This window comes from Salmo salar, chromosome 14 (assembly GCF_965601325.2).
Source record: "Salmo salar chromosome 14, fSalSal1, whole genome shotgun sequence".
Taxonomy (NCBI): Eukaryota; Metazoa; Chordata; class Actinopteri; order Salmoniformes; family Salmonidae; genus Salmo; species Salmo salar.
The window spans coordinates 91,807,633-91,879,721 of NC_138304.1; the positions used below are offsets into that span (position 1 = coordinate 91,807,633).

At 41.4% G+C, this 72,089-nt stretch overlaps 2 protein-coding genes, 1 long non-coding RNA gene and 1 pseudogene across 3 annotated transcripts; 3 read left to right on the forward strand and 1 right to left on the reverse strand.

Moving 5' to 3' along the window:
• Positions 1-36: 36 nt before the first annotated feature.
• LOC106570457 (tissue factor pathway inhibitor 2) lies at positions 37-5,978 on the reverse strand. Its single transcript, XM_014142819.3, has 5 exons — positions 5,824-5,978; positions 5,265-5,435; positions 4,796-4,975; positions 1,574-1,747; positions 37-563 (listed from the first exon to the last, which is right to left on the reverse strand). Exons 1-5 carry the CDS (start codon positions 5,897-5,899, stop codon positions 460-462), a joined length of 705 nt encoding a protein of 234 aa, XP_013998294.1. The 5' UTR covers positions 5,900-5,978; the 3' UTR covers positions 37-459.
• Positions 5,979-8,562: 2,584 nt separating this feature from the next.
• On the forward strand, positions 8,563-9,490 carry LOC106570493 (guanine nucleotide-binding protein G(T) subunit gamma-T1). The gene is made up of 3 exons (XM_014142894.3): positions 8,563-8,631; positions 8,886-8,987; positions 9,152-9,490. Exons 2-3 carry the CDS (start codon positions 8,889-8,891, stop codon positions 9,278-9,280), a joined length of 228 nt encoding a protein of 75 aa, XP_013998369.1. The 5' UTR covers positions 8,563-8,631; positions 8,886-8,888; the 3' UTR covers positions 9,281-9,490.
• Positions 9,491-17,159: 7,669 nt separating this feature from the next.
• Positions 17,160-35,921, forward strand: LOC106570490 (putative acyl-CoA dehydrogenase 6; annotated as a pseudogene).
• Positions 35,922-36,711: 790 nt separating this feature from the next.
• Positions 36,712-39,689, forward strand: LOC145850404 (uncharacterized). The gene is made up of 2 exons (XR_014380443.1): positions 36,712-37,093; positions 38,523-39,689. It is a non-coding gene; the product is annotated as an uncharacterized LOC145850404 (long non-coding RNA).
• Positions 39,690-72,089: the final 32,400 nt, after the last annotated feature.

Below are 72,089 nucleotides of genomic sequence, written 5' to 3' on the forward strand. Positions count from 1 at the left end.
TCAGTTCTTATTCCTGCTTAATAACAGGACTATCCAGACAAGGCAACGTTTTTTTTATTTTTTTATATCCAAAATATGCCATTGTGCGAAAACTTCATATAAAGCTAACCAAAGGTTTTTGTTGAAATATACTGTTAAAAACACAAAATACTAAAAATACATTAATTATTTTGCTAACAAAAATGAAATGCTATATTGTATGATAGTTTCCATGGTAAATGTATTCTACAATACACCGTCTTGAGAAAGGTACACGGAAAAAATACTGCTGGTGAAGGTTGATTCCCATTTGAGTGGTTGGTTCGCTATTTTTAACAGTGCATCACAGTTAACATCTATAGAAAAGGCAGTGCAAGTAGCTAGTTACTTTGGGTGCAGTAAAAAAACATACAAATCAACATTTCAATGTCCGTTCATTTACAGTCAATTCATGTGTCCCTTTGAATAAAAATCACTGAATCAAATTGTTGACCATTTAATACTGTTATTAGACTTTATTCTAATGCGGTTTTTGGTGGTTGTTCTCTTCATGCCTGTTCTTCTGGGTTTCCATGGTTTCCCAGCTGAAACAAAGAAAATAACATATCGTCATATAAGTTATTATTCAGTTGTACAACTGACTATGTATCCCCCTTTCCCTTTCCCTTATTACGTCACAGTAAAGTGCAGAACGTTCGGTTTGCCTGCTGGGGGGGCAGGGAGAGACTCAGCTTGACTAAAACCATCTAAAACTATTGAAAACTGTGTGCAAATGAACCTAAACCACACATACTTGTCAGTTATAGCATAATCATATATTATATTACACAAATATCCAATTAATGTGGCCAAAATTGAGAGATTGAGGAGTAATCCAGCTGTTTTGGGGCACTGTACTGCATTAAAAGCTGGCTGCGCTTGATCCCGTTAGAAATGGACAAAGTCATAAAGCATGTTCCTTATAACCTGATCCACATACTGCATCACTACTACAATTCAGCTTCCTGGACGTGTGAGCGGTTCATCTATTCAGTATCAGTATTCAGTATCCCCAGTCACATCATGACCTAAAACACAGCTACATGTAACTTCTACCTGTCTATAATCTGCCACATTTAAATTATTAGTAAAAATATACTCAGCGTGTTAGCTTTCGCTAACGAGAAGAAGCCATGTAGCCATTACTGCAATTATGGGGAACATGCAAATGGTTGCTGGGCTGACAAATATAAAAAGTTTGTTGTTCACTATTTTCAACAACACCACCTTCCTCCCTTACCTCCCAGATCCATCTTCAGATAAACAAAAAATAGAGAATACTGGGTGTGCGTGAATGTCTGTGGGTGGGTGTGTGCGTGCACACGTACGTGTGTCATGACCATTATTATACATTTTAGTCATTTAGCAGACACTCTTATCCAGAGCGACTTACAGTAGTGAATGCATACATTTCAATTCATTTCATACATTATTTTTTTTTTTTATATTTTTTTTTTCGTACTGGCCCCCGGTGGGAATCGAACCCACAACCCTGGCATTGCAAACACCATTGCAAACACCATGCTCTACCAACTGAGCTACAGGGAGGCTATACCTTCAGCACAGACGTCCATGCAGCTTTGCCTGGATATAAAGTTGTTGCTGCTTCCTCCACAGCCTGAATAGATGAACCGCTCACACATCCTGGAAGCTGAGTTGTAGTAATAGCGCAGTATAGACGCAGCACAGCCTCCTTCATCCAGGGGATCCAGGCAGAGCACAGGAGTAGCTGTCAATAACACAAAACAACTATAAGAACTCTGAGAGAGAAGGCTACTCTTCAGCTAACATTATTTCGTTTTAAACCAAGAAGCTCATTTCTGGTGTCTTAATTACATTACAGTGAGGGAAAAAAGTATTTGATCCCCTGCTGATTTTGTACGTTTGCCCACTGACAAAGAAATGATCAGTCTCTAATTTTAATGGTAGGTTTATTTGGACAATGAGAGACAGAATAACAACAACAAAAATCCTGAAAAACGCATGTCAAAAATGTTATAAATTGATTTGCATTTTAATGAGGGAAATAAGTATTTGACCCCTCTGCAAAACATGACTTAGTACTTGGTGGCAAAACCCTTGTTGGCAATCACAGAGGTCAGACGTTTCTTGTAGTTGGCCACCAGGTTCGCACACATCTCAGGAGGGATTTTGTCCCACTCCTCTTTGCAGATCTTCTCCAAGTCATTAAGGTTTCGAGGCTGACGTTTGGCAACTCGAACCTTCAGCTCCCTCCACAGATTTTCTATGGGATTAAGGTCTGGAGACTGGCTAGGCCACTCCAGGACCTTAATGTGCTTCTTCTTGAGCCACTCCTTTGTTGCCTTGGCTGTGTGTTTTGGGTCATTGTCATGCTGGAATACCCATCCACGACCCATTTTCAATGCCCTGGCTGAGGGAAGGAGGTTCTCACCCAAGATTTGACGGTACATGGCCCCGTCCATCGTCCCTTTGATGCGGTGAAGTTGTCCTGTCCCCTTAACAGAAAAACATCCCCAAAGCATAATTTTTCCACCTCCATGTTTGATGGTGGGGATGGTGTTCTTGGGGTCAAAGGCAGCATTCCTTCTCCTCCAAACACGGCGAGTTGAGTTGATGCCAAAGAGCTCCATTTTGGTCTCATCTGACCACAACACTTTCACCCAGTTGTCCTCTGAATCATTCAGATGTTCATTGGCAAACTTCAGACGGGCATGTATATGTGCTTTCTTGAGCAGGGGGACCTTGCGGGCGCTGCAGGATTTCAGTCCTTCACGGCGTAGTGTGTTACCAATTGTTTTCTTGGTGACTATGGTCCCAGCTGCCTTGAGATCATTGACAAGATCCTCCCGTGTAGTTCTGGGCTAATTCCTCACCATTCTCATGATCATTGCAACTCCACAAGGTGAGATCTTGCATGGAGCCCCAGGCCGAGGGAGATTGACAGTTATTTTGTGTTTCTTCCATTTGCGAATAATCGCACCAACTGTTGTCACCTTCTCACCAAGCTGCATGGCGATGGTCTTGTAGCCCATTCCAGCCTTGTGTAGGTCTTTAATCTTGTCCCTGACATCCTTGGGGAGCTCTTTGGTCTTGTCCATGGTGGAGAGTCTGGAATCTGATTGATTGATTGCTTCTGTGGACAGTGTCTTTTATACAGGTAACAAACTGAGATTAGGAGCACTCCCTTTAAGAGTGTGCTCCTAATCTCAGCTCGTTACCTGTATAAAAGACACCTGGGAGCCAGAAATCTTTCTGATTGAGAGGGGGTCAAATACTTATTTCCCTCATTAAAATGCAAATCAATTTATAACATTTTTGACATGCGTTTTTCTGGATTTTTTTGTTGTTATTCTGTCTCTCACTGTTCAAATAAACCTACCATTAAAATTATAGACTGATCATTTCTTTGTCAGTGGGCAAACGTACAAAATCAGCAGGGGATCAAATACTTTTTTCCCTCACTGTAGATGTAAAATTGAGCGAGGGCACTGGATGGAATCATTTCGGAATAACAGTCTAAAGAAAGGACAATAAGAACTCTGTCAATGTAGTCTACTCTTCAGCTAGCATTGTCTAATTTTAGACCAAGAGGATCATCTCCGGCTTCTGAACATGAACAGATGCACAACTGAGAGAAGGCTGTATAGAGGGCCATTTGGAATAATTTCAGGGCAATTTTTGCAGTAAATTAAGGCACTCGCGAACTGTGAGACCCTTGAGTATCGTATTGATAGAGCAGGCTGTTAGAGTCAGGGTTGGTATTTTTGTACTGCTGTTCCTTCTATCTTGTTTAATTTCCTGATTACTTACAGATGTATGATCTTAATTTGAGCCAGCAGGAAAGAAGTCCTACAGCAAAAGGAAATGTGAATTATTGTGTAGATTATAATTCAAGATGCAATATGTAACTTTTTGGGCGACCCAACTAAATTCACATAGAAATGTTAGTTATAAATCGGTCATTCTCATTGAAAGCAAGTCTAAGAACCGGTAGATCTGTTTTATGCTCGCTAATTCTATGCTTCGTAAGTTACATTTTTGCATATTTTACTTTCGGTTTTGTACACCAGCTTCAAACAGCTGAAAATACAACATTTTTGGTTATGGAAAATATATTTCGCAGTGGTTTAGATGGTACAATGATTCTCTACACTATAATTTCTTATTTTGTTACATATCCTGAAATTAGGCGATCTATCTGAATTTTAGCAACCAGGAAATGGTGGAGCGATTTCTGCATAGTGCAACTTTAATGGAAATGTTTGTAGGGGTTGATACATTTCGTAAGGGAAAATCAAGTCGGAAATTTTAAAGTGGGAATTACAAAATTCAGAAGCCTTTTTAAACGTCAAATACACTACAAGTTTAAAATGTCCTTCATTGCAGGAAAGTTATCCTGCAACAGTGTGATCAAATTAAGATCCTACATCTGTAAACATCAACTATTACACATCCTCATGGCTAGGGTGTAACGAGGATGTGGGTGTTTACTATCAAATTGCCCGGCCGATTTCATGAAAGAGGTTCCTCTAATCTTGTTTCTACATACTTCTTCATGTAATTCTTGTGAGCAAAGTTAAATATGTTTCCTCAAAATGAATACAAAGTTAACAACACAACAGAGTGAGCACAGCAGAACACAGCAGAATATGGTTCGAACTAGCATTGTTCATGTGGAATGAGCCTATGTGCTCAACACTGATGTGTTTACGTGGAAATGTTTTCTCTATTGTGCAGTACAGCTGATAGAAAACAGCTAATAGAAAACTGTTGACTTTGACCATTCTCCACATACTTTTGTGTGGTCTACAGTACTCCATGCAAGACATCTGGTTCTGGAAGCGGTTCTCGTTGCCCTGACTGCCGCCGTAGACAAACTGCTCACACTGCATGGTGGTCATGTTGAAGAAGTAACGCCAGAGAATGGCCCGGCCATGACCCTCCTCCTTCTGGAACCTGCAGATCTGGGGGATCTCTGGTGGGTGGAGAAGGTGAAGAGACACACATTCTTAGAAGAACTAATGAAAAATTAAACGTGTCACGGTGTATTGCCATTTACCCTAAATAAGTTGATGTTTCCATTTCAAATCTTTAGTGCTTTAATAGGCCAGATTTCCACAAACATCATGATTTCAATGGTTACAATAGTTTTGATGGCATATCAAATAAATAAATACTTAAAACAGCAAAGTTTTCAATGCAAAGGAAATTTACTGCAATTGCTAAACGAATACAGTCTTTCATTAAAATGTAAATAAACTTACTTGGTATCCTAAAACATGCTTTCTTACATTCCATAAAACTCATGAAGTTGTTGCCATTCCCTTGGCAGCCTCCATAGCTGAACTCCTCACATTGTTGAGTGATAGTATTGTAGTAGTAACGCTGGCTATCTCCTCCGCAAGGTCCCTCATCTACTTGAAGAAGACACACCTCTGGAATGAGAAGAAACACACAAGATCAACACTATTGCTGGCTATGTAATTAGGGCTCTATTCAATCTGTATCGCTGAAGCGTTACAGATAACATGCTTGACATGTAAAGGTAAATTCCTGTTAAACCGGTAGCGTTTACCATAATGAGGGAACATTTCCTTTAACTGTCAATCAAACTGTAACGCCGAAATTACACGATACGGATTGAATTATGCCCCTAGGTAAAGAAATCTCTGCTGAAGTACAGATTCATGTCAACAACTTTATCACTACTAGAAAGGCTTGAGCCAACGCCCATTATATTGATTATCATGGGGTTGAACGGTATTTTGGTGTTTTGAGAACTCTCATAACGAATAAAATCAACATAATCAAATGTTTCTTTACCTTGTTTCGGTGACAACGCAAAAACGTAACAAAGGGAGCATGAAAGGATCAGAAAAACCAATGAACTGAACTCCATTGTTGTAGATCGGTTCTAAATTCAACTACCCTTCTAACTTTACGCACGAGATGTGCAGCCATTTATACTATTGTAAAGGTTTCCCCAAAGGGCCGGAGGGGCGGGCTATAGCTGATGACTCATTTGTAATTTCATAAAAATTCGTAGTAAGTCTTAAACCGACCTGATTAATGTGATGATTTCAATCATAGACAATGTCACATTTATAGACAGCTAAAATATTTATGCAAGACGTCCATCTTGGTTAATAGCTATGGTCTAATCATTGCTGTGGAAATACACCAGAATAGATGTAGGCTAGTCTGGGAACAAAACTACTATGGTAGGGATGATAATAATAATGATTTGTTAACAGGTTTCTGACCATATGTGTCATGTTGTGGACTGCTGTCTTCAGAGTAGTTAAATTACATGATAATGTAGATTAGTGTTGTTTCTTTCATTTTTAAAGTGGTTTCTCTATACATTCCAAAATCCCGCATTTTCCACATAAGGGATGTGTTTCCAACATATTTACTTGTTGAGGATAAAAGGCTGTGAGTGATTACGAAGTGCACATAAACATAACTTTTGCGGTTAAATTCACGTATCGAATAAAAAATACAATTGAAATGTGTTTCCATTCCATTTTCAACTCTACTGATGGTTTTGTCACAAATAATGTTGAGTTACAAAGAATGTGCCCACTCTGGTATAAACACGTGCGCTCGAGCCAACAACTCGCAACTACAGTGACGGTACAGCCTATTACTACATGATGAGATTCTTATGGACTAAATAGCGACATTATTTTTATTTGTCAAACAGCAAAGCATCGATCATCATGTCACCAGAATAAGACCCTCGATATTTATTGGAAATGAGCATTAAACTCATCACCGTGCACTTTTACCACCCTGTGAAATTCATAATATATTTCATCTGTAGCCAATAAACGACATGCTTACCACACAACATGTCATCACATGACTCCCAAATTTATTTCGATATGATGGTTATTATATCAATATTTGTGCACAAAAGCGTTTCCACCTAAATTTCTTACATAATACATTTTACTGACACAAAAAGATCCCAACTTTTGTAGCATATTTTGTGTTGTCACATTTATAAAGTTTACCGACAAATTGCCTCTTTCCACCCAGGCCTGTCATGATATTTTTTATCCGACAGGTACTTTACTCACACACAAAGTTTGCGTTTGAAATCTGGTTGTTGTAACAAATCCATGAGTAGAGTTGAAAGTGCGATGAAATCCCATTTAACTTGTATTTGTCATTCGGTACATGGGAATTTAAATGCCAAATTATTTTTTACGTGCACTATGTCATCAAGCACATGCCTTTATCTGCAATAACAAAACAGTTAGATGGAAATACCTCTGCTGGGAAAATGGGCATATTGTTTTCTGCCGATTTTAGAATATTCGCATGAAAATCTGTTGCAAATTGGATGGAACCCTAGTTATAGAGATTGTCTCCCACCATGTAGAGCACCAAACATGTTTCAATTCATTTGCAGTGGAGATTCTTTTCGTTTCACACTGGTCACCCTGTAATTGATTGAATATTGAGTAGGAGTAGGAGCCTTGGCATAAGAAAAGAAAGGCCTATTTCTCAATCTCAATACATTTCAATTACATAGGTGGAAAGCTAGCAGAGGACAGCAACAAGAGGCGGAAATGATTTCATAACATGAAGCCCTGACTGTCCTCTTAGTTAAACCTTGATTACATCTCTCTCGGTATATTGTAGAGGAGGCTGCCATCCATTCCATAGAAATGACCTTCTCCACCCCATTCTCAACATGGCACAATACTCTTTCTCCCTTGACAGGATAATGTCTGACCTGTGACCACTATACTCTCATACACTTTTTCTCTCTGCACCTTTTCTCTGCACTGACATTAAACCTTGCTACATCTTAAAGGCACAGAACATGTAGGCTTATAGATACATAGGAACCCATCTCATGAATGCATCTGTTGCAGTATCTTTCCTACATCTACACTCTACACTGAAAACACATGTTACCTTGCTTCGTCCCAAAGCCATAGAAAATGTGACTTATAGTTACTTAGACTATACTAGCCTACACAGCTCATGGATGCAGCTATTGCAGTATCTCTATGATTTCAGTTCAAGCTCATCCATCCCTTATAATTCCTGGAGAACTGCTATCGTTGTCATATTCATAAATCAAATCAAATCTTATTTGTCACATGCTTCGTAAACAACAGGTTTAGACTAACAGTGAAATGCTTACTTTCAGGTCCTTTTCCAACAATGCAGATGATCCTAATGATAATGCATCCTTCAACATGACAGGTTGAAGGTAAATACAGATTAGCCTTCTTCATGCTAACATGAACTGCCGTGTCATTGCCCTTGACCCATATCTGCCCTGGAACAGTGAAGAGAACCACAGGCAAAATATTGTACGTATCCACGTATTATTCATATTCTTCCACTCTCAATGCCATTTTTAGACGTCTCAACAACACAACTGCCATTAGACGTCTCAACAACAACTTCCAACGTAACACCTGTACTTTGGAGAGTGGCCCTTTGCCCTCTGCTATGATGCTACAGTGTTGGAATAAAGGGCCTCGTTTTAATCAGATTAAGAGATTAGGATGTTTATGCAGATTACTTTATAACCTGGATTGAGGGAGAGGAGAGGGATTTCTCTGGCAGTTTTCAGGGGTGGAAGACTGGTCCTTGTAAGACGCGGTAAGTTTTTTTGTTCCTTGTCTTTTATCAATTAATATATATTTGATGAATTAATATTATTAAATTCATTAATCTAGCAATCATAGGGAAGGGATAATAAACAAAACAATTAATGAAGTACCACCTAATGTATGCAATTATGATTATCAAGCTTCTACGAGTCACATTTTAAAATAGTTTTTGTGAGTGTGGCTCTACTTTAAGAATAATGTTTACCTTCCCTTCGGCAACAATGTATTTATTTTCTTTGACAGACAATGCCGGGGGTGATAAATATGGACGAGTTGACAGACGTGGATAAGGCTAAAATGGAAAGAGACCAAAAGAAGATTGAAGTCAAGCTTGAGAGATGGCTGGTAAATTCGACCAGCTTACTTTAACTGATCATTTTTCCAATTGTAAAAGTAATATCTATGTAGAAACAATAAGAGATCTGGATTGGTCATGAAATGAGACTGTAATGGCATTCTTGATATTACAGTTGTGTGTGTTACCGGTAGACCATTCTTTTGTACGATAGACGTCTAAGTGCTGTACTGAGTTTATGGAGGCCGTTCAGGCCGGTGTAGAAGAGGACACCCTGGTCAAAGGTATTGCAGAGGACAAGAACCCATTCAAGGAGTTGAAAGGTGGATGTGTCGTCTGCTGAAGAGGACAGGAAGAACAGATTAGACCCTCTCAAGGACATTCCCCCTACCTAGGAAACATTGCTGGATCACCATTAGCCAACCAAGAAGAAACAAAAAAACAAAAAAAACGAATGTACATTTCTGAATATATATAAACCTCATGAACCCATGTAAATTAATCTCCCTGAATTGATGCAGTAAATAAGAGTTGTTTTTGGCAATGATTGTCAGAGCTTTGTTGGATGGTTTATTTGTCAGTAAAGTGCTTGTCTCCCATGTCTCTCAGTGTGCACCATCTGTTTCGTTATTAGATGAAACCACAGTCTTTAAATGAGCTTGTTTACAACTACAAGTCACCAGGGCTGTTTTCTAAGACTAAATAGCTGTTGAGCTCATATATTATAACTGATATACAGTAACAGTCAAAAGTTTGGACACACCTACTCATTCAAGGGTTTTTCTTTATTTTGACTATTTCCTACGTTGTAGAAAAAGTGTGAAGACATTAAAACTATGAAATAACACATATGGAATCATTTAGTAACCAAAAAAGTGTAAACAAAGTTCTTCAAAGTAGCCACCTTGATGACAGCTTTGCACACGCTTGGCATTCTCTCAACCACCTTCAACTGGAATGCTTTTCCAACAGTCTTGAAGGAGTTCCCACAAATGCTGAGCACTTGTTGGCTGCTTTTCCTTCACTCTGCAGTCCAACTCATCCCAAACCATCTCAATTGGGTTGAGGTCGGGTGATTGTGAAGGCCAGGTCATCTGATGCAGCACTCCATCACTCTCCTTCTTGGTCAAATAATCCTTACACAGCCTGGAGGTGTGTTGGGTCATTGTCCTGTTGAAAAACAAATGATAGTCCCACTAAGACCAAACCAGATGGGATGGCGTATCGCTGCAGAATGCTGTGGTAGCCATGCTGGTTAAGTGTGCCTTGAATTCTAAATAAGTCACTGACAGTGTCACAAGCAAAGCACCCCTACATCATCCCACCTCCTCCATACTTCACGGTGGGAACCACACATGCGGAGATCATCCGTTCACCTACTAACCCCACCTCTTTAAGGAATACCTGGGATAGGATAAAGTAATCCTGTTAACCCTCTCGCTTCACCTCTTCTCTGATTATAGAGCCCACACTTTTAGCTTTAGACCTGGGAGACCAGTAAGTGGAATCCAGCCAATCATTAATGTTTATCATTAGTGACTCTTTAAATGACGAGTCAGGTGTGGGATACTGTACCTAGTTGGAGCAAGGCATAAGCTAAACCCTACAGTAGGCTACCTGCAGCCCTTCAAGGCTACATATTGCTAGACTAGACAGTCACCGGGGGCAACAATCTCAAACTACAAACAGAGACCCTATAAAAAGAAACAAAGACTGAGAGGTAACTGGAAGAATTTGTTTTGTGACTCAAACCCCAAAGGATGCAGGGAGGTTGAAAATAAATGGACATGCGAAAGAATAGGAAGGATATTAAAGCAAAAAGGAAATGAGGAACAATATGAATACAACGCACCAGTGGGGAATATAGGAACTTCCGTTTATTAAAAGAATATAGTTGAAGGTTCCGTGCATTGTAAACTTGGTAATGGCACACAAAAGGGTTACGAGAAATCGTTGAGTACCTACAATGTCATAATCACATTGCATATCCAATCAGAGTGATTCAGACCTGTCCCACCAGAATGTTCTAACCTCACTTAATTAAAGTAGAACTTCTGAGTTTACTCCATTCCAAAACCTCAGCTCAATCATTCCTAGCCTATGTTATAATTGTTTGACATATCAAGATTTTGGGAAAATTCCGTTAAATCAAAATGTTGAACTGTAAGTATACTTCTTCTGATTACTTCTTCCTCAAGTGATAGGCAATTCCACTTTCACATTAAAATGTATGTCAAACAAAAAACTATTATTGCAAAGTTAAACAAACCATACAGCTGTATGCACAAGGACTACTTTGAACAATGTCCACAGAAAATTTGACAAAAATACATTGACTTGAAGAACAGTGCAGATGCAACATTTGGTAAAATAATGACGGTTAGTGCTGTCATTCTGTTACCAAAGTGGACATTTTTAAAAGTAGTCCTTGTGCATAGAGTTGTATTGTTTGTTTACATTTTCAATCATTGGTTTTTGTTTGACATATATTTTAAAGTGAACATTCTGAGTCTCAACTTCATTCTGTTACTGTGGAATTGCTCAGATGTTACAGCTAGGTGTGAAACACAACCGTGTCAGGGGAAAGTAGTGTTCTTGACAGTGCTCTTGACCCCGACTCACAATTCACAGCTCTGCAGTGTGAAATTGTTCTGGTATGCAACACTACCAGTCAACAATAACCTTTGTACAGTGCATTCAGAAAGTATTCAGACCCCTTGACTTTTCCCCCATTTTGTTACGCTAAAGCCTTATTCTAAAATAGATTAAATAAAAAATGTGCCTCATAAATTTACACACAATGCACCATAATGACAAAGCAAAAACAGGTTTTTAGAAAAAACATAAAAACCTAATTTACATAAGTTTTCAGACCCTTTGCTTTGAGACTCAAAATTGAGCTCAGGTGCATCCTGTTTCCATTGATCATCCTTGAGATTTGATTGGAGTCCATCTGTGGTAAATTCAATTGATTGGACATGATTCGGAAAGGCACACACCTGTCTATATAAGGCCCCACAGTTGACAGTGCATGTCAGAGAAAAAAACCAAGCCATGAGGTCAAAGGAATTATCTGTAGAGCTCCGAGACAGGATTGTGTTGAAGCCCAAATCTGGGGAAGGGTACCAAAACATTTCTGCAGCATTGAAGGTCCCCAAAAACACAGCGGCCTCCATCATTCTTTTACCCTTTTTTCTCCCCAATTTCGTGGTATCCAATTGGTAGATACAGTCTTGTCCCATCGCTGCAACTCCCGTACGGACTCGGGAGAGGCGAAGGTCGAGAGTCATACATCCTCCGAAACACAACCCAGCCAAGCAGCACTGCTTCTTGACACAATGCCTGCTTAACCCGGAAGCCAGCCGCACCAATGTGTCAGAGGAAACACCGTACACCTGCAACCGTGTCAGTGTGCATTGCACCCGGCCCACCACAGGAGTTGTGATGGGATAAGAGCATCCCTGCCTGCCAAACCCTCCCCTAACCCGGACGATGCTGGGCCAATTGTGTGCCGCCCCATGGGTCTCCCAGTCGCGGCCGGCTGCGACAGAGCCTGGACTCGAACCAGGATCTCTAGTGGCACAGCTAGCACTGCGATGCAGTGCCTTAAACCACTGCGCCACTCAGGAGGCCCGCCTCCATCATTCTTAAATGGAAGAAGCTTGGAACCACCAAGACTCTTCCTAGAGCGGGCCGCCCAGCCAAACTGAGCAATCGGGGGAGAAGGGCCTTGGTCAGGGAGGTGTCCAAGAACCCAATGGTCACTCTGACAGAGCTCCAGAGTTCCTCTGTGGAGATAGTTGTCCTTCTGGAAGGTTCTCCCATCTCTGCAGCACTCCACCAATCAGGCCTTTATGGTAGAGTGGTCAGACGGAAGTCACTCCTCAGTAAAAGGCACATGACAGCCTGCTTGGAGTTTGCCAAAATGCACCTAAAGGACTCTCAGACCATGAGAAACAAGATTCTCTGGTCTGATGAACCCAAGATTGAACTCTTAGTCCTGAATGCCAAGCGTCACGTCTGGAGGAAAAATGGCACCATCCCTACGGTGAAGCAGGGTGGTGGCAGCATGCTGTGTAGATGTTTTTCAGCGGCAGGGACTGGAAGACTAGTGAGGATCAAGGGAAAGATGAGTGGAGCAAAGTACAGAGAGATCCTCGATGAAAACCTGCTCCAGAGTGCTCAGGACCACAGACTGGGGTGAAGGTTCACCTTCCAACAGGACAACGTCCCTAAGCACACAGCCAAGACAATGCAGGAGTGGCTTCTGGACAAGTCTCTGAATGTCCTTGAGTGACCCAGCCAGAGCCTGGACTTGAACCTGATCGAACACCTCTGGGAAGACCTAAAAATAGCTGTGCAGCAACGCTCCCCAACCAACCTGACAGAGCTTGAGAGGATCTGCAGAGAAGAATGGGAGAAAATCCCCAAATACAGGTGTGTCAAGTTTATAGCATCATACCCAAGAAGACTCAGGGCTGTAATCACTGACAAACCTGGGGTATTGTGTGTAGATTGATGAGAAAAAAAAACGATTTAATCAATTTTAGAACCAGTACGGAAAAGAAAAATGTATGAAATGTATGTATTCACTACTGTAAGTCGCTCTGGATAAGAGCGTCTGCTAAATGACTAAAATGTAACAAAATGTGGAAAAAGTCAAGGGGTCTGAATACTTTCCGAATACACTGTACATGATTTAGGGTCCCAGTAAAGATAAACATTTCCCTTTCCAAGACCTAGCAGATCCTCCCGTTTGCCTTCCTGAGGATTTGAACTTTGGGAAATGAAGCATTTATTGCAGAGGAAGAGGGGGACCAGTACTCTGCTCATAGCTGCTGTTTGTGATTTTGATTAGCCTATACTGTGTTTTATATCTGACAGGTTTATAACTCATGCAGTCCTCTGAAGTGAGTGGAATGTGTTTAGTGTTATTGTTCTGAAGTCCAGAAAGAAAATGTGTAAATCTGGTTGCCCTGTCATACACGTTTGTTTTTTTGGCTGGTAGAGGAGCCGTTACTGTGTATGTTGGAAAATAAGAAGTTCAGATCCTATGGTCTTATAAAATAAGTGGTGTGCAGAATTTGGACGGAATCACGGAATTCAGACATTAAAACGGAATTCAACAATATTCCAAAATGTATTGAGCATACTAGGGAATCGAGTAAATGTATTTCAAATTAATTAATTTGCCCAAGTTTACCATATATGAACAGAATGCATCAGGGATTCGTATTTTCTGCCACTTTCTTAAGAGGCAATGAGAATGTCCCTGTCCATGTGTGTGCGGTGCACGCGTCTACCACTTTGTGTAGCTGTTAGCGATTATGCTAGCTAATGAAAACAGTCTTCTGGTAGATGGAAAGGCTTCCTCAAAAACAGTCTCAATTAACGCTGCAAGATGTCGCATTTTGGGCGACCTGACCAAATTCACGTAGAAATGTGAGTTATAGATCTGTCATTCTCATTGAAAGCAAGTCTAAGAAGTGGTAGATCTGTTCAATGTGCTCTATTTCTATGCTTCTCATTCTCAAGTTTAGTTTTTGCGTCTTTTACTTTTGGTTTTGTACACCAGCTTCAAACAGCTGAAATTAGGCTAACTATTATCATTTTAGTAACCAGGAAATGGCGGAGCGATTTCTGCATAGTGCACCTTTAAATGCTAACTACAAACTTCAGGATGTAATTGCATAATTTCACGAGGCTCTGCTTACCTGGCAGTGGGTATTTGTTTTGCAAACTCTGACATCACATGTGCGCTACAAAAACACAGCTAAACAACAGCCTCTTGCTACAGTAGGTGTGTGCTTCAATTAGCAGGCCTGGACAACTCCAGGGGGCTTGATTGGTGTCACACTTTTGCCCCAGCTAACACACCTGCCTCCAATAATGAACTAATCATGATCTTCAGTTAAAAAGGCAATTATTTAAAGTAAGCTGTGTTTGCTAGGGATGGGGGGAAAGTGTGACACCAATCAGGCCCCCCAGGACTGGAATTGCCCAGGTCTGGCTGGTAACTACACCCAAAAATCTACATTTATCCCATTTTTCTCAGACCTCAACAGTGGTCTCCTGATGTGATTTAAGCCTTATTGTGTTCTTAGAATGTCCAAACGTAGCTGTTTTTCTATTAAAGAAGTGTGATTTAGAGAGTAAAAACCTGAAAAGAACGGGGAAATTTTTTTTACCTGGAAAAACTAAATGGAGGAAGCTGTATTTGGGAAAAAACTAAATGGAATCAGGCAAAAAATGTAACAGTCTTTATAGGGCCCTAGTATCCCTTCTTGCACAATCTTTCGGAAATCTGGAAATAACTTTTTGGGGTGCATTTACCACTTGACAGGTTTTTTATTTGTCTTGAAATGCCTTCTAACACACACGGAAAGCCAGATCCTCTGCTTTACTTTGGTTATGAACTTAATCAAATTGAATAAGACTGAATTTTAAGATTGTATTACAAACTCCATTATGAACAGTGACTCATGACCCCTGACAGTGGCTTATGCACTGAAGGAAGTTACATTAGACTAAATTTGTCATTTTCCCCCATTAACTTCATAATTATGGTGGTTTTAATTGCTTTTAATTTTCTCTACCACACAAGCAATGCTTGAAAGCAGATTGATAGGCGGGTTTGTCAAGGGTCTGTTGACTCTTTTGGACATTAAAAGTGACAGTGCATTTAAACACCTCATCATGTTGTTTGTCATTGCCAATGAGGTCAGCATCTAAGCATGTAGGCAAATCATCTTCCCCTAAGAAGCTGTTGAGTTACCAGAGAAATGTGGGATATTGATAGTGTCTTTTTAAGTAGTTTTCCAGCTGAATACTATTTGGAAGAACAAATCAAGATTTTTCCTGGGTTACATCCCAAATAGCACCATATTCCGTATATACGGCACTACTTTTGACCAGAGCCCTATGGGACCTAGTCAAAAATAGTGCACTATGTAGGGAATAGGGTGCCATTTGGGAGGGACCTGTGGTACCAAGGCTCTGTTGGAACTCCCATTTCTCAAGAATGGGAGTGTTCCACTCCTCATCCTTTCACTCCCTAAGAAAAGTCTTCATTCATGATGCAAATATATTACTGTCGCTCTATTTGTAGGGTCTAATGTTGCGAACCGCTTCCATCTCATGCTACTCAATGCCTGCACAAATATCTGTACTGTATGTCCATGTAGCTGGTATACTCCAACTGGTACAGTTAGTATTAGGGTGACTCTATTGGGAAATTAGATTTTATGTTTGGCTAACATTGTTAGATGCAAACATAGGCTTGTTATTCTCAAACGATATGACTGTTGCTCTATTTGTCTGGAATGAAAATAATTTGTATTGGTTTTGGTGGAGCTAGGCTATATGGTCAGAGGCTTAACCTGTCTCTATCTGCAGTCTTGTGAAACAGCAATATTTCATAAAGGCTTGTTGACAGTGGAGAAAAAGTGTATTCATATTTTGAATGGACTTTTATTCACCTGACTGTAATAAATATGTGGGAAGTAGCACGCACAAAACAGTTACAGAGTTTAATGGCTGTGATAGGAGAAAACTGGGGATGGATCAACAACATTGTAGTTACTCCACAATACTAACCAAATGACAGAGTGAAAAGAATACTGTACAGAATACAAATATTCCAAAACATGCATCTTGTTTGCAACAAGGCACTAAAGTAATACTGCAAAAAATGTGACAAAGCAATTCACTTTTAGTTCTGAATACAAAGTATTATGTTTGGGGCAAATCCAATAGATCACATTACTGAGTACCACTCTCCATATTTTCAAGCATAGTGGTGTCTGCATCATGTTATGGGTATGCTTGTAATCGTTAAGGACCAGATAGTTTTTCATTATAAAAAAGAAACGGAATGGTGCTAAGCAAAGGCAACATCCTAGAGGAAACCTGGTTCAGTCTGCTTTCCACCAGACACTGGGAGATGAATTCACCTTTCAGCAGGACAATAATCTAAAACATAAGGTAAAATGTACACTGGAGTTGCTTACCAAGAAGAAAGTGAATGTTCCTGCGTGGCCAAGTTATAGTTTTGACTTAAATCTACATGAAAATCTATGGCAAGACCTGAAAATGGTTACCTAGCAATGATCAACAACCAATGACAGAGCTTGAAGAATTTTGAAAATAATAATGGGCAAATGTTGCACAATTCCATGTCCATGGGTATGTCACCTTTCCCTCTTTCCTTGTCTGTGTCATAAATCATCGAACAGGAGATCAACACCTATGTGGACCAATGGGTAGCATTGCCCACAAAGTCTTCAAACTCCTTGGAAAAGATGGGTTTCTGGGTGTCGACAAACCAGTTGGTACGAACTACACACTTCCCTTTTTATTTCTTTTTATTTCTTTGCCTGATTCTGATTCATTTACAGAAAATTATGCTTAACCTATTTCACCGTCTCCCTTCTTAAAAACGTTGTCAGTTAAATGCACTTCCCTTTGAAGAGAAGAGGATGACTCATTTCAGACGACGTAGATGGTTTAATTAATTTTGTGTTTTCATGAACAAGCACCTGAATCGGAGTGAGACAAGGAGCAACGGAAGTCTATTGTGCTTCTGTATGGTGAAGCCTCATTCCTCGTGAAAGGGTCTCGATAGATAGAGCAGTAGCAAGTAATAATGGGTTCCTCATAGACCCCTGAGTGCCCGATGTGTCAAACTACTTCATCAAAAGTCAACAAAAGAAGCTCTCAAGGTCTAGCGTGAGAAAATTAAGTTTAGGAATTATTTCATTGCATACAAGACTCAAGATGAAATAGGACTAAGATTACTCTTCATTTTCATTAGAAAAGTTAAAGGTGCACTATGCAGAAATCGCTCCGCCATTTCCCGCATTTTCATAAAATTGTAATAGTTCGCCTAATTTCAGTTTATGTGACAAAACAAGCAAGTATAGAGTCATTGTACGATCTAAACCACTGTGAAATATATTTTCCATAACCCAAAATATTTTTAACTGTTTGAAGCAGGTGTACAAAATCAAAAGTAAAAGACGCCAAAGGAAAAATAGAAATAACGCACATAGAACAGATCTACCACTTCTTTCAATGAGAGTGACAGATCTATATCTCCCATTTCAATGTGAATTTGGTCAGGTCACCCAAAAACGTACACATTACAGCTTTAAGGAGTGCTTAGCATGTCATTCTGGCTTTGGCCCACTCCAATGAATATGTGGAAGTGAGAAGCTGCTATATTGTGGTATATATATATATATATATATATATACTGCTCAAAAAAATAAAGGGAACACTTAAACAACACAATGTATCTCCAAGTCAATCACACTTCTGTGAAATCAAACTGTCCACTTAGGAAGCAACACTGATTGACAATACATTTCACATGCTGTTGTGCAAATGGAATAGACAACAGGTGGAAATTATAGGCAATTAGTAAGACACCCCCAATAAAGGAGTGGTTCTGCAGGTGGTGACCACAGACCACTTCTCAGTTCCTATGCTTCCTGGCTGATGTTTTGGTCACTTTTGAATTCTGGTGCTTTCACTCTAGTGGTAGCATGAGACGGAGTCTACAACCCACACAAGTGGATCAGGTAGTGCAGCTCATCCAGGATGGCACATCAATGCGAGCTGTGGCAAGAAGGTTTGCTGTGTCTGTCAGCGTAGTGTAGAGGCGCTACCAGGAGACAGGCGCCCTGTGCTCTTCACAGATGAAAGCAGGTTCACACTGAGCACATGTGACAGACGTGACATAGTCTGGAGACGCCGTGGAGAACGTTCTGCTGCCTGCAACATCCTCCAGCATGACCGGTTTGGCGGTGGGTCAGTCATGGTGTGGGGTGGCATTTCTTTGGGGGGCCGCACAGCCCTCCATGTGCTCGCCAGAGGTATCCTGACTGCCATTAGGTACCGAGATGAGATCCTAGACCCCCTGTGAGACCATATGCTGGTGTGGTTGGCCCTGGGTTCCTCCTAATGCAAGACAATGCTAGACCTCATGTGGCTGGAGTGTGTCAGCAGTTCCTGCAAGAGGAAGGCATTGATGCTATGGACTGGCCCGCACGTTCCCCAGACCTGAATCCAATTGAGCACATCTGGGACATCATGTCTCGCTCCATCCACCAACGCCACGTTGCACCACAGACTGTCCAGGAGTTGGCGGATGCTTTAGTCCAGGTCTGGGAGGAGATCCCTCAGGAGACCATCCGCCACCTCATCAGGAGCATACCCAGGCGTTGTAGGGAGGTCATACAGCAAGTGGAGGCCTCACACACTACTGAGCCTCATTTTGACTTGTTTTAAGGACATTACATCAAAGTTGGATCAGCCTGTAGTGTGGTTTTCCACTTTAATTTTGAGTGTGACTCCAAATCCAGACCTCCATGGGTTGATAAATTGGATTTCCATGGATTATTTTTGTGTGATTTTGTTGTCAGCACATTCAACTATGTAAAGAAAAAAGTATTTAATAAGACTATTTCTTTCATTCAGATCTAGGATGTGTTGTTTAAGTGTTCCCTTTATTTTTTTGAGCAGTATATTTTCCTGCAGTCAGCATGCCAATTGCACGCTCCCTCAAAACTTGAAACATCTATGGCATTGTGTTGTTTGACAATACTGCACATTTTAGACTGGCCTTTTATTGTCCCCAGCACAAGGAGCACCTGTTTAATGATCATGCTGATTAATCAGCTTCTTGATATGCCACACCTGTCAGGTGGGTGGATTATCTTGACAAAGGAAAAATGCTAACTAACAGGGATGTAAACTAATTTGTGCATAACATTTGAGAGAAATAAGCTTTTTGTGCAAATAGAACTTTTCTGGGATTTTGGATGTCAGCTCAAGAAACACGGGCCCAACACTTTACATGTTGCGTTTATAATTTTGTTCAGTGTATATGATATGTATAAGAAGTTTTAGGATTTAAAATGATGATTCATTCCAAGATGTAGTTTTGCCAAGATGTTTTCAGACCTCAAAAGTGGGCGAGATTCGTTCAAGTCTCACTACACACCAATCTCGATCCAAATACAGTATATAATACACCAAATTAATAGAAACGAGAACTCATCTCGACATTAGTCGCCCTAGATGTCAAAACATCTAACAAACGTTGATTTTGAAGTCAACTACTTCTTTAACAAAGCGAGTAATGCAGTGGGTGTCGTAGGTCGTGGGCCCTGTAGGGAAATTGGCTCGTAAATCTAGCTAGGTCAGAGGAGAGTGTTGACTACAAAGCCCTTCAGCATTAACAGCTGGATTAGAAAGAATGGGGACTAGGAAGGCTGTCCCAGACACACCATATTACCAGATGGTATATTAGATAACCCCTTTAGCCTACACTGTAAGAGACACCGCTGAGATGAGACACATATTGCTAATAGCCCAAATGTGGCACTGGTAGGGATAAGCGATACCACTGTTAGGTCTATTTGTGCTATTATTGTAGCTATACAGTACCAGTCAAAAGTTTGGACACGCCTACTCATTCAAGGGTTTCTCTTTATTTGTACTATTTTCTACATTGTAGAATAATTGTGAAGACATCAAAACTATGAAATAACAGATATTGAATCATGTAGTAACCAAAAAAGACTTAAAACAAATCTAAATATATTTTAGATTTTAGATTCTTCAGAGTAGCCACCCTTTGCCTTGATGACAGCTTTGTACACTCTTGACATTCTCTCAACTAGCTTCAACTGGAATGCTTTTCCAACAGTCTTGAAGGAGTTCCCACATATGCTGAGCACTTGTTGGCTGCTTCTTCTTCACTCTGCAGTCCAACTCATCCCAAACCATCTCAATTGTGTTGAGGTCGGGTGACTGTTGAGGCCAGGTCATCTGATGCAGCACTCCATCACTCTCCTTCTTGGTCAAATAGCCCTTACACAGCCTGGAAGTGTGATGGTTCATTGTCCTTCTGAAAAACAAATGATAGTCTTAGTAAGCGCAAACCAGATGGGATGGCATATCGTTGCAGAATGCTGTGGTAGCCATGCTGGTTAAGTGTGCCTTGAATTTGAAATACTTCACAGACAGTGTCACCAGCAAAGCACCCCACACCATCAAACCTCTTCCTCACGGTAGGAACCACACATGCGGAGATCATCCGTTCACCTACTTGTGTCTCACAAAGACACAGCGGTTGGAACCAAAAATCACAAATTTGGACTCATCAGACCAAAGGACAGATTTCCTCCACAGATTTCGTGTTTCTTGGCCCAAGCAAGTCTCTTATTATTATTGGTGTTCTTTAGTAGTGGTTCCTTTGCAGCAATTTGACCATGAAGGCCTGATTCACACAGTCTCCTCTGAACAGTTGATGTTGAGATGTGTCTGTTGCTTGAACTCTGTGAAGCATTTATTTGGGCTGCAATTTCTGAGGCTGGTAACTCTAATGAACTTATCCTCTGCAGCAGAGGTAGCTCTGGGTCTTCCTTTCCTGTGGCGGTCCTCATGAGAGCCAGTTTCAACATAGCGCTTGATGGTTTTTGCAACTGCACTTGAAGAAACATTCTCTAAGTTCCTGAAATGTTCCGAATTGACTGACCTTCATGTCTAAAAGAAACGATGGATTGGCATTTCTCTTTTCTTATTTGAGCTGCTCTTGCCATAATATGGACTTGATATTTTACCATAAGGCCGTCTTCTGTATACCACCCCTACCTTGTCACAACACAACTGATTGGCTCAAAACATTAACAAGGAAAGAAACTCAACAAATTCACTTTTAACAAGGCACACCTGTTAATTGAAATGCATTCCAGGTGACTACCTCATGAAGCTGGTTGAGAGAATGCCAAGAGTGTGCAAAGCTGTCATCAAGACAAAGGGTGGCTATTTGAAGAATCTCAAATATAAAATATATTTTTTGCTTACTACATGATTCCATATGTGTTATTTCATTGTTTGATGTCTTAACTATTATTCTACAATGTATAAAATAGTAAAAATAAAGAAAAATCCTTTAATGAGTAGGTGTGTGCAAACTTTTGACTGGTACTGTATATTGCAGAAGTCAACGGGAGTCGAGGATACACTTTTTGGAACCTATATTTTATCTGAACCAACATTACAGGAATTCGGAATCTCTCTCTCTCGCACTAGCTTACATGCCCATATCCAAGAGGACCTGTCAATCACAAGCCTTGTGGGCATATCCCAGAACATCTATTTACCTTCTTACACTTCTATGCATGGCCAGTCGAACACAGCACAGAGGAGTGTTGCCCTCAGTCATGTCCTCCGGCTGTCTTTCCAGCAAAAACATATTTCTGTGGTTTGGCATGTCATTCACACTGTAAGAACGACACAACACTGTAGCCTAAGTGGTTTGTCAGTTTTATCTCTATAGTTTTCCTCAGAATACTAAATTGTAAAATGTCGGTCTCCCGAAATGTGCCTCCAGACATTTCTCTGGTATGTATTGCCTGATCTACTCTAATGTAATCATTTCCAAATTGTTAGTAGTATCTTATGTGTTACCTTGAATGGCTGTACAATAGAGATCAGGTCTGTCCCCAATATAAAGCTTGTCTATGCTAAAACATTGACTAAAGCGGCAAGCTCTCAAAGTGTGCTGTTATGAGTCTGGTTAGATTGATTGGAATGGAAGAGGACTAGGAGGCTTAGCACTGCACTGCTGGGATGGAGAAATATCAGGTAGACTGGGAATGGTTTTCACAGAAGAGATAGCCACTGAGGGATTTAAAATGTCAAATACAGATGACACATCCTTATCTTCAGATGACGGCAAAGACTTAGCTGAGAACGATGAGGGACGTAGAGTGCAGGAGTCATTTGGAATGCAAACATGACTGTGGTGAGAATGTGGAGTGTTACTACTCTGGGAGTCACCCAATGGAATGAGAGTTCTAGGGCTCAAAGGCAATACCAAGCTGGCAAGCTCCGAACTTAAAGCAGCTCCAACTATTTCAAAGCTTTTAATTTCTTGGAACATCTCTTGGAGCTGTAATACAGTACAAAACAAAACCTTGGGAGATAGTATAAACGTATGAAACAATCACATTTCGGCTACTTATCTATCCAGCGGCCACGGCCCACTCTAGTTTTTACAAATCATATCCAAGTTTGGAGACATAAGATTCATTTTCTTCCATAAGATTCATTTTCTTCCATAAGGACATAAGAAAAGGCAGGATAACAGTGAAACACACTAGAACCAGAACAGGAAGTGTTGCACAGGCAACGGGGAGCAGAACATGGATGACCTCTCCCTCCCTGTGTGTGTGTGTGTGTGTGTGTGTGTGTGTGTGTGTGTGTGTGTGTGTGTGTGTGTGTGTGTGTGTGTATGTGTGTGTGTGTGTGTGTGTGTGTGTGTGTGTGTGTGTGCGTGCGCCCGCGCGTTCGTGATGTTATTCCACCCTCAGACAGGACAGTGGGATCCAAAATTCAGCCTCTGACATTGGCCCGTCTCTGACCCGACTGATGAGGCTTGGCAACCCAGCTGGGTTTTCCACTGGCCAGCATTTTTCTGATAGTTCTGTTATGATGGTCCAATGTTATGTTACCCTGACTTTAGCTACTGTATCACTCCTCAGTGCCCTCTACTCTCTCTCTCTCAGTCATTTAGTAATAATATAATAATATTACACATACTATACTGATAACTCGTTATTCTTATCCTAAATGAAGTGATTTTGAGCACACTTACTTTTTGGGATTCTAATTTACATGAAAGTCATGGGAACACTGGAGTCGCGGCCAATTAAACGGTTTGATATGTTACGTCTCTCTAACGCCACTTTAACGTTGTTACTGCTCATTTTGCTGAAGAGGGGCTTATAATGCAGTTATGTAGTCCTTATGTATACCTTATGAAGGGCTTATGTAGACCTTATAAAGGGCTAATGAAGGCTTTATTAAGCCTTTAAAGTTGTTGTTTGTTGTAAGTGGGTCATTGTTGTGCTATGGTGGAATCCCGTCCTGTAACGACACACATGTAAGGGATATCTACGGCTGACATTGTTTGCTTTCGGTTACTCCACTAGCACGCCCAGCTATTTTGCTAAAACTCTGTCGAAACTTCTCCATTTCCAACTGTCAATATTATCCTCAACGGGGTACCAGGCCTGTCACACATTTATCTCCACACAGTTTTTCCCCTGGCTGCAACATTCTGAAAGACATTTGGCAGGTGAATCTGATCATTCTGGCTGGAGAGGAGAGGATAAAACTCTCTGGTGTCAAAATGTTCTTGTAGTTATTCATCCTCGTCATCATTAGTGTCTGTTTGTGTCTTTTTATCTCGCGTCTGATGTTTAGTTGGTGTTTGTGACGTTATGAAATCTGACAGAGCTGTCGGACTGTTGTCATTTTCCCATTGAATTACTGTCTGGTTCCATTCGGCAGATTACAGCTAGTTGACTAATGTAAATTGCCCAATTTGCTATTGTTTTTCTTGTTTTACATTAAAGCATTTTGTTCAGATAGCTTGACAAATATATGGGCATCAGATCAGAACTGCAGAGAAATTCTCTATTGAAACATAAAATGGGTGCATTAACATAGATTAACTTTACTGAACATTTAAAAGATTGCTAGTTGGCCTTCAGCGCTCTCTGTCTTGTGTGGAAAGTGCCCACTCATTTCAAGCTGTGTTAGGTAACAGATAATGAAGAGAAAAGAAAGGGGGAGGTGTGGAGTTCACTCTGCGAGATAACCGACAGTTAGATGGTTTAACACTGTGTTATTAAAGGTGCAATATGCAGAAATCGCTCTGCCATTTCCTGGTTGCTAAAATTCTAATAGTTCACCTAATTTCCGTTTATGTGACAAAACAAGCAATGTATAGTGTAGAGGATCATAGTACCATCTAAACCGCTATTAAATATATTTTCAATAACTAAAAATATTGTATGTTCGGCAGTTTGAAGCTGGTGTACAAAACCGAAGGTAAAAGACTTAAGAACGGGAAACATAGAAAAAGCGTACATAGAACAGATCTACCGCTTCTTAGACTTGCCTTCAATGACAATGACAGATCTATGACTCACATTGTGATGTGAATGTGAATTTGGTCAGAATCTTTAAAGCCCTGATGTCTTATCTGAAAGGGCAATTTACATAACTGTCATGATACACCAATGATCTTATACTTTTCAAGAAAAACAGAAATCCTTTTGAATGTATTCTATTTTCTGCGTCACTTTACAGCACATTTACATACATTCCAAGCCTTGCTTATTAGGTTGCCGGTCACCCAGGTTACTAGGATATGCTAAAGTATATTTCATTGTTTGCATAGTGCAATTAAGTTACTTTAAGGTGATTTGGACATGAAGCGCGGAAAATGCAAATTTAGCATTGGATTTGTGCCGCAAATGCTAAAAAGTTAGCATTTGGAGACATTGGCTCGGTGAACTAAAAGCATGGCTTGCTGTCTTACGATGTCCATAGACTGCTTACAAGGTAAAGAAAACAAATATGTTTTTTGTAATGTGGGTGAACTATCCCTTTAAGAGGGTGTTTGTATGTTATGTGTCCTAGGTGAACGATCCCTTTAAGAGGGTGTTTGTATGTTATGTGTCCTAGGTGAACAATCCCTTTTAAGAGGGAGTTTGTATGTTAAGTGTCCTGGGTGAACAATCCCTTTAAGAGGGTGTTTGTATGTTATGTGTCCTGGGTGAATGATCCCTTTAAGAGGGTGTTTGTATGTTATGTGTCCTAGGTGAACTATCCCTTTAAGAGGGTGTTTGTATGTTATGTGTCCTAGGTGAACTATCCCTTTAAGAGGGTGTTTGTATGTTATGTGTCCTGTGTGAACGATCCCTTTAAGAGGGTGTTTGTATGTTATGTGTCCGGGGTGAACTATCCCTTTTAAGAGGGAGTTTGTATGTTATGTGTCCGGGGTGAAGTATTCCTATAAGAGGGTGTTTGTATGTTATGTGTCCTAGGTGAACAATCCCTTTTAAGAGGGAGTTTGTATGTTATGTGTCCGGGGTGAACTATTCCTATCAGAGGGTGTTTGTGTTTATGTGTGCTGTGCAGAGTATGGAGGCCTAGGCCTGGACTTCAGCTACAGTATTACCGTGTCAGATAAGCTGTGCAACATCCGCTGTGGAGGCATCCCCATGGCCATCGGAGTCCAGACTGATATGGCAACACCTGCCCTGGCGAGGTAAGGTATTTACTGCACCGATCTGGCACATAGGCATGCAGTTTTCTTTATGAGCTAATGAAGAATGTTTATTTTAATCTCTATGGTTATTAGCCTCTGTTTATTACACACACACACAAACATTTATAAAGTCAAGCTTTTGTGAAGACACCATTACAGACCACCTACTCATCTGAGTTTCAACATGCAACACCAACAATCCAAAACTAGGGCTCAGTGTCTTCTAGAAGTATTCTAATACAGATGTTTAAATACATAGATCATGTTATTCATGATAAGTCAATCAGCTATTCATTGTACAATGCAAAATAAGCTTAAAGGGATTTTGGCAATTAAGCCTACTTTCTACTAAGATAAACTAATGAATTCCATTTGTATGTCTCCACGTGCAGTTTGAAAGAAGTTGAAGGTAGTTTGTGAGCTACTGCATTAGAGCAATGACCGGAAGTCTACCGGAACAGTTACTTGAACAGCTCTTCAACACCACTGTCTCTGTATGTTGTGGTACTGTAGGTTTGGCTCAGAAGAGCTGAAGAAGGAGTTTCTCAGTAAGAACTCAACCACTCAGGCCAGAAAAGTGGGTGGATCACAGTTGTTTGGAAAAGGTTATTCTATAGAACTTGGCGTCATATTGGGTTTAGATCATACAGTGTCATGGATCCAAGATGATCTGTTTCTAATATCCTCTGTTTTAAGCTGTGGCTCCATGGATCAGGATAAAACTGGAACTGACAAACTGGAATTAGAATCACATCTATTAAGAGTACAGTCCAAAAGCAGTAATTTATTTGTAAAAATTTTGAAAAACAAAATTCCACTTTGACATTATCGGGTATTGTGTGTAGGCCAGTGACCCCAAAAAAATCTCAATTGAATCCATTTTAAAGTCAAGGTATAACACAAGAAAATGTGAAAAAATTCAAGAGGTGTGAATATTTTCTGAAGACACTGTAGATATTAACATTGTTTTTATACAGTACCTCTGATTACTCCAATTTTCAGTGCTCTTGGCAGATGCCAGTGTCCTAAAACCAAGGGATTACATTGTCATTTCACTCTGCTGTGTCCATTAGGGAGCAAGCTCATAACCTCTGGTGTCCCACCCGACACACATGATGATGCTCCATCTCTCTCTCTCCGTTGTTTCCCTCGCAGGGGTTCACATCGCCCGCAAGATCTTCAAGATGGGGATGTCTTCCGACACAGCCGAGGTCTTCTTCGATGACGTGCGCGTGCCCTGCAAGAACCTCATTGGTCAGGAGGGGATGGGCTTCACCTATCAGATGCTGCAGTTCCAGGAAGAGAGACTTTGGGCGGTGGGCAATAGTAAGCAAACCTCTCCAATTCAGTCCTGTTTCTTTCCTCCCTCCCCCACTCTGCCTCTCTCTCTCCTTCCTACCAATACTCTACTGTCTTTCCGTCTGTGGGGGTTTTCCGGTATTCCTTAAAGTGTTTCTAGTTCAAGGAAAGACGTTGTCAATTTGAAACTTAATCTAAACGTAATTTTTCATAATGGGTTCAAAGGGTGTCAGCCAGTGTGATGAAAGAAGGAAGTTCATAGCCAGGGTAAACCAGTTCAGAAACATCAGAGTCAATACAGTTGCACAACATTTGTTTTTTCACTGCAGAGTTGACTTTCAGTTCATTCCACGAACATTCTGGGCATTCAGATTGGTAATTTTGCTCAGGAAATGAAATCTAATTCATTTAGGCATCTAATCAGAAAAGAGTTCCCATTGTCGCACTTCATGGACAAAATACATGTGGTTTCCATGGTTTTTAAGAATGTGGCCAAGGTAGTAACTGTAATTGAATGACCCCAGTGTTAATTTGTCGATTTGTGCTTCTGTTTTTTTTTTTAATACGCGAGATGTCAGTTTACTGTCTATTAGAGGAGGCGGCAGGTACTGTAGCCTAGTGGTTAGAGCTTTGGGCCAGTAACCGAAAGGTTTGAATCCCAGAGCCGACAAGGTGAAAAATCTGCCGATATGCCCTTGAACAAGGCACTTAACCCTAATTGCTCCTAGGTTGCATTGAATGGCGGATCCTGTCCATGACCCCACTCTCCGAGGGTGTCTCAGGGAGAGTGGGATGTGGAAAACACACATTTCCAATTCACACGTGTATTAAACCACATGTATATGTGTGAAATAGGACAAATATAAGCACCCACCAAATTACTATTATTATTTAGACTGGGCTTGATAACAGTCTGAGTAGCTTCTTATCCTTTTATTCATTGACTGTTACACTAAACACACACCCATAGACACACATACAGTATAAACACACAAACAGACAGAGTTATATCTGTATATGCTCATTGATTTGTATCATCCTGTAACGTTCGTCGTATGGAGTGGACCAAACTGCAGCGGGTATATTTATCTTCTTTTATTAGAAGGAAAAACAAAACACTTACACAAAACAAACGACAAAAACAGTCCCGTAAGGTGCTCAAACTAAACAGGAAACAACCACCCACAAACAAGAGAAAACTAACCCACTTAAATATGGCCTCCAACTAGAGGCAACGACAACCAGCTGTCTCTAATTGGAGGTCGTTCCAAAACCCCAACATAGAAATAGAAAAGCTAGATAAACACAGAAATAGAATAACAGAACAAAACCCAAAACACACAAAACACCCCCTGTCACGCCCTGACCAAACTACAATAACAAATAACCCCTTTTACTGGTCAGGACGTGACACATCCACCCACTTCCAAGTTAAAACTAGTTTCACACAAAGAGGGAAAAAAAAAAATAAAAAAATAAAAAAAAAAGAGGACATGAACTTCCTCACACAGCAACTTAGTTTTTTCCAACTGCTTACACACGTTTTAAAAACGGTCTCCTTTTTTCAAAACTACACACAATTTCCAAAACTGCACACACAAAATGCAAAATGCCTCACATCTCCTTCAAAATGTAACACTGCATTCAAAATGCCATAAACACATGTCAGAATGAAGCATTTGCATCAAATGGCAAACACTGCTTTCATAATAGTACATTTTTGGATATACCATGTAAACACTGTTGTTCTAAATCTAAAGCTCTTTGGTCTTTCATAGGCTTATATCTACATTTCAATACAATGTTCTACAGTGATAGTAATCTGCTGAGAGGGGGTAACAAGTACACTGTAAACACCAATGCAATGTAGAAACAGAAAATATTTATTAGGCCAAACATTACTGTTGTATACAGTAGCATACAACAAAACCATAAACGTATGTAAACCAAAAGTATATTCTTTAGAATAAAGTAAAGAACACAATTGTGTGTGTGGGGTCCCGGGGGGGCAGTCCAGGAATTGGTAGGGGGGTCCTGGGGCAGTCACCAGTGCTAAGCTACGCTTCATCTCTTCTCCGGGCTGGATCTGGCCACAATACTTCGTCCACATCACAAGATAAGTTCTCTTGCCAAACATCGAGGGAAGTATCTCCTAGCATGGCATATCCAACCTTGGACAGAGGCAACCTCTATTTCCCCACATGCGGCCTCCATTGCCTGGAGAAGCGGCATGCGGCCTCCATTGCCTGGAGAAGCGGCATGCGGGCATAGGGTTGGCGATCATACACTTTCCAGCGCCAGGCTGAGAAGAATTCCTCTATGGGATTTAGAAAAGGTGAATATGGGGGTAGGTACAAAACTACAAATTGTGGATGGGTGGCAAACCAGTTTTGGGCCAGAACAGCCCGGTAAAAACTAACATTGTCCCATAAAACCACAAATCTAGCAGGCTCCTGATCTGGATCAGGGACAAGCATTGTGTAAATTGCATCCAGAAAAGTGAGCATATGGCCGGTGTTGTACGGACCCAGTGTGACATTGTGATGGAGGACCCCGTTTTGAGTGATGGCAGCACACATAGTTATATTACCCCCACGCTGTCCAGGGACATTGGTAATTGCCCTCTGTCCTATTACATTTCTTCCGCGGCGCCTGGTTTTGGTGAGGTTGAAGCCAACCTCATCCACATAAATAAATTCATGGCGAATTACATGGGCATCCAGCTCCAATACTCTCTGTAACAGACAAAAGGATATACAGATGAGTAAATATGGTATGTCTGAAGTACTGGAAGTAGTGTTGCATCTACAAAGTCATGTCGCATATTCTTGACTGTCAGAGTTTCTCTCAAATGGCACCTTGTAAAGTTGTTTCATCGTCACTCGGTGCCGTTGGAGGATGCGTTGTATGGTCGACAGGCTTACAGCATTGATGTTAAATATGGTGTCATTATTCAAGATATGCTCTCTTATCTCTCGAATCCTAATTGCATTGTTGGCCAAAACCATATTTATAATTGCTGTCTCTTGTACATCTGTAAACAAGCGTCCTCGTCCTCCATGATGTCTTTGCCTTTCCACTCTGTACAGAATTCAAACAGTATGTGTTCAGCATAGGAACTGTAAACAATGTACAAAAAAGGTAGTACAGCATGATAACGAACCTCATTCATTCAATGCAGTGCAGTAAATGGATGGCTTAGAGTTACAAATGTTTATGCAATACTATGCAGTCATACGTATTTTACAGTACATTACTGTAATGCTAAAATAGTCATTAGATAGTTGCATACCTGTTCTCATTTCTGAAGGTTGGAATTATGGACGCCACTGTAAATCGACTCAAGTTGGGCTGGACTCTCAGTCCAGCCTCTCATGGTCAAACCGTGGTTGATCACATGATCAACAAGTGTTGCCCTAATCTCATCAGAGATGGCTCTCCTTCCTTCTCTACTTTGCCCTCGTCCTCTTCTTCTTCCTCTTCCTCCTACTCCTCCTCTTCGTCTTTGAATTTGTCCTCGTTGGTGTCCCCTGCCTCTCCCTCCTACTCCTCTTGCTCTCTGTCCATTGTTGGCATCCATTGTTCAAAACAGGTAATCTGACCTTTGACCTATTTATAGGCCTATACTACAGTAAAGCAGTGATTGGTTAGTGATCAGTTAAGCAATTAGTGTTTGCACATGTGAGGAGTGTGTGTGTGACCTGGTGAATAAGTGTAGCATTTTCATTGGTTGTGTTTGGAAAAGGAAAGCAAGTCACTTCCTGATAGATTTTTGTGTTTAAGGTAGAGAATTGTGTGTAGTGTTTTGAAAAAAGTGTTTTATGCAATTGACAACTGAGTCAAAGGCTGAGAAATAGCTTATGGTTTTGGATATTTGGTGTGTAGTTTTGCACTTTGAGTGAGAGGTTTCAAAAATCGTGTGACATGAAAAGATTGTGTGTAAGCAGTTGGAAAAAACTGTAATCACAGCCTCTGTGTACTCCACCCTCTGTAATACAATTGACAAACATATATATATATATATATATATATATATATATATATATATATACCTGTTTCCCGGCCGCATCATGAAAAGTAGTGCGCGCAGTTTGGAATCAGAAAGCTCTTTGTTTACCTAGGAGTGGATACAATCACATGCAACTTCAAATGCAGGTCATGCAAGTTAACATGTAATCAAACAGGTAATCGTCGCAGATGTCATCAGAACAGTGGTTCTCAAATCTGTCCTCTAGGACCTCCAGACTTTCACAATTTTGTTTTAGCCCTGAACTACTGTAGCTCACCTGATTAATCTAATCAAAGGTTTGATGATTAGTTGTCAAGTTGAATCAGGTGTGCTAGCTCCGGAATAGATCAAATCCATAGAATGGCTGGGGGTCCGCGAGGAGAGGTTTGAGAACCACTGCATCAGATGTTGATTACCTAGCAAGCTAGCAAGTACTACTGAGCAAATCAAGTTTTTTGATTCTGATATTTTTTAAAAACATTAAATGCTCTATGCATTATGTGGGTTGAATGATGTAACAACACAGAATAAAACAATTAATAAAAGTCCCATGATGGTCGTGACTGCCCATTACTACTTATCACTTATTAACCACAGTTTATTCACAACTTTAATTTAATAAAATATTTCAGTTGTTGCGTATGTTACATTTGTTTTATTTAATGACTTTATTATTTAATTCCAAGTTATCATCTCATCTCTATAGAGCTGCTGTCTGACAAAATCAGGTTAATTAGTTCTTTAAAAATGAAAAAAGGTAAAATATCACAAACAGAGCTAGATAAAGCCAGAATAATATACTTGTTGAACATAGCTATAAAGGGGAAAGGGGGATACTTAGTCAGTTGTACAACTGAATGCTTTCAACTGAAATGTGTCATCCGCATTTAACTCAACCCCTTCAGTCTTGTGCGTTTTCGTGGTTATCACTCACTCACTGTTAAGTTTGTCAAGGTCCTGACTTTAGCGTTAGCTATCCTGCTTCAGAGCTTGTTGGTGTGGGAATGCACACATCAAGTTTCAAATTGTATTAGTCTTATATACGGGATACACACGGTATACACCATTCAACAAAATGCTTACTTGCAGGTTCTTTCTCAACAATGCAACAACAATAATAAATAATACAAGATAAGAATACGAACATAAAGTAAATGTCTCAGTAGAATAAACATTTTAGCACAAGTATAATACAGGAAGGCACCATTTATAGTCCAATATTTACACTTCTTTTGGGGAAGGGTGTTTAAATTGTGCAGTATTTAGCAATTATTTATCAATTCTGGTCGCAGTGTGTGTGTGTGTGTGTGTGTGTGTGTGTGTGTGTGTGTGTGTGTGTGTGTGTGTGTGTGTGTGTGTGTGGTGTGTGTGTGTGTGTGTTGTGTGTGTGTGTGTGTCTGTGTGTGTGTGTGTGTGTGTGTGTGTGTGTGTGAGGGCATGTGTGCTAAGGTGTGGAGTATCAGAGCAGGTAGTCAGTCCAGTTCAAGTGTTCAGGAGTCTGATGGCTTGTATACTGAACAAAAATATAAATGCAACATTCAGCAATTTCAAACATTTTACTGAGTTACAGTTCATATAAGGAAATCAGCCAATTGAAATAAATAAATTAGGCCCTAAACTACTGATTTCACTTGACTTGGAATACAGATATGCATGTGTGGTTCACAGATACCTAAAGAATTAAGGTAGGGGTGTGGATAAGAAAACCATTTTCCTCATCTCTTTCACATAGAGTTGATCAGATCTGTGGAATGTTGTCCCACTCCTCTTCATTGGCCTTGCGAAGTAGCTGGCTATTGGCGGGAACTGGAATACGCTGTCGTACACGTCAATCCAGAGCATCTCAAACATACTCAATGGGTGACATGTCTGGTGAGCAAAAAATAGGCTTGAATATTTTCCCGGTATTTTACATGTTTCATCCTGAGAATAAATCACTTTTCTCCCGGGTAACCCGGTGTTTCCCTCCAAAACCAAAGTGTCATTCAAAATCTTAGAAAGCATATAAATAGGCCTATGTCTGGAATTGAATAGAGCTTTGATCTAAAATTCAAGCCTGATGCTACCTGAAGCCTGATGAGCCATATATTATAAACATTTTATGAGCCCTACAATAAAGACATTTAATGAGCCCAAGCCCAAAAAAGTCCAAATTATTGTGCCATTATCCAATAGGATAGGCTAAATGATACATTACACATGACAGAAAAACATAAAAGTCCATAGATGTAGCTAACTATATAGTCGGGTAAATAAATGAAACTAGCTCCAGTAGGCTAACCTTTTTGAGCGTGAACTGTATTACTGAACTGTATTGTATTATACTGTATTATATGGCTTGGAATTAAGCACATCATTTAGACCATGATAAAGCGGGAAGTGACATACGATTCTGGTGCAGCAGATGTGCAAAGCTGTCATCAAGGCAAAAGATGGCTACTTTGAAGCATCTCAAATATAAAATATATGTTGATTTGTTTAACACTTTTTTGGTTACTACATGATTCCATATGTGTTACTTCATAGTGTTGATGTCTTCACTATTGTTCTACAACATAGAAAATAGTAAAAATAAAGAAAAACCCTGGAATGAGTAGGTGTGTCCAAACTGTTGACTGGTACTGTATGTCCATATATCAATCTAGAACAGGATGATCTATTTTCGATGCAATTTGAATGGAGTTGATGGAGAGAGAGAAAGACTGCGAGAGAGTGCACTGATTTAAAGCAACTTTAATCGAGTGATTAAAACAAAACAAAAGATATTCTTTACAAATAAAGTCAGATGGAGATGGGTAAACTAGACAGGCAACTAGACAGGGTAAACTAGACAGGCATTCTGTCTTTATATTACTGTAGCATAGCACTACCTGTCACAAGAAGAAATTGACCATGATAAAATGACAGGCATCGTGAATTGTGGACCATACTGAGATGGGCTTTCTGTCTCCACCTTGAGCGTTGAGGATTCATCATGCAGAGGCCATATAGAAACCAGATTTAGACATTGCGTATAATTTAACAGTTCCATTTCACGCCATGCTGTTCATATAAATAATTTATTATAATTTACCGGTTTCTCATAGTTATTTATTTAAAAGGGAGTGATTTTGGGAGGTAAATCCCGGTAAATCTTGGTAATCAGGTTCCCGCCATTCAACCGTGCTATGCAAGCCATGGAAGAACTGGGACATTTTTAGCTTCCAGGAATTGTGTACAGATCCTTGAGACATGGGGCGTGCATTATCATGCCGAAACATGAGGTGATGGCGGTGGATGAATGGCACGACAATGGGCCTCAGGATCTCGTCACAGTATTTCTGTGCATTCAAATTGCCATTGCTAAAATGCAATTGGGTTCATTTTCCGTATCTTATGTCTGCCCATACCATAACCGCACCGCCACCATGGGGCACTCTGTTCACAAAATTGACATCTGCCATTTGCCTGGTACAGTTCAAACCGGGATTCATCCGTGAAGAGCACACTTCTTCAGCGTGCCAGTCGCCAGCGAAGGTGACCATTTGCCCACTGAAGCCGGTTACGACGCCTAACTGCAGTCAGGTAAAGACCCTGGTGAAGACCGTTTCTGACAGTTTGTGCAGAAATTCTTTGGTTGTGCAAACCCACAGTTTCATCAACTGTCCGGGTGGCTGGTCTCAGATAATCGCGCAGGCGAAGAAGCCGGATGTGGAGGTCCTGGACTGCCGTTTTTACATGTGGTCTGCGGTTGTGAGGCCAGTTGGACGTACTGCCAAATTCTCTAAAACGACGTTGGAGGCGGCTTATGGTAGAGAAATTAACATTCAATTCTAAGGCAACATCTCTGGTGGACATTCCTTCAGTCAGCATGCCAATTACATACACCCTTAAAACTTGATCCATTTTTGGCATTGTGTTGTGTGACAAAACTGCACATTTTAGAGTGGCCTTTTATTTCCCCCAGCACAAGTTGCACCTGTGTAATGATCATGCTGTTTAATCAGATTCTTGATATACCACACCTGTCAGGTGGGTGGATTATCTTGGCGAAGGAGAAATGCTCACTAACAGGGATGTAAGCAAATTTGTGCACAAAATTTGAGAGAAATAAGCTTTTTGTTCAGTGTAGATAGAAACTGTCTCTGAACCTGTTGGTATCAGACCTCATGATACCGTCTGCCAGACAGTAAGAGAGAGAACAGCTCGTGGCTGGGGTGTGTGTTTTGTCCTTCATGATGCTGTGGGCCTTCTTCAGGCATTGTTTCGAGAAAATGTCCTGAATACGTGGGAGCATGGTCCCAGTGATGTACTGGGCCGTCTTAACCACCCGCTGGAGGGCCTTGCAGTCGTAGACGGACCAATTCCTGTACCAGGCCGTGATGCAACCGTAATCCCCTCAAACGTGACGGTTGCTTGTAAACAAAAAATGTCTCTATATTACTGTTAATTTCCCCTTCAGTTGTAACCATGAGGGACAACATCATCCAGGCCACCATTCAGTACACCAGACAGAGGAAGATCTTCAAGATGTCTGTTCTCTACCACATAGGGAAATTGTGAAATGTAGTGCATTACATAGGGAATAGGGTGCTATTTGGGACAATGACTGATTTCTAAGGGGAAATTTTGTTTGCGGCTGGGCCTTTTAATGCATACACACAGATTGTCACAAACCAGATAAATATAATCAGCAAGTGCAGGGTATGTACGATTCAAAATGATGTAAGCCAGGGATCATCAACTAGTTCCCGGCGCAGGCCGATTTATTTTTTATTTTTATTTTTATTTTTATTTATTTTTCTGGAGCGGATGGTCTGGGGTCCGGAACATAATTACAAATCATTAGTAGACTGCAAATTGACTGCAAGAAGCCCAAACAGATAATATTTGACTAAAACATAATCATTTCAAACCTGACTTACATTTGTATATGATCACGTGTCTCTCTATTATGCGTGGGAATACTTTGGAACAGATTTCCAAAGTTAAAATCACTTGGAGCTGATTTGCTGGTATTTTTAGTCTTTTATGTCCAACGACAAAAACTTGGGGGGCCAAATACATTCACCCGTGGACCAAATTCAGCCCGCGGGTCGCCAGTTGGTGAACCCTGTGGTAAGCTGTAAACTTTAGGCCAGCCTGCTGGACCTACTAGTGGTTGCAATGGTTCAGTAACACAACGTGTAATCTAATGGTCATGAGACTGGACACATAGAGTACTGTTAGGTCCATGGCCTTTGGTGGGGTTTGACTAATGCGCAACCACTTTTGCAGACAGTAGTTTCAATGCACTAGTAAAGCTGTTCATTTCCTCATCGGGTATAGAAATCACTGTTGAGTCAGAGAGGCATCTGTTTGGCAGACACAGACTGAGGCCATTGGCCACGTACCAATTATCCTATTCCGTCCGTCTACACTGATCTGACAGGCCTCGATTGGTGAGGGTGAGCACTAAGGACTTAGGAAAGGAAACCACCAAAGATGTTAGATACAGCCACAAACTTGCAGCAACATCAGTGAAATTCAACTACATGTACAAGATGCATTTTTTGGCTTCAACCTCTCCTTGTGTCCCCCCAGCACTGTTACATCAAGGGCAACGATGTGACTAAGCTGGCGTCCATGGCTAAGCTGAAGGCAGGCCATCTGTCCAGGGAGGTGGGGGACAGCTGCCTGCAGTACTGGGGAGAGATGGGCTTCACCAGCGATGTCCTTGTCAGCAGGTTTTACAGGTGAGTGGAGAAGAAGAAAATCTAAAAGAAGGTTCAAGACGGCAGCTTAATTCCGTGACAAAACTCTTTGTCAAAGAACTGAATAAACTCTGCGACGCTTTATGTGAAGGTTACAAGTTCTGCTTATAAACCTGTCATAAGCCATTACTAAATCTGTCGTTTGCTAGCCATTCATGAAGTTCATATTATTTATATTATATCATTTGTTCATGGATGTATTAACAAGTGCTACATGCATAAACTATGATAAGTTGTTTATTAGCTGATATTCAAATTAAGTGTTAGCAAACTCCAAAAGGGTTTTATGGAGTCACTGTCGAATGCTGTTCTTTCATTGGTCAGATGATGCAGTACAAGTCTGTTTACCTCTCACAGTAGTCCACTACTGTATCGTTGTTACTACTGTACTCTGATGTGGAAAATCAAGGAAATGAGACATGGGCTATGTTTCAGAGCTTAGACGTTGCTAACGCCTGGATAGGTATTTTAAGTATAAACTAACCACATCTATGTTATAGCAATTTGTCAGTCGATGACAGTCGATTACGTGGCACGCAACCATTGGTTGTTGTGTCGCCTCGCCTTAGCTGTAGAACGCACCCTAATTCCTATATAGTGCACTACTTTTGACCAGAGCCCTATAGGCCCTGGTAAAAAGTAGTGCAGTAGGTAATATTGTGCCAATTGAGACATTCAATGATAGGCATCTGGTGGTCAAGGGTCACTGTCACTGTTAGTTGAAAAGATCTCTGTTTCATCACTTCCACAAAATTTTTCTATGTACAAACAATGTTCATATGCAATATGCAGATAGATAGTGTATGGAGGAAATTCATGTTTGGGCTAAACCAGTTGAGCAACCAACTCTCTGTTATTATCTATGCATTGTCACTTTAATAACTCTACCTACATGTACATATTACCTCAACACCGGTGCCCCCTGCACATTGACTCTGTACCGGTACCCCTGTATATAGCCCTGCTATTGTTATTTACTGCTGCTCTTTAATTATTTGTTATTCTTATTTCTTACTTTTTTTGTTGTTGGTATTTTCTTAAAGCTGCATTGTTGGTTAAGGGCTTGTAAGTAAGCATTTCACTGTAAGGTCTACTACACATGTTGTATTCGGCGCATGTGACAAATACAAATTGATTCGATTTTTTTGTCAATACAGTTACGCAACAGTGTTGTTGACTTTCGATACTACAGTAGTTCATTCCATGAACATTCTGGGTCGGATTGGTAATTTTGCTCAGGAAATGAAACTTTAATAATTGAAGCATCTAATCAGAAAAGAGTCCCCATTGTCGTACTTCATGGATGAAAATAGCACGTGGTTTCCATGTTTTTTAAGAATGTGGCCGAGGTTATAACTGTCATTGAATGACCCCAGTGTTCATTTGTTTTTCTTTTCTTTTTTATTCGCAGAGACACCAGGTTGTCCATTGGAGGAGGCGCTGATGAGGTAATGCTGTCAATCATCTGCAAGTATACCCAAGGCCCCAGCCAAGAAGTGATGTCACAGTGCCAGTGTCTCTTTCCCTTGTGCTACACGTCAATCCAGAACATTAGGCAGATTGGATTATGCTGAGCCACTGGGCACAAGTCTATGGCCCGTGACATAAACGGGCCAAAGCGGTGAGGGAGGAGCACTCTTCTCATATTGAACAGTAATCTCCCCCACTCTGTCATGTTGTCAACAAGGCAGCATGGTACGTTGTCCAGAAACATCTCTTTCCATTAAATATATGTTAGGATTTTCAAACAAGGCAGATAAAGTGCTTTTCTCAACAGCAATCACTTTTACATGTGAAAACACAGAATCCTACTCATTACTCCACGTGGTAATTACGTGACTTTTGAGCCGACTTCGCCGTGGGCTTTGACCCGGGCACCTGGCTCACGCCGGGAGGCAGCCCGGTTCCAAAACCAATGCAATCAACTTTCACCCGGTGCAAAACACGCTTACCCAGGAAAGATGAATCGAATCCCCTCATTGTTCCTTTTCTTTCACTTATCTATAATGACTGGATAGGTGGTAGCGATACCTCTACTTAGTTTCCGCCATTTTGCTTACACCTATCCAGTCCTATCAAGTCCGTGAAGAGAGTGAACAAGGTCAGAAGGAACAGAAAAATGTTCTGGAATTTAATGCAGCCTTGGAAATCAAAGAACTGAAGGGCAGTTCATAAACTCTTAAGTTAATCCATTTAACCACTTGTCATGGCTATTGGGCAGTTTTGCATTTACCATATGATAATGCATGTACTAGACTACAGGGCCAGCCAGAAGTGTTGTTTTTTCAAATAGCGCCTCCATATTTCCATCCTGGGGAAACATGCATAAGATTTCCATCCATAAGATTCTTCAGTATAACTTCGGTTCCATTCATTACCTTATAACAATTGAAAACAGCCCATCCTACAGTAGATGTGAATTTATAATTATTGTGTGTTCTTTTCAATGTGAAGTGGAAAGGATTTGTAATCAATGTCAAAATCAACTTTTGTCAGCACAGATTTTGTCCAATTTTTGTAAATAGTCTCAGGAATGTACCGTTATTTGTATAAAATAAACTGAAACACTATACCTCAACTGACCCTGAATATGTTGACTTCTACAAAATGAAAGTGGGGAAATGAAACTTACTCGCTGGGTCAAATTCAAAACATACATCTTGTTTATTTACATATAAAACACATTTACATTAAAGTTGTTCACGGGAGAACAGTGTGTCGTGGTGGAGATGAACGGTCGCTGTAGACCGGATAGGAAATGTTTCGAAGTGAGTGTACCCTTATAACTTATTCCTCAAAACAAAAAAACAAGGTGTGTGTTTATAATGGAACTCTACAGTTGAACACTATTGATCAAATGTCAGTCTCACACTGGATCAAGCAATCTCTTCAAGATCATGACATTATCACACTTGCATAGAAATAGCATTATGAATCATGCACTGGAGAGCTCCTCAGTGACTCAGCCTAGAGAGCTTAGTCACATTTATACATACAGTGCATTCGGAAAGTATTCAGAACCCTCGACTTTTCCCACATTGTTATGTTACAGCCTTAAACTAAAATTGCTTAAATCCCCCCCCCCATCAATCTATACACAATACCCATAATGACAAAATGAAAATAGATTTAGAAATGTTTTGCTCATTTATTCAAATTAAAAACAGAAATACCTTATTTATTCAGACCTTTCGCTATCAGGCTCAAAATTGAGCTCAGGTGCATCCTGTTTCCATTGATCATTGAGATGTTTCTACAACTTGATTGGAGTCCACTTGTGGTAAATTAAATTGATTGGACATGATTCTGGAAAGGCACGCACTTGTCTGTATAAGGTCCAACAGTTGACAGTTTATGTCAGAGCAAAAAGCAAGCCGTGAGGTTGAAGGAATTGACCTTACAGCTCCGAGACAGGATTGTTTCAAGGCACAGATCTGGGAACGGGTACCAAAAAAAATTCTGCAGCATTGAATGTCCAAGAAGACAATGGCCTCCATCATTCATAAATGGAAGAAGTTTGAACCACCAAGACTCTTCTTAGAGCTGGCAGCCCGGTCAAACTGAGCAATTGGGGGAGTGGGGCCTTGGTCAGGGAGGTGACGAAGAACCCGATGGTCACTGACAGAGCTCCAGAGTTTCTCTGTGGAGATGGGAGAACCTTCCAAAAGAACCACCATCTCTGCAGCACTCCACCAATCAGGCCTTTATGGTAGAGTGGCCAGACGGAAGCCATAACTCAGTAAAAAGGCACATGACAGCCAACTTGGAGTTTGCCAAAAAGCACCTAAAGGACTCTGACCATGAAACAAGATTCTCTGGTCTGATGAAACCAAGATTGAACTGTTTGGCCTGAATGCCAAGCATCACGTCTGGAGAAAACCCTGGCAGCAGTAGTGACTGGGAGACTAGTCAGGATCGAGGGAAAGATGAACAGAACAGAGAACCTTGATGAAAACCTGCTCAGAATCTCAGACTGGGGCAAAAGTTCACCTTCCAACAGGACAACGACCCTAAGCACACAGCCAAGACAACGCAGGAGTGGCTTCGGGACAAGTCTCTGAATGTCCTTGAGTGGCCCAGCCAGAGCCCAGACTTAAACCTGATCTAATATTTCTGGAGAGACCTGAAAATAGCTGTGCAGCATTGCTCCCCATTCAACCTGACAAGAGCTTGAGAGGATCTGCAGAGAAGAATGTGAGAAACTCCCCAAATACAGGTGTGCCAAGCTTGTAGAGTCATACCAAGAAGACTCCAGGCTGTAATTGCTGCCAAAGGTGCTTCAAAGTACTGAGTAAAGGGTCTGAATATTTATGTAAATGTAATCTGTTGTTTTATTGAATTTGCAAAAATGTCTAAACCCGTTTTTGCTTTGTGGGATAGAGTTCAGATTGATGAAAAAAACTATTTAATCAATTTTAGAATGCTGTAACGTAACAAAATGTGGAAAAAGTCAAGGGTCTGAATACTTCCCGAATGCACTGTATGTTATTGCTTAGCTTTAGCAGATTGCTGATGAACTAGATCACTCAGTTACAAATTAACCTAGAATATACCTCATTGTTAATGGACATTGTCACAATCGTGAACGTATGGCGGTGTCTATTCATTCCATCAGGGCTGTCTAAAATGAATGACAGCCATGCATTATTACCCCTATTGTCATTGCCACACTGTTGGTTAAGGGCTCGTAAGTAAGGTCTACACTTGTATTCGGTGTGTGACAATTAGATTTTAACATTTGATTTGATGATTATCATCATCATCATCCTGGTCTTCTGATCCAGTGGCGGACTTATGGCACAGACAGTGGAAGGAGGCAGGGAGGGAAAAGCATCACCTCAGTTTGATAAACCAGTAGAGGAGGGTAAAGACGAAGAGGCAGAAGAGCAGCATGTAGCACAGGAGCTTGGTCTGGCTTCCCCTGGAAAGCTGCTTCACTCTCCCTATGGTGGCCCCCAGCAAACCACCTGTTGAGTCAAAGTCTGAGTCCTGTTAGCAGAAAAAGAACAAACCAATAAGTCCTGATATGAATTACTCTGTGAAATAGCCAATCTGTTGTGCAATATTGTGAAATGATGCCAGCTCAGCTTATTTTTTCATTTGTGCAATCTGGCAGAAGAGGGTACAGAAAGTGAAATGTGTGTGAATAGGTCTTGAGCTGTTGTGTACTTATGCAGAGTAGACAGACAATGACTGCCACTTCCTTACCATATCATCCAACATTTTGTTCTGGTACTTCACTTCGGTTCCAATATCTATTGACAGCTGTAGGACAAACATGGAATAGGGTAATCAGAGGACTTGATAACAATATGAGATAGCCAGACCTCTAAACCCCATATTATATAATTTCCTGGAGCCCTGCCCACACTGACATGCTTACATGTTTCAAGGCGCTGACTTTGGCTCTCAGACCCTCTTGTAAGTGTTCATTTTCCTCTTCATACGCGCTGTACCCGCTGGCCACATAATTTCCTGGTCCTCCTTCGCCTGTTTGACATGATGTACAAAACCATTCATCTACGTTAGCTAAATAAACTAGAAATAGTTAGCTACCTATGAAGGCCTGTCAGGTAGGGCTATTTACAGATGGACTGTGTACAGCTGCAGCGATCGGTTAGCTGCTCAGATAGCTGATGTTTAAAGTTGGTGAGGGAAATAACGCCTTTAGTTTGCGTTGCAGAGGCAGTTGCAGTGCGTTCTGTGTGGTGCATATGTTGGATTTATAGAACGTACAGTATGCGTCAAAACTGTATGCATAGACGGCTTGACAGAAATGGTAGCAGAAGGTGAATGTTGAACTTTTGTTGCACACATATCCAGATGATGCTGCATACCAATTTAGCTCTAACACTAAAAGGTGTGATCGAGGCATAACGCCTTGATCACACCAATAGTGTCCTTGCACAAAATAGTATCTAGGCGTGATGACGCCGCAATGTGATATGCAACTGTGGTGTTAGTCATGATGACGCAGCTATATCATCTGTAACTGAGGTGTAAGGTTTGATGACTGATGAGGAAGAAATTGACCAGATTAGTGAGTCATAGTGGTTTAACCTCTCATTCGCTCCTATAATCTTCTCTTCATTAATGTGACATTTTGAGTTTCACTATCCAATTATGGGGCTCCCCCTTTCATTAGTAAGGGATGACAAGAGTTGGAGAGAGCATGTCATGGAGGTAACCTTAAAGGGAGAGATGGCACTCATCAGGCCAGATGTACACTGAGTATACAAAACATTAAATCAAATCAAATGTATTTGTCAAATACACATGGTTAGCAGATGTTAATGCAAGTGTAGTGAAATGCTTGTGCTTCTAGTTCCGACCATGCAGTAATATCTAACAAGTAATATAACCTAACAATTCCACAACAACTACCTTATACACACAAGTGTAAAGGAATGAATACAAATATGTACATAAAAATATATAAATGAGTGATGGCCGAACGGCATAGGCAAGATGCAGTAGATGGTAAGAGTACAGTATATACATATGAGATGAGTAATGTAGGGTATGAAAACATTATATGAAGTGGCATTGTTTAAAGTGGCTAGTGATACATTTAATTACATCAAGATGGCAAGATGCAGTAGATGGTATAGCATACAGTATATACATATGGGATGAGTAATGTAGGGTATGTAAACATTATATAAAGTGGCTAGTGATAAATTCATTACATCAATTTTTCCATTATTAAAGTGTCTGGAGTTGAGTCAGTATGTTGGCAGCAGCCACTCAATGTTAGTGATGGCTGTTTAACAGTCTGATGGCCTTGAGATAGAAGCTGTTTTTCAGTCTCTCGGTCCCTGCTTTGATGCACCTGTACTGACCTCGCCTTCTGGATGATAGCGGGGTGAACAGGCAGTGGCTCGGGTGGTTGTTGTCCTTGATGATCTTTTTGGCCTTCCTGTGACAACGGGTGGTGTAGGTGTCCTGGAGGGCAGGTAGTTTGCCCCCGGTGATGCACCTGTACTGACCTCGCCTTCTGGATGATAGCGGGGTGAACAGGCAGTGGCTCGGGTGGTTGTTGTCCTTGATGATCTTTTTGGCCTTCCTGTGACAACGGGTGGTGTAGGTGTCCTGGAGGGCAGGTAGTTTGCCCCCGGTGATGCGTTGTGCAGACCTCACTACCCTCTGGAGAGCCTTCCGGTTGTGGGCGGAGCAGTTGCCGTACCAGGCGGTGATACAGCCCAACAGGATGCTCTCGATTGTGCATCTGTAAAATGTTGAGTGTTTTTGGTGACAAGCTGAATTTCTTCAGCCTCCTGAGGTTGAAGAGGCGCTGCTGCGCCTTCTTCACCACGCCGTCTGTGTGGGTGGACCATTTCAGTTTGTCCGTGATGTGTATGCCGAGGAACTTAAAACTCTCCACCTTCTCCACTACTGTCCCGTCGATGTGGATAGGGGGCTGCTCCCTCTGCTGTTTCCTGAAGTCCACGATCATCTCCTTTGTTTTGTTGACATTGAGTGTGAGGTTATTTTCCTGACACCACACTCCGAGGGCCCTCACCTCCTCCCTGTAGGCCGTCTCGTCGTTGTTGGTAATCAAGCCTACTACTGTAGTGTCGTCTGCAAACTTGATGATTGAGTTGGAGGCGTGCATGGCCACGCAGTCGTGGGTGAACAGGGAGTACAGGAGAGGGCTGAGAACGCACCTTTGTGGGGACCCAGTGTTGAGGATCAGTGGGGTGGAGATGTTGTTACCTACCCTCACCACCTGGGGGCGGCCCGTCAGGAAGTCCAGGACCCAGTTGCACAGGGCGGGGTTCAGACCCAGGGTCTCGAGCTTAATGACAAGTTTGGAGAGTACTATGGTGTTAAATGCTGAGCTGTAATCGATGAACAGCATTCTTACATAGGTATTCCTCTTGTCCAGATGGGTTAGGGCAGAGTGCAGTGGGATGGCGATTGCGTCGTCTGTGGACCTATTGGGGCGGTAAGCAAATTGGAGTGGGTCTACGGTGTCAGGTAGGGTGGAGGTGATATGGTCCTTGACTAGTCTCTCAAAACACTTCATGATGACAGAAGTGAGTGCTACAGGGCGGTAGTCATGTAGCTCAGTTACCTTCGCTTTCTTGGGAGCAGGAACAATGGTGGCCCTCTTGAAGCATGTGGGGACAACAGACTGGGATAAGGATTGATTGAATACGTCTGTAAACACACCAGCCAGCTGGTCTGCGCATGCTCTGAGGACACGGCCGTGGATGCCGTCTGGGCCTGCAGCCTTGCGAGGGTTAACACGTTTAAATGTTTTACTCACGTTGGCTGCAGTGAAGGAGAATGGTGCCCACATTAGCAATACCTTCCCAATTTTGAGTTGCACCCCCCACTTTTGCCCTCAGAACAGCCTCAATTCGTCGGGGCATGGACTCTACAAGGTGTCGAAAGCATTCCACAGGTATGCCGGCCCATGTTGACTCCAATGCTTGGGTGGTGGACCATTCTTGATACACACAGGAAACAGTTGAGCGTGAAAAACCCAGCAGCATTGCAGTTCTTGACACACTCAAACCGGTGCGCCTGGAACCTACTATCATACCCCGTTCAAAGGCACCCATTCACCCTCTGAATGGCACACATACACAATCCATGTCTGAATTGTCTGAAGGCTTAAGAATCCTTCTTTAACCTGTCTCCTCCCCTTCGTCTACACTGATTGAAGGGGATGTAACAAGGGACATCAATAAAGGATTCACCTGGTCAGTCTATGTTATGGAAAGAGCAGGTGTTCCTAATGTTTTGTATTCACAGTGTATATTAAGGACAATTAGGACTGATGAAGAAGACAGTTATCTTTCCTCATTATAGGCCTTCTATCCAGAGTATTGAGGTAGTGAATTAGTGATGTAAAAGTTGCTTCCACTAGACTTATGCTATCTTGTGAAGAGTACAGTGGCGATTTTAGTATGTAAACCTTGGTGGGAAACTCAACATTTGTTTTTTAGATGCATGCCAGCAAAGCCACAACACAACACAACACTAAACAATACATGAATTGCACTGTAACGGTGACAAATGGTGCCCACAAACTGTTAGGACCTACATAAAGCTATCCCAACAGCAGAGCTTTCTTTTCAGCACCATGGAGTGAATCTCATGGAAACCCTCAATTATGCAAAAAAAAAAAAGGATTCTAGGTGTAGAGATGAAAATAATGTTTAATAGGTTGATCACTGTTGCAGATGTGGAGATTTCCTAAGCCTACGAATGCCAATCACTGTTGCAGATGTGGAGGTTTCCTAAGCCTACGAATGCCAATCACTGTTGGAGATGTGGAGGTTTCCTAAGCCTACGAATGCCAATCACTGTTGGAGATGTGGAGGTTTCCTAAGCCTACGAATGCCAATCACTGTTGGAGATGTGGAGATTTCCTACGCCTACGAATGCCAATCACTGTTGCAGATGTGGAGGTTTCCTAAGCCTACGAATGCCAATCACTGTTGCAGATTTGGAGGTTGTGGATGTGGCGTATGTGAGGCGGTGAACAGGGAGATTGTGGGGGAAGTTATTATAATGAGATACAGGATGTGTTACATCCTGATGGTTCTAATTAGGGCCAGGAGCTGACAGAGCAGATGAGAAGTGCTGGTGAAAGAGGTTTAGAGAACCTACGTGACTCAAACGACAGACCTATCAATTAAAACATAGCCATTTCACTATAAATTCAATTAAAAAAAAAAAATCTGCATTGATGATGATTGTCAATGGCTTGAATGAAGATATTAACTTTCATTACCTTTCAGTTAGTTATGGTTAACGTGACATGATCACATCAAACTGACGACAAATTGATGACTGTGCTGATGACTGACACCCCCTGTTGATATGATCGGTGTTGTAATATTGAATGCTCACAGACAGGTGCCCTCTCATGGTCTTGCTGCAAGAGCTTGAAATGGAACCTGACAATAGTAGCATGGACAGACTCTATACTACTCCTCATTAACACAGTAAGAATACACTATTACATTATACACAATTATTACTACACTATTACAGAAAGCTGTACCTCACAAGTGTATTCACTCACTCTCATTAATAGTTTGGAAGCTGCTTGCCAAGAGTTGTAGAGACTACAGACTACACGCCACATACGCAGCTCCCAGAAAGAGGCATTTTGGGGGTGCAGTCGTTTTGAAATGTCAAAGGTATTATATTCTTTACTTCTTCTTTTGGTTTAGTAGGTGGGCTAACTAACATAAAATGTCTTTCTCAGTGTGTGACATGCAGGATGAGCCTGAGATTTGTGATATCTCTAAACTTTAATGTTCTCATATTTATATTTTCAAACATCTCCTTCAATGAGATTGTAGACACTATTTCATCATCCATTACCTATTCCATCTCCTAATAATCCACCATAAATCATTTCTCAGTCTTACCGTTGTCAATATCACTGGAGATAGGTAATATGACGTTCATTTATGACGTTCATTTATTCAAATCCAATGGCTAATAAATAAATCTTAAATCTAATTTTAAGGACTATAGATCCCATAATGCATTTCAATTCCCATCCACATAGCTCTTTTCCCACACTATGCCTATAGACTCAGAGGGAGGGAAGAGCCCATTCATTTAGCTGTGTGTGCGTTCTCGTTATATTTATGGATCTGATAAGATTAGCCCCATCTGAAGCATTTTACAAAGCCCTTTTCAACTCTTGGCCTCTAAAAGCTGTCAGGACAGAGGACGCTATTAATCTCCGCAGCATCTCTTCTCTCGCTACGGGTGAATTGATTGACTGGTGGTCACACATCTTTTAGCTATAGGGATCAGAGCAAACTATTCCCAAAGGGGGAGTTTATAGAAGCTTTTTAAAAAGTCAGAAATCTTTTAGGACCAACGTTGATTTGTGTTTGTTTCATGTCCTTAGATGTGTCAATCGGTTCCCTACCACCAGTAGATGCTTGCCTATTTTTGCTAACGCTTGCATATATTTAGTAGGTTACATGCAAAAAAACAAGAATATTAAAATCTGTTGAAAATGTAAATACTTTAGCCATCTCAGTTTTTCTCTAGCTGCTCAGGATGTTACAGTTTATTATCTGATTCATCCTGATTAGGCCCATTTCTTTTTGGAATGGAGAGATCTCTCATGAATCAGTCAGAGAACAGCGAGAAGAGATTAAAAGAAAGTATGCCAGAGGAAGAGGAGGAAAAGGAAGGTATTCTACTGAACTCTTTTTTTAAAGAATTCCCCAAGCCCCTCAGTGATGCTAAAAATCAATTTGACTGCAAATTAGTCCTTTTTAAAAAGTAAACTCCAGCTGGTCGGGGGAGATTTATGTCTGAGTGGCTAGAGAGTCTTAGCAATACTCCCTGTTCTTTACATGGGGAGATTCTTGTGATTTCATTTCAACATGTTTTTGTTTTGTTGTGTTAAAAAGGGATAAATGGAACAGGTTGCACCATTCAACAGTGTTTGCTTGATGTTAGCAGATTCCTTTAGATCTACAAACTGGATGATAATTGCTGTTAGTGTCTGTCTGTTTGGGAAATGATTTGAATTGACTGAGAGACTGCCCGAAAACCTCCCTACATCATCCGTCTAAAAGCCTCTGCCTCTGTGGTCATGAATACTTCAGAGAACCAAGTCAGTCCTAATTAAAGGAGTCATTACTCAAGCTGAAATAAGTTCTCTGAGTTTTGGGCTAGGTTTCAGCAGGGAAACACATGTCATGATTCCTCTGTGTGACTGCTGCACCCCCCAGAGCCTCACTCCTACGCCAAGCAAACCTTCCCCATCTCAAAAGGACCCAACAGAACTGTGCCTGTTTCCTCCACATAGATTGATGTGTTTTTTTAGGATGTGTCAATAGAATCGTTGCTGTCAATTAAATTAAGCCTTGACTTGTATACTCATCTGACAGACAGGTCCCATGAGGCTATCCATGTATCTGTATTGATTAATGATTTGTTTGTACAGGTGAGGGGATCCCATTGTGATCTCTTTTCCATGGGGGACCTGTTCAGATCTCGAACCTGGATTCAAAATGCATGCACAGCAACAACTGAACTACCTATAAGCCGAGGAGCACGTATGACCGATCATGATACTGATCAGAAATTTGCTTGATATTAGTTTAGCTTAATCAGAGCCAACATAGTTAAATAAAGGTTCAATAAATAAAACAGGCCGTATGTCCGTGGTGTCCTGGACAAACTCTAAACAGGAGAACATTAGATGAGGGTTATTCACCTCATGTACTGGTGTTGTATCAGTGTTGTTTCTAATACAGATTCTGAGAAATATCATAGGCGGTCTATTAGACGTACTTTGCCTTGGAAAGAGTGGCTTGCGTCAATGACTGAATGAAAGAAAACTCTTAATAAATATTCCAACAAACACAGACTATCTATTGGTATGGCAAGATGGAAAGTCAGTGGGTAGACCTGCTGAGATCATTGAATTATTACAGGGTTGTTGTAGAGGCTGTCCTCTATTTGACTTTGGTCTCTCTCTCTCTCTCGTCCTTGATGATGTTTCACAAGGTGTTCAGTAATCCAAGTCCATTTGCTGCTTTGGATAAAAGTGTCTGCTAAATTGCATATATTAATAACCTACATAGTGACCCAGTGACGATTTGAAGGATCCCTATCGGTCATTCGATGGTAACTCCCCAAATGGCCCCCTATTCCCTTTATAGGGCTCTGGTCAACGGTAGGACACTGTAAAAGCTAACATATATCATTGTTTTAAGATGGTCATACCTTGGATCATTTAGCTATTTGATTTTGAATTTTAGGACCCCTTTAGGTATGAAACAAATATATTGAAAACATATTTTATAAATATTGAATTTGGCCTTTACTACTATAGCCCATAGAAATGCATTGAATAACACATTCATAAATGGCAAAAAAGAGGAATAAGGTTTTGAAGTGTCCTATATCTATGAGATATAAGAATGCTTTTTTTTTTTACACATATTTAACCCCTTATTTTTGGCACAAAACTACCTCCATACTTCCATTAATTTGTATGGGTTACCTTCAGAGGAGTCCCGTGACACCATCGTGTTCGTGGGCATCTCATATTTCCATAGAGGGGTCATATTAGTTTAAAAGCCAAACCGTTCGAGCGCTAGAAACGTTTTTGTGAGAAGACAGATTTTCGTGATGTCTCGTGGTCTGACAAACACTGCTGTAGATTAGTCACTTTCCACTGCAAGTGCGGAAGGCCGAAATAGGCAGATTCAGTGAATTGAGACAGTTATGTAAAGTACTTAAGTAAAAATACTACTTAAGTCGTTTTTGGGGGTATCTATACTCTACTATTTATATTTTTGACAACTTTTACTTTCATTTCACTACATTCCTAAAGAAAATAATGTACTTTTTACTCCATCCAGTTTCCCTGACACCCAAAAGTACTCATTTTGAATGCTTAGCAGGACAGGAAAATGGTCCAATTCACACACTTACAGTATCAAGAGAACATCCCTGATCATCCATACTGCCTCTGATCTAGCAGACTCACTAAACACACATGCTTCCTTTGTAAATTATGTCTGAGTGTTGCAGTGTGCCCCCTGGCTATCCTTAAATTTAAAAAACTAGAAAATGGTGCCATCTGGTTTGCCTAATATAATGAATTTGAAACAATTTACACTTTTGCTTTTGATACTTTAGTATACTTAAAACCAAATACTTTGACTTTTACTCAAGTAGTATTTTACTAGGCGACTTTCACTTTTACTTGAGTCATTTTCTATTCATGTGTCTTTACTTTTACTCAAGTATGACAATTTGCTTAAACTGACAGATTTTGATGGGGATGTGTTAATTATGTTCCTTAGATTGACGCACGCATCAATAGAATCTTAAGAATTAAACATGAAGGAAAAACGTTGTGAGGTGAAAAAATAGCATCGCTGATGAGTCACTGTATAAGCCACTGACAAAGTTATCTATACCTAGGTTAATGAATAATGATCGAAATGAATTAGTGAGTCTGCTAGACTCTGGAAGCCTGTTTTGCCATTGCATCTGTTTTGCCATTGCATCTGCCCTGATTCTGACAAGTGTTATGAAAGAGTGGGAGTGACTGAACACTGACCGAACAAATAAGATTGATGTCCTCGTCTTGATATTTGAATATGTCAACTGGAGAATTTGCATGCATCATCACATCTTATTTATAGACATCACTGTGTTGTCTTGCTTGCTTTTCTTATTACACGGCCACCAGACACAATCCATTCTGAGGTAAAGACCTCTTTATGCACATGTGCATTAAATTCACAATTGTATGCATTGATGAAGCATTGTTTTTTTATTACCCTTGGAAGGCAGTTCGGTGTGTCGTGCTCTGCATGTTTTTGTCCTGTATAATTGAGTATTACTGCGAATCAATTCCATTCGCCTCTAACTGCTGGTTCTCTGCGTGACAGGCTTTGACAAGTAATTTATAGTTTGCTGAATAGAGTAAATAGCCTGGGTTAACCCCCTTTGGGTAGCAGCCAATAGAACAGCGATGGACTGCACGTTCCGTAACAGGTGTAAGTGCTTGTCAATTCAACACGATACCAGTTAGACAGCCTTTTCCTGTTTCCTTTATTCACGCCTTGCTTGGCAGAGACAGGGGCCCAGACTGTATTTGGAGAATGACAGTCAGTTTCTCTGGGGGAAATACAATCAGAGGATTTGAGCACAAGAGAAGCGGCCATCTGGTAAACATAATCAAGCTTGTTTCTTAGTTCATATTATGACTGGATGCCTGTTTGCAAAACTCAGGCATCATATATATATATATATAAAACTGTTTTATTTGTATAGTCAGAACTACAGTACCAGTCAAAAGTTTGGACTCACCAACTCATTCAAGGTTTTTCTTTATTTTTACTATTCTCTACATTGTAGAATAATGGTGAAGACATCAAAACTATAAAATAACACATATGAAATCATGTACAAAGTAACCAAAAAAGTGTTAAGCATATCAAAAGTAAACACTCTTTGCCTTGATGATAGCTTTACACACTTTTGTCATTCTCTCAACCAGCTTCATGAGGTAGTCACCTGGAATGCATTTCAATTAACAGATGTGTCTTGTTAAAAAGTTAGTTTGTAGAATTTCTTTCCTTCTTAATGCGTTTGAGCATTGAAAAAAATACTTATTTCCCTCATTAAAATGCAAATCATTTTATAACATTTTTGACATGTGTTTTTCTGGATTTTTTTGTTGTTATTCTGTCTCTCACTGTTCAAATAAACCTACTATTAAAATTATAGACTGATCATTTCTTTGTAAGTGGGCAAACGTGCAAAATCAGCAGGGGATCAAATACTTTTCCCCCCACTGTACCTCCAGGCTGTGTAAGGGCTATTTGACCAAGAAGGAGAGTGATGGAGTGCTGCATCAGATGACCTGGCCTCCACAATCAGCCAACCTCAACCCAATTGAGATGGTTTGGGATGAGTTGGACCACAGAGTGAACAAGTGCTCAGCATATGTGGGAACTCCTTCAAGACTGTTGGAAAAGCATTTCAGGTGAAGCTGGTTGAGAGAATGCCAAGAGTGTGCAAAGCTGTCATCAAGGCAAAGGGTGGCTTCTTTGAAGAATCTAAAATATATTTAGATTTGTTTAACAGTTTTTAGGTTACTACATGATTCCATATGTGTTATTTCATAGTTTTGATGTCTTTACTATTATTCTACAATGTAGAAAATAGTAAAAATAAAGAGAAACCCTTGGGGTGGCAGGGTTAGAGCGTTGGACAAGTAACTGAAAGGTTGCAAGTTCAAAACCCCGAGCTGACAAGGTACAAATCTGTCGTTCTGCCCCTGAACAAGGCAGCTAACCCACTGTTCCTAGGCTGTCATTGAAAATAATAATTTGTTCTTAACTGACTTGCCTAGTTAAATAAAGGTAAAATAATGAGTAGGCGTGTCCAAACTTTTGACTGGTACTGTATTTGTGGAGATAAATTCAATTTTTTTTCCATTGTAATTTCCTTGAAATACATTTCCTTGAAATCCATCCATTCTCTATATTCATGATTTAATCTGTTCTAGCCACAGATTTTGCAACATTCAAATGAAAGTAGATTGATTGTCAGTGAAAAATATCCATTGAAAGGTGGAATTTGACTTAAATGTCAGCGTTAAGCAAGTGGAATGAAAAGGGAAGCCCACGCACCTCTCACCATGTAGCCTACAGCTTAAGCTATAGGTATATATCTACAGAGATCAACACACAAGCCTCACAGAGAATGTTTGATGAGAGGACAACTTCATTAATGTTCTTAATTAAACCCAGCAGTGATCTTGATGAGTTTTTTGTATACAATGAATCATCGTTGCAAATCCCCCTGGAAATCTTCTTGATACTTAGTATGAGTTGTAGTGTTTCCTGAAGTTATCCGTAGGTCACTGTCAACTTGGGGCACACATCGATAGCCTCTCTCTGGCCGTCCCGTGTCCTGACTTCTCTGTGAGAGGAACACAGAGAAGGACCTAGTAAGGGTGTGAAGGATCCCTTTTGAAAAGATTTGAACCCCATCCTGACTACCAGATGTCTGTCAAAAAGACTAAGCCAAAACCCTAATACTGCTCTCAACAGATACTCTTTCTCTTTGCATCATCTGACGGCGGTAGAAGTGCCCTGAGGCCAATGAACGCCCATGAGTTATTATGACGAGTGCAATTATTTACAGCCATTAGTCATGTGATGGCATCTTATACATACGTAGTATGATTAGCTACCGTAGTTATTTTACCAGTTTAAAGGTCCAATGCAGCCATTTTTTTTTGATCTCAATATCAAATCATTTCTGGGTCACAACCTTACTGTGATTATTTTTTAACCATTGTAATTGAAAACAAACAGAAATAGCACCTTACCAAAGAGCAATTTCTAAAGCAAGAATTTTGGTCTGAGTGGGGAGGGGAAAAGTGAAAATGAGCTGTTTTTGGCTAAGAGGTTTAGAACTCTTTCTTACTGGTCTATTAACTAATTTAATGCCTGGTGATGTCATCCCACCAAAACAGGCTGAAATTTCAGGCGGTCTTTTCAAACAGCTCTTGGACTAAAAGGACTTTGGAATGAAATTGTGAAAATTATGACAACCTCAACACTGGAAAATCACGTTTTTGAATTCTCTGAGCCTTGAAGCATCTTGATTCATTTCACTGGTTCTATTATTTTCTCATTTGTATTAAGAGATAATATTCAGTTATGGGACTCTACTGTGAGAAGAGCAACAGTGCCATCTAGTCCAGACTCTCGGTACAAGCCTCTATGCTCCCCACATATCTTGATGAAATTCCTGTCTCCCATATCTACTCCCCAGCCTATAAAGACTGGCTGTGGCTATGTTCCCAGATAATGAAATGGAGTTTAGTATCAAGTAAACAATTGTCTCAGTTTTAAAAGTGCATACTGTAAGTGATCATACAAAGGACATCAGTGCATTTTTCGGGAATTGCAACAATGGAAACCTCATCTTTACTAAAATTCAATAGTGTGTGAAATGTTTTAAGAATTGGTCTGAGGTGCAAACTCAAAAGGGCTTCTTTTTTTAACTTTGAATTGTAATGTACACTACCTCTTCATTGATCTTTTCTGAGGTGAAAATTATGTTTCTCGTGGTGGATAAAATGGCGCCGGAAGAAATTGCAGCAGTTTTATGGGCGCCCAACCAATTGTGCTGTTATGAGTTTTTTTTTTCACGTTATTTGTAACTTATTTTGTACATAATGTTTCTGCAACTGTATCTTACGGCAAAAAAGAGCTTCTGGACATCAGGACAGCGATCACTCACCTCGGATTAGACAAAGATTTTTTCTACAACAAGCAGGATGCACAGGACATTCTCCAAACACCCGACATCCCCGTTATTTGCAAGAGGAAGCGACGCAGGTACAGAGGACAAAGAGCCGGATGCCTCGTGAGGACCCGGAGAAGGCGAGTGGGAAATCTGCCGTTACCGTCAATACTACTCGCCAACGTGCAATCACTGGACAATAAACTAGACGAGGTACGATCACGAATATCCTACCAACGGGACATCAAAAACTGTAATATCCTATGTTTCACGGAATCGTGGCTGAATGACGACATGGATATTCAGCTAGCGGGATATACACTGCACCGGCAAGATAGAACAGCACACTCCGGTAAGATGAGAGGGGGGGGGGGGGCGGTCTGTGCATATTTGTAAACAACAGCTGGTGCACGAAATCTAAGGAAGTCTCTAGATTTAGCTCGCCTGAAGTAGAGTATATTGTGATAAATTGCAGGCCACACTACTTGCCTAGAGAGTTTTCAGCCATAGTTTTTGTGGCTGTTTATTTACCACCACAGACAGATGCTGGCACTAAGACTGCACTCAGTCAGCTGTATCAGTCAGCTGTATAAGGAAATAAGCAAACAGGAAACCACTCACCCAGAGGCGGCGCTCCTAGTGGCCGGAGACTTTAATGCAGGGAAACTTAAATCAATTCTAACAAATTTCTATCAACATGTTAAATGTGCAACCAGAGGGAAAAAAAATTCTAGATCACCTGTACTCCACACAGACGCATACAAAGCTCTCCCTCCATTTGGTAAATCCGACCACAACTCTATCCTCCTGATTCCTGCTTACAAGCAAAAATTAAAGCAGGAAGCACCAGTGACTCGGTCTATAAAAAAATGGTCAGATGAAGCAGATGCTAAACTATAGGACTGTTTTGCTATCACAGACTGGAACATGTTCCGGGATTCTTCCGATGGCATTGAGGAGTACACCACATCAGTCACTGGCTTCATCAACAAGTGCATCGATGACGTCGTCCCCACAGTGACTGTACGTACATACTCCAACCAGAAGCCATGGATTACAGGCAACATTCGCACTGAACTAAAGGGTAGAGCTGCCACTTTCAAGGAGCGGGACTCTAACACGGAAGCTTACAAGAAATCTTGTTATGCCCTGCGACAAACCACCAAACAGGCAAAGCATCAATACAGGGCTAAGATTGAATCGTACTACACCGGCTCCAACGCTCGTCTTATGTAGCAGGGCTTGCAAAATATTACAGACTACAAAGGGAAGCACAGCTGCGAGCTGCCCAGTGACATGAGCCTACCAGATGAGCTAAATCACTTCTATGCTCGCTTCAATGAAAGCAACACAGAGGCATGCATGAGAACATCAGCTGTTCCGGACGACTGTGTGATCACACTCTCCGTAGCCGACGTGAGTAAGACCTTTAAACAGGTCAACATAGACAAGGCTGCGGGGCCAGACAGATTACCAGGATGTGTGCTCCGGGCATGTGCTGACCAACTGGCAGGTGTCTTCACTGACATTTTCAACATGTCCCAGATTGAGTCTGTAATACCAACATGTTTCAAGCAGACCACCATAGTCCCTGTGCCCAAGAACACAAAGGCAACCTGCCTAAATGACTACAGACCCGTAGCACTCACGTCCATAGCCATGAAGTGCTTTGAAAGGCTGATAATGGCTCACATCAACACCATTATCCCAGAAACCCTAGACCCGCTCCAATTTGCATACCATTTTACATTTACATTTTTAGTCATTTAGCAGACGCTCTTATCCAGAGCGACTTACAGTAGTGAATGCATACATTTCATACATTTTTTTTCCGTACTGGTCCCCCGTGGGAATCGAACCCACAACCCTGGTGTGCAAACACCATGCTCTACCAACTGAGCCACACGAGACCACCCGAACAGATCCACAGATGATGCAATCTCTATTGCACTCCACACTATCCTTTCCCACCTGGACAAAAGGAACACTTATGTGAGAATGCTATTCATTGACTATAGCTCAGCGTTCAACACCATAGTACCCTCAAAGCTCATCACTAAGCTAAGGATCCTGGGACTAAACACCTCCCTCTGCAACTGGATTCTGGACTTCCTGACAGGCCGTCCCAGGTGGTGAGGGTAGGTAGCAACACATCTGCCACGCTGATCCTCAACACTGGAGCTCCCCAGGGGTTCGTGCACAGTCCCTTCCAGTATTCCTTGTTCACCGACAACTGCATGGCCAGGCATGACTCCAACACCATCATTACGTTTGCAGACAACACAACAGTTGTAGGCCTGATCACCGACAACGACAAGACAGCCTATAGGGAGGAGGTCAGAGACCTGGCCGGGTGGTGCCAGAATAACAACCTATCCCTCAACGTAACCAAGACTAAGGATATGATATTGGACCGCAGAAAAAGGAGGACCGAGCACACACCCATTCTCATCGACGGGGCTGTAGTGGAGCAGGTTGAGAGCTTCAAGTTCCTTGGTGTCCACATCACCAACAAACTAGAATGGTCCAAACACACCAAGACAGTCGTGAAGAATGCACGACAAAGCCTACTCCCCCTCAGGAAACTAAAAAGATTTGGCATGGGTCCTGAAATCTTCAAAAGGTTCTACAACTGCAACATCGAGAGCATCCTGACTGGTTGCATCACTGCCTGGTATGGACACTGCTCGGCCTCCAACGGCAAGGCATTTCAGAGGGTAGTGCGTATGGCCCACTACATCACTGGGGCTAAGCTGCCTGCCATCCAGGGCCTCTACACCAAGCGGTGTCAGAGGAAGGCCTTAAAAATTGTCAAAGACCCCAGCCGCCCCAGTCATAGACTGTTCTCTCTACTACCGCATGGAAAGCGGTACCGGAGTGCCAAGTCTAGGACAAAAAGGCTTCTCAACAGTTTTTACCCCCAAGCCATAAGACTCCTGAACAGGTAATCAAATGGCTACACGGACTATTTGCATTGTGTGCCCCCCAACGCCTCTTTTACGCTGCTGCTACTCTCTGTTCATCGTATATGCATAGTCACTTTAACCATATCTACATGTACATACTACCTCAATCAGCCTGACTAACCAGTGTCTGTATGTAGCCTCACTGCTTTTATATAGCCTGTCTTTTCACTGTTGTTTTATTTCTTTACCTACCCATTGTTCACCTAATACCTTTTTTGCACTATTGGTTAGAGCCTGTAAGTAAGCATTTCACTGTAAGGTCTACACCTGTTGTATTCGGCGCACGTGACAAATAAACTTTGATTTGATATCTGTACAGCAAGTGGTCCAACATTTATAACCTACCTCACTTCAATAGTTACTTCTGTATATGTACTGTGTGTACACATGTGGCAGAGACAAGTGTTGATATTTGTTAAATTGCTTTCATTGGCAAGATAAAAAGTATTATGAATTGTAAACTGGGTGGGTCGAGCCCTGAATGCTGATTGGCTGAAAGCCGTGGTATATCAGACCGTATACCACAGGTATGACAAAACATTTATTTGTACTGCTCTAATTACGTTGGTAACCAGTTTTTAATAGCAATAAGGCACCTCGGGTGTTTGTGGTATATTACCAATATACCACTGCTAAGGGCTGTATCCAGGCACTCTTAGCCGTGGTATATTTACATTTACATTACATTTAAGTCATTTAGCAGATATTGTATACAGTATACAGTATATTGGCTATATACCACAGCCCCTCGGGCCGTATTACTTAAATAAACAACCCTGTATATATGATCTTGTATGATCACAAATCCGGTCACCAAAATTAATACAGACTGCAGACAACGTTTGTTCTTGAGGATAGAGAAACCTTTTGTCTACAAAAGAGCATCACTGTCATTGTCATTCAAGACAAACATCAACCTGTCTCTTTGGAAATTAAAATGGACATGGAAATGAATTTCCTTCTAGCCCCGAGTCTGACTAAAGCTTTTTCAATTTAATCTCCTTCCCTGTGTTTTTTTAAATGTCTCTCAAGGCTGCCTCTTGTGTACAACTCAACATTATCTCTCTGAAAGGTGCCAAGGTTTCCAATTTCTGACTAATATGTCGCAGCCGAAGTTCAAACGCTTATATTATATAACTGTGTCACTTTGAAGAGTTTAGAGACCAAAATCTTCCCGAAGTTGTCCTGTCAGTGTCTGAAAGCCATTTAAAAGCTCTTCAAACCCATTTAAAAGCTCACAGATTAAGCTAAACAGTATACATTAAAGCCGGGCCATAATTGTGCATCTTTAGCCTGAGTGATTACATTAGGGTGGTGTGTATGCGTGCATTTGTGCGGGCATGTGTGCGGACGTATGTCTCTGTGCATGTTTGTGTGCCTGCGTGCGTATGTGTGTGTGCATGCCTGCGTGGGTAGCTGGGTTGGTTCGTGCGTGCTTGAGATACCGAAAGAGGAGGATGTCCAACTGATGTTTACTGGTGGAGAAAGAAACTGAAATAGATATTAAAGAGGCAGAGAGGCTGAGCTGTGTAACACTAATGCAGAGTTTGGTTATGCTTTGATATTCACCATGCTGCATGATGTCTTCATCCACAGGAACAGAAATAGTTGAAAATCAGACAGAGAAGCGTTGCTTTGGGTCTTATTTCACTACCGGCCCAGTTCACTGTGAGAATGAATAATGAGCCAATTTTGTATTCTTCTGGACACGATAGTAACTGATACTTGAGCGGATCTTCACAGCACTGACGATATCTGTAGCCTGTCAGTAATATTTCAACAGTATATCTGTAGCCTGTCAGTAATATTTCAGCAGTATATCTGTAGACTGTCAGTAATATTTCAACAGTATATCTGTAGCCTGTCAGTAATATTTCAGCAGTGTATCTGTAGCCTGTCAGTAATATTTCAACAGTACATCTGTAGCCTGTCAGTAATATGTCAACAGTATATCTGTAGCCTGTCAGTAATATTTCAGTGTATCTGTAGCCTGTCAGTAATATTTTAACAGTATATCTGCTAATAGTCTCCTGATCGTTGGTTGATCTATTGATGGACTATAGACTACCTTGTTGGAAATGAGATATACTGTTGCTATGCTACTGAAAAGCTAAAGACATGCTGTTGACATGTTACTGGTAGTCTGTAGATAGTTTATAGAGCATCTACAGATGGACTATCCAAATATTGTGTTTTTCAATAAACAAATTAATTATTACCATATGCATGATTGCCATCTTTATTTATGAGGACTTAGATTGAAATGGCACTAGACCCTGCAAGAAAAGAATAGCCCAGCTGGATCATGTCCCTGATAATTGTATATGGACGGTTCTATTCAATCAAACTTGGAAATAGGACTTTGCCGTGTCCTGGTTTGACAGTATTACATATAGGAAGATAATGTTGGGCTGCAGAGCTGCAGAGCGCTGAGTCTGGCCAAGGAGACTAGTGTTAGGCTAGGTGAATATTGTGGAGGTAACACCAAGACGTGTTCAACTGAGGACAAAGAAAAAGATACATGTCTTGAAGCAGGATTGTGTAACTGACAGAGGGTCTTGATGCACCAAGGGCATCTAATAAAAAGGAGCTCAGTGTCAAAGAATCACCCATGGCCTTAACACGCCTCAATCAAGATGGCATTTCGCAATAAACTAACGTCAGTCAATGTCCACCTTTGATGCACATACACGCCGCACACACACACACGGTTGGGTAGGTTACTTTCTAAATGTAATCCATTACAGTTACTAGTTACCTGTCCAAAATTGTAATCAGTGACGTAACTTTTGGATTAACCAAACTCAGTAACTTAATCTGACTACTTTCTGTTACTTTTGGATTACTTTCCCCTTAAGAGTCAGAAGAATACAAAAAGGATCCATCAAACACATTTGGTGTGTCATCATAGTGGTCTCTGACTTGTGGTCAGGCTCGCTTAGGTGGAACAAACTTAAACTTGCGCATTTTTTCAATACTTAATTTAATGTAATTTAGAAAAACAGAAAGGTGTCATAATGCATTTAATCATTTGTTTAAAAAACATTGTAGACATCCTTTCTGAATTTCAAAGTAATTCTAGTTTTTCAAAAGTATATATGATTACAATATGTTTGCTGGTAACGTAACTGATTACAGTTACAGTTTCTTTGTAATCAAATTACACACACAAACACCAGACCAAAGGCAACGTCTGCAGAGAAAAACGCCTTTTACAAATGTAGGGATACGTCTTATTGTAATTTTATATTTCACCTTTTATTTTGACAGTGAAGAAATATTGCGACCTAGGTCTCTTTTCCAAATGCACCCTGTATAACACAATATAAAAATCCCATTATACACAAAAATAAATATATATTTTAGAACACCTACTCATTCAAGTTTTTTTTAATTTTTACTATTTTCTACATTGTACAATAACTGTGAAGACATGAAAACTATGAAATAACACATATGGAATCATATAGTAACCAAAGAAAGTGTTAAACAAATCAAAATATATTTTAGATTTGAGATTCTTCAAAATAGACACCCTTTGCCTTGATGACAGCTTTGCACACTCTTGGCATTCTCTCAACCAGCTTCATGCATTTCAATTAACAGGTGTGCATTGTTAAATGTTAGTTAGTGGAATTTCTTTCCTTCCTAATGCTTTGAGCCAATCAGTTGTGTTGTGACAATGTAGGGTTGGTATACAGAAGATAACCCTATTTGGTAAAATACCATGTACATATTATGGCAAGAAGAACTCAAATGAGCAAAGAAAAACAAAAGGTCCATCATTACTTTAAGACATGAAGGTCAGTCAATACGGAACATTTCAAGAACTTTTAAAGTTTCTTCAAAAACCATCAAGCGCTATGATGAAACTGGCTCTCATGACGACCGCCACAGGAAAGGAGGATCCAGAGTTACCTCTGCTGCAGAGGATAAGTTCATTAGAGTCACCATCCTTAGAAATTGGCAATTAACTGCACCTCAGATTACAGCCCAAATAAATGCTTCAGAGTTCAAGTAACAGACACATCTCAACATCAACTGTTCAGTGGAGACTGCGTGTATCAGGCCTTCATGGTTGAATTGCTGCAAATTAACCACTACTAAAGGACACCAATAATAAGAAGAGACTTGCTTGGGCCAAGAAACACAAGCAATGGACATTAGACCGGCGGGCAATGGACATTAGACCGGCGGATTTTTGGTTCTAACCGCCGTGTCTTTGTGAGATGCAGAGTAGGAGAATGGATGACCTCCGCATGTGTGGTTCCCACCGTGAAGCATGGAGGAGGAGGTGTGATGATGTGGGGGTTCTTTGCTGGTGACACTGTCAGTGATTTATTTCGAATTCAAGGCACACTTAACCAGCATGGCTACCACAGCATTCTGCAGTGATACACCATCCCATCTGGTTTGCGCTTAGTGGGGCTATCATTTGTTTTTCAACAGGACAATGACCCATAACTCACCTCCAGTGTAACGAAGTACACTGCGAGTCGGGAAGCAAGTTCAGGGAGTGAATACATTTAATAAATAAACAAAACAAGAAACACATAAAGCGCACCGACATTTAAACAGAAACAATGACGACTGGAAGAAACCAAAAGGGAGTGTGACATATAAAAGGGAGGTGATCAAGGAGGTGATGTAGTCCAGGTGAGTTTCATTATGTGCAAATGCACGTAACGCTGGTGACACGTGTGCACCATAAATGAGCAGACTTGTGACCTAGAGGCCGGAGAGGGAGCACACGTGACATCCAGGCTGTGTAAGGGCTATTTGACCAAGAAGGAGAGTGATGGAGTGCTGCATCAGATGACCTGGCCCCACAATCACCTGACCTCAACCCAATTGAGATGGTTTGGGATGTGTTGGAACGCAGAGTGAAGGAAAAGCAGCCAACAAGTGCTCAGCATATGTGAAACTTCAAGACTGTTGGAAAATCATTCCAGTTGAGTATCTCATGAAGCTGGTTGAGAGAATGCCAAGAGTGTCCAAAGCTGTCATCAAGGTAAATGGGTGGCTACTTTGAAGAATATAAAATATATTTTGATTTGTTTAACACTTTTTTGGTTACTACATGATTCAATATGTGTTATTTCATAGTTTTGATGTCTTCACTATTATTATCATTCACTTCACTAGCCCAGTCAAACATCTCTGGAGAGACCTGAAAATAGCAGTGCAGCGAAATTCCCCATCCAACCTGACAGAGCTTGAGAGGTTCTGCGGAGAAGAATGGGAGAAACTCCCCAAATATAGTTGTGCCAAGCTTGTAGTGTCATACCCAAGAAGACTCAAGGGTGTAATCACTGCAAAATATTCTGAGTAAAGGGTCTGAATACTTTCTGAATGCACTGTATAAACATAGTCATGCTAAGCACAAATAAAACATCACAAATCACCCAGAAAAATTACATTCCTCTACAAATAAATTCCAAATCAATACTTTAAATGGCCGAACGTGACCGGAACGTCAAGATGAAATGTATTTTGAATTTTGTTCCAGCAATACGTTGCATTAAAACTAAAAGCAGATTTACCTGGCTCAGTGGAGACCCTAGGAACCTCAAGAGTTAACCAATCCTGTAAATGGGTTAGGCAACTCAGGTGTTTATACTTCAACAGCAAAGTCAGATACGACGGAAGTTTATGAAGTAGGGACTTGCAAACAAAAAGGAGTAATGTAGCGATCTACGGATCTTTAGCGAAGTCCAGCCAACCTTTTGATACAGTGATGAGTATCAAAACTGTCGCTTGTAACAAAACCAAGGGCACTATGGTAGATGGCATCCAACGGTTTAAGAGTAGTAGCAGCTGCACTTTGATAAATAACATCACCATAATCAAGAACATATAAAAAGGTTGACTGAATAATCTGCATCCTATTGCTTAGAGAAAGGCACCATCTGTTTCTGTAGAAAAAGGCAACTTTATAACGTAGCTTCTAAAGCAACTAATCTATATGTTTTTTAAGCGTCAAATCCATATCAATCCAAATGCCTAAGTATTTATATGTGGGAGCACATTCGATTGGAGAACCATCTAATGAGTGAAAACATACACAGACACACACACAGTTCTGCAGTTTAAGCGAGGCAAACTCCTCCTGACATTTCGTTCTTCTTTTCTCTCCTCTGTTTTATTAAGCTATCGCTTACAAGCAGTTCTGGCTCGTAGGCCTCTTTGAATAAAGCCAGAATGGCAGTTTATCAGTGGGCCGTATAATCTCCTTTTTGAGTCTAGAGAGTTTGATCACGTGTTACAAACGTCAAACAAGGGAGCTGATTTCCCTCTACCAAACACTGCTTGTATTGCCTAATGAATATCTAACTTGCCCTCTGTTAAAGCTCACTTCAGCTAATTCCTTGAATGTGCAAGTAAGCCAAAGACTGTTGTTACACAAACTAGCACAGAAGCTGTATGTTGTAACGGTTTTGACTTGAGGTTATCATTTACAGGGGTGCCAGGTAGGTTGTGCCTACCAGAGAAAATATTGGTTTCTCCTTTTAGTTTGGGAGGGAATGAGTCCCATCTGGTCCGTCAAGTCTACACCAATACAAAGGACTCATGTAAAAGTCAGGATGGAAATCACTTTTCATAAACCCTTAAAACATTGGAAAGAACTTACAAAACAACTGTATTCTTTTGCGTGGTTGTATTACTAACAAATGATCACACACAAACAGAACAATAATGAGCTTTAAACAGCTCTAGTTCCTCCAGAAATGTCCTGTACCTCGGGCCTAAAAAGAGTCCCGCCCGGTAAACAAGTTCAGGGAACTCAAGTGACCTTAGTCACGCAATGGTTGTCCGTTCATACAGTGTAGCGTAAACCCAGTGTCAATCATACAATCAAAATTACAAATATTTTACCACACATTTCAATAAATCCTCAACTCCAACTAACTACATAAATTATCACGGTATACATCACACCAAAACAAATGAAATACCGTATACATAAGGTTGTAGTCAGTCGGTCAGTCAGAGAAGCCAATCCGCCGACAGATCTTCAGCGGAGAAAGGCCACGAAAAACAACGGAGAGGTGTAGTCCACGGACGCAAGAGTGGATCCGATCCTGGGTAAAACTTGCTATTAGGCTACACAAAGCACACTTTTAAAGCAACACAAACGGAAGCGACACTTCAGAACTGAGGGTTGAACACATCCTCATTCACGTTTCCGTCACAACTCCACTTTTGGGCAGCTGATGCTGGCTATTTAATTGGGAATTAAAAGGGAAGCGCCCTATTGGAAGGAGAAGCACTAATTAATAGAGAATTAAAGGGAAAGCGCCCTATTGGAAGGAGAAGCACTGAGACGGTTCAGAAACATTCAGGGCCGTCACACACCCCCTCCCCTGGAAAAAGCCGACCATTGCCCTGGAAGGCACATCTTGGTCGGGGAAACCGAGAAAGCTCTCCTCATCACTTTCCTCTACAAAAATATTCATAACTTTTTGGTGCTCACGCTCCTCAGCCGAGGGGTCACAGGCCTTAAGGCGTGAGACTTCTGGATCTGGGAATCAGAGAAAAGTCTCCTCACTTTCCTCTTCAAAGATCTCCAGGACCTCTCGACCAATTCCTCAGCCGAGAGGTAACAGGCCTTAAGGCGTGAGACATGGACAATGCGCATATCTTCACCTGTGTCCTCTTTCACCACTCGATAGTTCAAAGGGCCACTCTGCTCCACAATCCTATATGGTCCTTGCCATTTAGGAGCGAGCTTGGCCGAGAAGAATTGTTCAGCTTTTGAATAAGGATGAGAGCGAAGCCACACCCGATCACGAAGCTGGAACTGCATGTCTCGTCTCTTCTTATCATAATTTCTCTTCTGCTTGAGTCGAGCCTGGATCATGTTCTTTGAGACAAGAGCTCTCAAGTCATGGAGATGGACTACCTGGTCATAGCAAGCAGCATCTGGAGTAACCTGCTGGGGCTGTAGCACCATCTCGAAGGGTCCTCGGAGGGGACGACTCAGGTTCAGCTCTGCAGGTGTGACTCCAGTGGACTCTTGCACAGCAGAATTCAGGGCAAATCGAAACTCGTGAAGGTGCTTGTCCCAGTGTTTGTGCTGGGTCCCTACATAGGAAGCAACCATTGTCTTCAAGGTTCGATTAACTCTCTCAGTGAGGTTGGTCTGTGGGTGATAAGCCGTGGTCAACTTCTGTCTCAGGTTCCATCTTTGACAGGTCTCCTCAAAGAGATCAGAGACGAATTGGGAACCCCGATCAGACAGGATGTAATCAGGCACTCCCCAGCGAGTCAGGATCTCTTTCGTAAGGATGTTAGAGACAGCCCTTGCTGTGGCCTGACGCAGGGCAAAGAGCTCCACCCACTTGGAATAGTAATCAACAAAAACAAGCATGTACACATTCTGATTGGAGCTTCTAGGAAATGGACCCATCAAATCCACTCCTAACATTTCCCAAGGTCGGGTAACCACAGTTTGCTGCAACTTGCCAGCAGGCTTTCTACCTTCTGTTTTGTACATTTGACACACCTGACAGTTTCGGATGTGTGACTTCACATCCATGCTCAGATGTGGCCAGTACAGTAATGCTTGCAACCGCTTGTAGGTTTTGAACCTGCCCAAATTACCAGCTAACGGGTCTTCATGGAAATGTTGAAGCAGTTGAAGGCGTAGAGTTTCAGGTATGTACATTTGGTAGAGTGTTCTGTGAGGTAGTTGTACAACTCGGTAGACTTTGTCTTCAATGATGGTCAGCTTGGTGGTAGGATTGACCATCTTTTCTCCATCTTCCAGGATAGTCTGGTACAAAGCCTGCACTTCTGGATCATCCTGTTGGGCTTTCCAAATGGCCTCATCAGAGATGGGAAAGTCAGTTTTGGGTGAGTCTCGACTGCTTGACAGGACAGTAGCACATGTAAGATGAGGGCCACCATTACCACCAGCAGGAGCTCTGGATAAGGCATCTGGAACAGTGTTGTATTTTCCTTTCCTGTATTCTACTGCAAAGGTGAACTCTTGCAACCGTAGAGCCCATCTGATGAGTCTGGTGCTTGGTTTGTTGGTCTTGAACACCCACACAAGGGAGGAATGGTCAGTGACCACAGTGAAGTGTCTTCCCTCCAGGTAGTACCTCCACTTTTCCAAAGCCCAGACAACTGCAAGGCACTCTTGCTCGGTTGTGGAGTAGTTCCGTTCTGCTCCATTCAATGTTCGACTGGCGAACGCTAGCACTTCTTCAGTGCCAAGTCCAGTCTGTTGGACTAGGACAGCACCAAGTCCAACATCACTTGCATCAGTGTAAACAACAAAAGGGCAATCAAAGTTGGGATGACCTAAAATGGGAGGTGTGACGAGGTGTCGTTTCAGGGTTTCAAAAGAGGTCTGGCACTCTGGCGTCCATCAGAATTTCGCACCTTTTTGCTTCAATGCGTTGAGGGGTTCGGCCACCTGGGAGAAGTTCAACACAAACCGATGGTACCATCCAGCCATCCCAAGGAACCGTTGAAGAGCCTTGAGTGTGGTTGGGACAGGGAAATCTTGTACCGCCTTGGTCTTTTCGGGATCCACATGAGTGCCGTCAAAAGACACAATATGGCCAAGGAACTTCAGGGAGGTTTGGACAGAAGTTGCTCTTCTTCATGTTCAATGTCAGACCAGCTTCCCTTAGCTTGTCCAACATTGCTTGAAGATCTTGAAAGTGTTGTTCTCTGGTCTGGGAGTAGATAATTATATCGTCCAGGTAGACGAAACAGATCTTCCCTTTGAGCTCACCTAATGCAATCTCCATGAGTCTTTGGAAAGTGGCAGGTGCATTCTTTAATCCAAAAGGCATCACCTTAAAGGAAAACAAGCCCTCAGCACAGACAAAAGCAGTCTTGTCCTTGCTTTCCTGGTCCATCTCAACCTGCCAATAGCCACTATTGAGGTCAAGGGTAGTGAACACAACCGCACCAGACAATGACTCCAGGATCTCTTGGATGGTGGGAAGAGGATAGGCATCAGTCTGGGAAACCTTGTTGGTCTTCCTATAGTCCACACAAAATCTAAGACCACCGGTCTTTTTTGGGATGAGGACAACAGGAGCAGCCCAGGGAGAGGATGAACGTTCAATTATATTTTGTGTCAACATATCATTAATGAGTCCCTTTTGGATGATTAGCGTCGCTGGGGACAAACGATATGGCTTTTGCTTGATCGGCATTTCCTGTGTAAGGAATATTTTGTGCTTCAGGAGCCCCGTACGTCCCAGCTTTGAAGTACATACATCAGCGTTATTCTGCAGCTGTTCCAACAGCCTTAACTCCTCTGGCTGTTCCAGCTGAGCTCTTCTCACAGCCTGTAAAAGGAGATCATCAGAAGGATTATCGAGGGTTAGTGGTACAGGAGCAATGGCAGAGAAGACTGCCACATTTGGACCCCAATCATGTAACTTTGTAGCTTCTGACTGGAAGAAATGCTTCCTGCTCGGATTGTATGGAAACCAGTTGCAATTGTGTGCGATATCAATCTGGACACCACTGAAGTACATGAAATCAATTCCCAACACGACAGGAAAAGCAAGGTTCTTGGTTTGTAGGTTAACAGAAGGAATCATATAGGAGTGGTTACACAGGCGGAACTCTACCTCACTCCATCCAAGTGGTCGTTTAGCCTCACCATCAGCCAGATAGAGTGGACCTTCTGTCCACGGCTTCAAGTTGTATTGTGAACCTTTAAACTCCTTCCACAGTTTCTCATTGAGCAGTGTGTAGGATGACCCGGTATTCAGGATGGCTCTTCCTGTCCATGGACCTATGGACAGGGGTAACACCAGTTGATGCGGTATTAACTGAAAGGAAGGGGATGTCGATGGGGGGGCGTAGGCAGTGACTCTTGGGGTTTCAACTCTGGTCAAAGCACCCAGAGTAGGATGGTCGTTCCTGCGAAGGGAGTTAGGTTTGTTTGCCTGTTGTGATGTGGTTTCTGGAAGAGTTTACTTGATATGGTCTTGGCCATGTAGCTGAAGAATGTCCCTTTTGGCTACATCTCCAACAGAACATGGGAGGGGTTTTGGCTGGAGACTCTGGCTGTTGTTGATGGTCTGGCTTGGGTAACGGTTTCTTTCTCTGTTCATATTGCTGTTGGCATTCTCTGTCCTCGAACTGCTGTCCCAGGCGAACCAGTCCATCAACAGTGGTGACTCTTTCTCTGAGTTGGCTGGCTAGTAGTGGGTTGATGTTCTTGAAGATCAATTTAATTACCTCTTCCTCCTCAATGCTAGGTTTCCACCTTCTGCACAGGGAGTGGTAACCGTATGCAAAGTCACGGATACTCTCTTTCTCTCTTTGCACTCGATTCCTGACTCTGTCTGCCAGCTCATCTGTGTAGTCCTCAGACAGAAATGCAGAGGAAAACTTGGCCTCAAAGTCAGCCCAGGAGGTAGTGGTGAGACGTGCCACATCCCACCAGTCTCGAGCTGTCCCATGCAACACATTCCTCAATGTGGCAAGGAGTTCTTCGTCAGCCAGGGGATTGAGGGCAAGAAAGTCACGACATCTTTCCAGATACATTAGCGGATCAGGACTGTCATCCTTTTTCCCCAAAGGTGGGAAATTGCAATTTAATGGGCATCGCCCCCACATGACATCTACTCAAATCACCATGAACAAAAGAGCTAGGAGGGATTGAGGAAGTAGAGGGTGAGGGAGTTATCGGACCATGAAAATGAACACCAGGATGCATGGTGGATTGCATCCTGTAAGGGGTGGCTGCAGCATGGCCTTGTCTTAGCTGTTCTGAGGTGCCAGCTTGGCCCTCAGTGGTCTGAACAGAAGTGGACACCAGAGAAGCTCTGTGCAAGGAGTTGTGCCTAATGGAGGCCATGTCAACAGACACGTCAGCCAACATTTTAACACAATTAGAAAGCTCTTTCTGCAAGTGGTCTACAGTGTTAACCAGAGGAGAAAAAACAGAATTAACGTCCTTGAGGACCTCAGTATGATGATGTTGCAAGCGCCACTGGAGAGTGGCAGTGAGTTGGGTTTGTTGGTAGTCAAACTGCCTGTCCATGGCACCAGTAACATCCCGTCTTCCACTCTCACTGAGCTCTGTCAGCGTGTGGGTTAGAGTGCTAAGTGAGTTTCTGAATTCCATGGCACTCTGTTGTTGCTCTTCCATGGCACTCTGTTGTTGAGTCCGACGAATATCAAGAATGTCACCTTGTAAGACTACAACCTCTGGAGGTAAACCAGACAATGGAGGGAGGTTGGGCGTCAGAGGGAGGGCTAGCTCAGTACTTCCACACAGATCCATGTCAATAAGGGAGTAGCTGGTTAGACCTCCTGTGGCCTGTGGTTCAGACCAAGCCTTCAGATTCCCAGGGCTCTGGCCCAAATCAACTCCATTAACATTATGATTTGAGATGTCGGCTCGATGGTCAGACTGGCCCTGTATATTCCCATTGACAGGTATGATATGGATGAGCACATTTTCTTGGGGTGAATCCATTGTTTTAATTCCACACAAAAGATTTGCTTTGGTTATTTCTCAATGTTGAGGTCCCATCTGGGGTGCCATTTTTTATGTAACGGTTTTGACTTGAGGTTATCATTTATAGGGGTGCCAGGTAGGTTGTGCCTACCAGAGAAAATATTGGTTTCTCCTTTTAGTTTGGGAGGGAATGAGTCCCATCTGGTCCGTCAAGTCTACACCAATACAAAGGACTCATGTAAAAGTCAGGATGGAAATCACTTTTCATAAACCCTTAAAACATTGGAAAGAACTTACAAAACAACTGTATTCTTTTGCGTGGTTGTATTACTAACAAATGATCACACACAAACAGAACAATAATGAGCTTTAAACAGCTCTAGTTCCTCCAGAAATGTCCTGTACCTCGGGCCTAAAAAGAGTCCCGCCCGGTAAACAAGTTCAGGGAACTCAAGTGACCTTAGTCACGCAATGGTTGTCCGTTCATACAGTGTAGCGTAAACCCAGTGTCAATCATACAATCAAAATTACAAATATTTTACAACACATTTCAATAAATCCTCAACTACAACTAACTACATAAATTATCACGGTATACATCACACCAAAACAAATGAAATATCGTATACATAAGGTTGTAGTCAGTCGGTCAGTCAGACAAGCCAATCCGCCGACAGATCTTCAGCGGAGAAAGGCCACGAAAAACAACGGAGAGGTGTAGTCCACGGACGCAAGAGTGGATCCGATCCTGGGTAAAACTTGCTATTAGGCTACACAAAGCACACTTTTAAAGCAACACAACAAACGGAAGCGACGCTTCAGAACTGAGGGTTGAACACATCCTTATTCACATTTCCATCACAACTGCACTTTTGCGCAGCTGATGCTGGCTATTTAATTGGGAATTAATTAATTGAGAATTAAAGGGAAAGCGCCCTATTGGAAGGAGAAGCACTGAGACGGTTCAGAAACATTCAGGGCCGTCACAATGTCGTGTGCCGAACTCTTCTATGGCTTGATAACGAGCAATTTGAGAGTTGGCTGGAAGCTGTATGTCTTGTGGCCAACTCTTTTATGGCTTGATAATGAGCGATAGGGCTACAGCTTATACAGTATGGGACAAGGCTAAGTTGTATCTCATGGAGATTTAGAACATGTATTGACTCAAGCCAGTGTCCAGCTGAGCTGCCTGGGATGCCCCAGATGTGTGTTGTGTGTTTGTGTCCTTCCAGTGCGTTTATTCATGGATCCCAAGGGAAGGAAAACATTTACCAAGAAACAAATAATAATTTAATATTTTGTCTCATACATTTCCTTAAATTCGCAAGAGGCTGAATGAATCTCACCGGAGAACGCATCCGAGCGAGTGAAACAGTGCCCCTCTGTCTCTGTATGTGTAGGCCATCTATCTGATGTTGTCTGGTCAAAAAGGGTATGACATTGCTGGCCTTCCTTGATCAAAATAATTATAAAATAATAGCCAATCAGCGTTGAGCTAAACTGAGTGAGCTCAGCTGTGAATGGTCCTGGTGCACCATTTTTTTTTTAAAGGGCTTGGCTTCAGACCAATCACATCACATCAGAAAGCCAAACGTCATTTTTGTTGTGTCATTGTCCTCCGGTGGCTAGCAAGCTAGCTAAAATCGTCCATTTCCTAAATTAGCTATGGATGGTGATATTGTGGTTTTACTTAATTCTCCATACTGGCCAATGATTGTAACAGTGATTCTGACTCAATCATAAATTCATACATTGTGCCCCTGGCCTGGAGGATGGAATTTCA

Coding starts and splice junctions, on each gene's coding strand:
- LOC106570457 (XM_014142819.3), bottom strand. CDS start 5,899: ATGGAGTTCAGTTCATTGGTTTTTCTGATCCTTTCATGCTCCCTTTGT. Junction 4,976..5,264: donor AGCATGTTTTAGGATACCAA/GTAAGTTTATTT, acceptor TCCACCCACCAG/AGATCCCCCAGATCTGCAGG. Junction 1,748..4,795: donor GTACTGTAGACCACACAAAA/GTATGTGGAGAA, acceptor TGTTATTGACAG/CTACTCCTGTGCTCTGCCTG.
- LOC106570493 (XM_014142894.3), top strand. CDS start 8,889: ATGCCGGGGGTGATAAATATGGACGAGTTGACAGACGTGGATAAGGCT. Junction 8,988..9,151: donor TCAAGCTTGAGAGATGGCTG/GTAAATTCGACC, acceptor TTTGTACGATAG/ACGTCTAAGTGCTGTACTGA.